At 40.7% G+C, this 69,266-nt stretch overlaps 9 protein-coding genes across 14 annotated transcripts in view; 4 read left to right on the top strand and 5 right to left on the bottom strand.

The window, feature by feature from the left end:
• The window catches only part of LOC125310922, an 8,181-nt gene extending 266 nt beyond the window's left edge, over positions 1-7,915 (top strand). Inside the window, exons 1-3 of the mRNA XM_048268720.1 lie at positions 1-41; positions 1,820-2,053; positions 4,722-7,915. The exon at positions 1-41 is cut by the window's left edge and continues 266 nt beyond it. Coding sequence (XP_048124677.1) covers positions 1-41; positions 1,820-2,053; positions 4,722-7,867 — 3,421 coding nt within the window. The 3' untranslated portion in view covers positions 7,868-7,915. The remainder of the gene's footprint in view (positions 42-1,819; positions 2,054-4,721) is intronic.
• Positions 7,916-16,755: 8,840 nt separating this feature from the next.
• LOC125310923 (caspase-8-like) lies at positions 16,756-19,671 on the top strand. 2 transcript variants are annotated; one of them, XM_048268721.1, is made up of 5 exons: positions 16,756-17,135; positions 17,801-17,826; positions 18,004-18,109; positions 18,228-18,735; positions 19,265-19,671. In XM_048268721.1, exons 1-5 carry the CDS (start codon positions 17,078-17,080, stop codon positions 19,395-19,397), a joined length of 831 nt encoding a protein of 276 aa, XP_048124678.1. In that variant the 5' UTR covers positions 16,756-17,077; the 3' UTR covers positions 19,398-19,671. The 2 variants fall into 2 exon arrangements, with proteins under 2 accessions (XP_048124678.1, XP_048124679.1); XM_048268722.1 differs by having other exon boundaries at positions 17,095-17,155.
• Positions 19,672-20,732: 1,061 nt separating this feature from the next.
• On the bottom strand, positions 20,733-33,100 carry dytn (dystrotelin). Its single transcript, XM_048268346.1, has 14 exons — positions 33,062-33,100; positions 31,648-31,722; positions 30,844-31,045; positions 30,553-30,638; positions 30,293-30,393; positions 29,918-29,989; positions 29,514-29,677; positions 29,015-29,126; positions 27,029-27,165; positions 26,677-26,842; positions 22,822-22,895; positions 22,451-22,601; positions 21,371-21,923; positions 20,733-21,052 (listed from the first exon to the last, which is right to left on the bottom strand). Exons 1-14 carry the CDS (start codon positions 33,078-33,080, stop codon positions 20,919-20,921), a joined length of 2,046 nt encoding a protein of 681 aa, XP_048124303.1. The 5' UTR covers positions 33,081-33,100; the 3' UTR covers positions 20,733-20,918.
• LOC125310704 (caspase-8-like) lies at positions 29,633-36,711 on the top strand. Of its 4 annotated transcripts, XM_048268344.1 has the most exons (8): positions 29,633-29,710; positions 29,983-30,059; positions 30,214-30,358; positions 34,645-34,983; positions 35,124-35,143; positions 35,335-35,440; positions 35,677-36,178; positions 36,505-36,711. In XM_048268344.1, the coding sequence occupies exons 4-8, from the start codon at positions 34,668-34,670 to the stop codon at positions 36,659-36,661; spliced, it is 1,101 nt and encodes a 366-aa protein (XP_048124301.1). In that variant the 5' UTR covers positions 29,633-29,710; positions 29,983-30,059; positions 30,214-30,358; positions 34,645-34,667; the 3' UTR covers positions 36,662-36,711. The 4 variants fall into 4 exon arrangements, with proteins under 4 accessions (XP_048124301.1, XP_048124302.1, XP_048124300.1 ...); XM_048268345.1 differs by lacking the exon at positions 29,983-30,059; XM_048268343.1 differs by lacking the exon at positions 29,633-29,710 and having other exon boundaries at positions 29,878-30,059.
• Positions 36,712-36,848: 137 nt separating this feature from the next.
• On the bottom strand, positions 36,849-43,329 carry LOC125310702 (caspase-8-like). 2 transcript variants are annotated; one of them, XM_048268338.1, is made up of 10 exons: positions 43,144-43,329; positions 41,894-42,234; positions 41,606-41,705; positions 41,073-41,211; positions 40,919-40,968; positions 40,002-40,056; positions 38,958-39,016; positions 38,692-38,809; positions 37,509-38,019; positions 36,849-37,397 (listed from the first exon to the last, which is right to left on the bottom strand). In XM_048268338.1, exons 2-10 carry the CDS (start codon positions 42,202-42,204, stop codon positions 37,268-37,270), a joined length of 1,473 nt encoding a protein of 490 aa, XP_048124295.1. In that variant the 5' UTR covers positions 42,205-42,234; positions 43,144-43,329; the 3' UTR covers positions 36,849-37,267. The 2 variants fall into 2 exon arrangements, with proteins under 2 accessions (XP_048124295.1, XP_048124296.1); XM_048268339.1 differs by having other exon boundaries at positions 41,894-42,212.
• Positions 43,330-46,840: 3,511 nt separating this feature from the next.
• casp8 (caspase 8, apoptosis-related cysteine peptidase) lies at positions 46,841-56,067 on the bottom strand. Its single transcript, XM_048268340.1, has 10 exons — positions 55,872-56,067; positions 54,633-54,973; positions 54,030-54,129; positions 53,561-53,699; positions 53,429-53,478; positions 53,185-53,230; positions 52,509-52,567; positions 52,242-52,362; positions 47,636-48,143; positions 46,841-47,542 (listed from the first exon to the last, which is right to left on the bottom strand). The coding sequence occupies exons 2-10, from the start codon at positions 54,941-54,943 to the stop codon at positions 47,413-47,415; spliced, it is 1,464 nt and encodes a 487-aa protein (XP_048124297.1). The 5' UTR covers positions 54,944-54,973; positions 55,872-56,067; the 3' UTR covers positions 46,841-47,412.
• An 895-nt stretch (positions 56,068-56,962) lies between these two features.
• On the bottom strand, positions 56,963-60,613 carry LOC125310700 (ciliogenesis associated TTC17 interacting protein). Its single transcript, XM_048268337.1, has 10 exons — positions 60,457-60,613; positions 60,095-60,157; positions 59,536-59,721; positions 59,355-59,410; positions 59,114-59,200; positions 58,759-58,926; positions 58,263-58,387; positions 57,559-57,635; positions 57,381-57,469; positions 56,963-57,284 (listed from the first exon to the last, which is right to left on the bottom strand). The coding sequence occupies exons 2-10, from the start codon at positions 60,153-60,155 to the stop codon at positions 57,090-57,092; spliced, it is 1,044 nt and encodes a 347-aa protein (XP_048124294.1). The 5' UTR covers positions 60,156-60,157; positions 60,457-60,613; the 3' UTR covers positions 56,963-57,089.
• Positions 60,614-60,927: 314 nt separating this feature from the next.
• pnkd (PNKD metallo-beta-lactamase domain containing) lies at positions 60,928-66,228 on the bottom strand. Its single transcript, XM_048268334.1, has 9 exons — positions 66,040-66,228; positions 65,582-65,697; positions 65,378-65,490; positions 64,722-64,780; positions 64,394-64,486; positions 62,797-62,963; positions 62,484-62,570; positions 61,687-61,802; positions 60,928-61,478 (listed from the first exon to the last, which is right to left on the bottom strand). The coding sequence occupies exons 1-9, from the start codon at positions 66,201-66,203 to the stop codon at positions 61,305-61,307; spliced, it is 1,089 nt and encodes a 362-aa protein (XP_048124291.1). The 5' UTR covers positions 66,204-66,228; the 3' UTR covers positions 60,928-61,304.
• A 551-nt stretch (positions 66,229-66,779) lies between these two features.
• The window catches only part of tmbim1a (transmembrane BAX inhibitor motif containing 1a), a 21,442-nt gene continuing 18,955 nt past the window's right edge, over positions 66,780-69,266 (top strand). Inside the window, exon 1 of the mRNA XM_048268335.1 lies at positions 66,780-67,001. The gene's annotated coding sequence lies outside the window, so the exon portion shown is untranslated. The remainder of the gene's footprint in view (positions 67,002-69,266) is intronic.

Genomic DNA, 69,266 nt, shown 5'->3' with positions numbered 1-69,266 from the left:
AGAACTTTTACCGGGGCTTAAAGCAATCATGAAGAATCAAGGTACTGTAGAATCGTTTGCTATTGCTCCAGTTGGCTTTTTTCAAGTGATCAAAGTACAACCATGTTTACCTTTCCTTAGCTCAAACAATTGGTCTGCGGGAGTTGGCGGGAAATGCATTTGACATTTACGTTCACATTTATATTCATTTGGCAGACATGCTTATTTAAAGTGACTTACAGCAATAGAATAACACTTTGTTATCTTGTGTATAATACATATAAGAAAAGGCACATAACTTATCATGGATTGGTAGATAACTATATGTGACTTATGGCTACTTGTATGGAACATCTTTTAGTTTGAAGTATGCCAAACAGTATTTGCAACTCTCATGGCCGTAGCTACACATTGAGGGCACCAAGGTCATGTCCTCGCTATTTTTTTCTTCAAATAAGGAGGAACGCAAAACTATTGCGAGGGAACGCAATAGTGCGGTCAAAAAATATTTACCAACGTGACCCTTCCTGGGCTCCGTAGCCTACCTTGGCAACTCTCTGTAATGAGTAGGCCTAAAAGATACAATAATTCTATTTAACCAGTGTAACATAGTCTACTGCAAAGGCCATGCCAGTTTAAAGGAACATGCCAAATGAGTTCACTGCTGTCTATCACAATCTACATTGTTATTTCTACATAATTTAGGTCTACCAGGACAGAGGTCATGTCCTCGGTTTTTCTTTTTATTTCTCGGTGTTTCACTCCATTTATTAAATAAAAATAGCCAACGAGACAATTATTCTTGCCTCAACGTAGCCTACTGTCACATGACACGCCGTAGGCTAGGCTATCTACCAGAGGACACCGAGGTCATGTGCTCGGTATTGAAGTTTCGTTTCATTTATTAGAGTCAAGACGTGCTTGAGGTGTGTAGATTCATAATTTAAAATTCACTGTTGAGAAAGAAAGTTTCAATGGCAGCTACTTCAGCTTCTCATAATATCAATTTATCTATGCTAATGAAGCTGTAGACTGATATAACAATACCAGCCTCCATTAGCTCTCTCTCTCTCTCTAAATTACCTTGACATCAGAAATATCTGCTCTATGTTGTCCAGATAACCACTGAAGTTAGCACACAAACAAACTAGCTTTAGCCTGGAACTCTTGTAATACCTGTAGTATATATGGAGTGTGGAGTTTGGCTGTGTTCAAAACAACTTGAATCCTATAAAACTCCACATAGCTTCTTTTAAAAGTCCCTCAAGAGTCTAATACAGAATTAAACAGTAGCACAAGCGGTCAGCTCCAATGTTGAGTGATGAGGGAATGCTTCCAGAGGAAGATGCATGAGGACAGATTATAAAACAGTGATTGCACTATACCTTTCCTTTGTTGACACTACACAGCATGTGAATCTACACACACACACAACACAAAGATACTACCTCAAATTCATCCCTGTCAAAAACAGCAAAAAATGAACTGGACTCATGGGTTTTTCATTTCCCCAGTGAAAAATAAGAGACCTACAAGAATCTACCTGTAACATTCAGTTCAAATTCATTCAGTCTTTTCCAGCTACCAGAGCAACAACTGATTTGCTCCATGAGTCCATGGTACACTTAGTACATCTGGAAAAAGAATGAGTCTAAAACTGCAATAAAGATGAAGGGCTTTTATAAGGCCATATAAAGAATCACAGAAGTATTAATTAAATATATAGTGCAGGGTGGATCACATTGTCACATCAGTACTGAATATAGTCCCAGTTGATGGTGACTATTGAGGTGATTACAGTATGTACTTCAACAAACTCTGTCCTGTACTCCTTCAACAGAACTCAGCAGACAAGACAGCAGAGACGGGCAACTGCCAGATTGCACACAGCCTGGAGCAAGTGGAAGTGTGGCCAATGGGCAAGACCACCTCTCTACTGGAAGGCCAAGAGAAAGAGCAGTGGAGGTCTCCGGGCCAGTGATCAGACCAGTTGAAGGGGCAGGGGTCGATGGTCACAGTGATTGCCAAGCGTCAACTGGATCAGGAGGACTGCTTGAGAAAAGGCAGCATTTAAGTATGTTCAATACATTATATAGTTTCAAGACAAATAAGGCGTTGGAAACAAAGTTTGAATATCTATTTTATTAGTCTACATTCATTAGTTCAAGCCTACATTCAACAGTCCCAAATAGATTTAGATATGACTTAAGCATTTATGTGGTGTGACTGGTTGGGTTTCTCTGATATGATGTAGTCCTAGCATCAGTTTCCAACAACAATCCATTTCTAGTGGGCAAGATATAATAAATGGCTCATCCAGTAGTATCGAGATACCATGGAACTGAGCACCGCCTAGAACCAGATAAATTAAAAAAGCAATCTGAACACACATTGCATTTCTGCCCATGAATCTGGGTTTAAGAAAGCCTCAATAAATTTGGCAACACAAATCTCCTCGAGGGCAAGGCACCCTCACATAATTTACTGGCATCCCTGGTAAAGTTGAGTAAAACTCACTTTTTGGTGGTTTATCTTAGTCTCACAATGCGTCAGGGTTGGCGGATAGGACCCAAGTGCAAGACTCCTCCAGGCAGAAATTAGAAAAACTCACTTTATTAAATGACAAACCTACTAACCAACAGGACTTCAACAGTGTAAACAGAGAGACAATCCAACAAGGAACAGAGAAACAGGAGGGTAGAAATACACATACCAATTAACAGAAAGACAAGAGGACTGGACGAAACCAATGAGACAATAACAGGGAACAGATGAGGCAGAAACGGAGGGAAAACTAACAAGACAGGAAGCACAGACCAAATAAGGAGATGGGGCGGAGACAAAGACAGGTGACAGGCAGGTAACACAAAGCACATGGGGAACCAGGCAAACACAGCACACTACACAAAGTTGCCACTGGGGTGGCACAAAGTCATTCCATCCAGGCAGGATCCTGCAGTACCCCCCCCCCCCCCTCAAAGGACGCCTCCTGGCCCTCCTGAAACTCCAGCCCGGGTGGGTGGAGGGGGTCTGGAAGGCGGGACTTAAACGGGAGCAGGTGGGCTCAGACAGGGCACAAGCAGACATGGACTGGGTAAGGTTGGGCAGGAAGTTGACAAATTTAGACGGGGCAGACTCAGACAACACAGGAGACGCAGACACAGGAGACGCAGACACAGGAATGGGGATGGTGACCGGGACGGTGACTGGCACAGAGATGGGGATGGTGACTGGCACAACGACAGGCACAGTGACGGGGACAGGGACAGAGAGGAGCTCGGGCAGAAGCGGGGCCGGACAGTCAGAGGGAGGCGTGGCCTCAGGCGGCTGGGCTGCAGGCGTGGCGTCGGGCACAGGAGCGGACTCTGCTGCGGGCACAGGAGCGGGCGCCTCTGGGCTGGGCACAGGAGGCATGGTGTCGGATGACCGGGTTGGCCGACGCTTGGCACCACGTCTCCTCCTGGAGGGAGCCTGAGGGACCTTGATGAGTGAGTTCTGGGGGGAACTGGAATTCCTCAGGCTGGGGTTCTGGACTTGAAGCGGCCAGCTGAAGGCGCAGCAGGCCCACCCTACGCCCCTGGCAATGGGCTGCAGGGGCAGGGTCAGGTGGGAGACTAGCAGCCTCAACAACTGGATTACCGGAGGGAACAAAGAGGGACTGAAGGCTCCTACCCAGACCTAAGAGCTGGTCGGCCAGGGTAGCCATTCCTGGAACCTTCAGTAGCCAGGGCTTTGAGGAAATGGTCCTTTCCATCAATGAACAAATCGCATGCCGGCACTCCAAGTCTGTAGACCTCCCCAGCTCAGAGTTAAGCCTAGTGAGGGTGTACTCCACCTGTTTTAGCTCCTCCATGTTGGAGTCTGCTGGGTCCATACTGGTCGGTTCATACTGTCAGGGTTGGTGGATAGGACCCAAGTGCAAGACTCCTCCAGGCAGGAATTAGGAAAAACTCACTTTATTAAATGACAACCCTACTAACTGACAGGACTTCAACCGCGCATAAACAGAGAGACGAGCCAACAAGGAACAGAGAAACAGGAGGGTAGAAATACACATACCAATTACGAGACAATAACAGGGAACAGGTGAGGAAGCAGAAACGGAGGGAAAACTAACAAGACAGGAAGCACAGACCAAATAAGGAGATGGGGCGGAGACAAAGACAGGTGACAGGCAGGTAACACAAAGCACATGGGGAACCAGGCAAACACAGCACACAGTTCCTACAACTATGGATAGAAACAGCTTGTTTTACAAATTATCTTTTAGGCTATTTTCACAAACAAAGAAAGTCACTGCAGAGGCTAAATGAGGGAGGTAAATCACTGTGTTGACTCACAACAAAAAATACATAGAATGTGTTTAGTCTGTATGAATGTTTTCATATGCTGCTTTTAAATAACTAACCTACCAGTAATTGATTGGTCAAGCGTGCCTTTCTTTAGGCTAACTCTAATCTGGCTGCTAGTGAAAATATGACAGAAACTATGACTGTGTTAACAAACTAGCTCCTATAGACAGCTCCTAGCTTTCCTAGCTGAAAGGTATAGATACTGCAGACATACTGTAGCGACCCAAATTATATCTGTCACCTATTTTTTATTCACAGAGCTGTAGTCTCCCCTGTTGTAATTACTGATCTGGTAAAGTGCAAATGAGACACAACTATGGAACTACAGAAGACAATTTGCTTGAATTTCCAACTTATTCCTTTGCCTATAATTTCCCTCATTTTTTTCAGATCTGGAAAACTGTTCTTTTGCTAGAATAGAGGAGTTGGTTTCAAATCCTGAAAAAGCAGAAACACTGATGTCTGAACTACAGAACAAACTGAAGGATGGAGAAATGGACAGAATTGAGAGGGAATTGCGAAGCAAAAAATGTATAAAGGAAAACTGGTGTTATACAACCATAACCAAAATCAAAAACAACCAAGGACTGAAAGAATTCCTTGAACCCGGAGAACAAAAGATATTTCCTTCAATTGTTTTCGATTTGTTTGAAAACAACAGGGGGAAAAAGGAAACGAAAAATGAAGAATTGAATGAATCTGATGTCTCGTTAGAAGACACTGAGACTAGAGTGGAAATTCAACCTAAAGAGAGAGTAAATGACAATTTGGAACACACTCATCAAGCCTCAGAGAATAACTTACAATTTCCAGCCAAAGATTCATACCTAAACAGCAATGCCCAGGACTCAGAACACAGTTATCTGAAAGAAGAGTTCCTCATCAACTCTGGCCACCAGAGTTACCAAACCAAAAGTGAGCCATGCATGAGAATGCAGACCAGTGAAGCCAATGGAGAGAAAGATGAGTTTAAACCCGCTGAGAAGGACCCTTTATCTGACAGTGGACATGAAAGTATTTTTGACACCATGAACAACAGTTATGGAACGTTATCAACAAAGATGAGCAGCCTTGAGGGAAAGGAAGGGAAGAGGGTGGAAGTATCTTCTGCTCTTAAAAGGGATAGATTGTCTGCTGAGCATCAATATTCAGCTGATGAGATACCACCAAAGGTCGCTAAACACATAGATGCCACGGATTGTGACCACGAAGCAAAAAATAGCACAGAAACTAATGTTGATAAGTGCCCCTGCATGGTTGAATATTCACTGATCAATCATGCAAATTCAATTCTACATGTTACACAAAATTCATATTTAGCAAACACTGATGTCATGTCAAACCAGCAGTCTGAGAACATTTCCCACACTTCTGAATCAGTCTTCCAAACTGAGAACAACTTAGACAAAGATGTGGAAATGAGTGTAGAAGGAATCATTGCTAGAATGGAGCATCAATCTGATGAGATACAGGTCAGTTTAAAGCAGATTCAGAGCCGAGATTCACAGAACATTCCAGCAAAAAATACACGTTCATCTGCCTTAGATTGTGACAATTTAGAAATGGACACCAATGTTCAAAGATACAGAGAAGATTCAGATGTTTTGCAGGGTACAACAGACAAGTCTTCCAACATGGAAGCTGATGGAACAAATGATAAAGAAAATTTTGCTGATGAACTACCATCAAAGGTTGATAAACACATAGATGCCCCAAGTTCAGAGCATGAAACACTTGTTAATGCAAGCCTATGTGAGCCAACTATACCTAAAAATCAGGGACATTCTACAGAGACCCCACAGTCAGATACAGCAGTGGAGCTAGAGCCTAGTCAGAGTAGTCCTACAGATGCAATGAAGAGCAGACTAAACAATGATGCCAGGGCCTCTGACTATAGTCATGTGGAAGAAAAGGCCTTTACAAATAGTGGGAATCCGTTTCAAAGTGAACAAAATAACACTTCAGCAAACCCAGGTAAGCATGTACATAGTAGTGAGGATAATGATGGGGAAAGTGAGCATGAAGCTATTGAAGAACACTTTTCACCTGATAGTAGTCATGAAGATAACAATGCCAATTCCAAGGATGTATTGATAAAGGGGGACAGATTTGAATCAAACAATCTTCATGCAACCTCAAAAGAAGCACAGACACAAGCTAATGGATATCCTGTGCTTCAAAACATTGAAACTGAAACTTCCAAAGATTATGATTTATCTTTAGAGATGTTTTTTACAGGGACTTCAGACACAATAGACACAACAACACATATGAGAACACAAGCCATTAAGACATTGGCTGCAGAGGCTAAGGATTTTGACCATGAGGCAAAAAATACAGAAATTAATGTTGATAAATGCCCCTTAGTTGAATGTTCACTGATTAATCACACAATTCCAATTCCTCATGTTACACAAAATTCATATTCAGCAAACACTGATGACATGTCAAACCAGAATTCTGAGAAAAGTTCCCACACAGCTGTTGTCCACACTTCTGACTCAGTATTCCAAACTGAGGACAACTTAGACAAATATGTGGAAATTAGTGAATCTGTTGCTTCAGAAGGTATCATTGCTGAAACTAAGCATCAGCCTGATGACATACATGACAGTTTGAAGCAGATTCAGAGCCAATATTCTCATAACATGGCCATTCCATCAAAAAATAGAAGTTTGTCTGCCTCAGATTGTGACGATTTAGAAATTGACACTAATGTTCAAAGAAACATAGAGGATGTTTTGGGGGGTTCAACAGACAAGTCTTCCAAAATGGAAGTAGATGGAACAAATGATAAAGAAAATTCAGAGGTGGACGATCTTGACCCTTCATATAAATGTTCACGCAATGTTTATGACTCTGTTGAGCTGGAAGAATCCAGTGAGAGAGTTCATTCAGATCCCATTCATAACTCAGAGACCAAAAACAGTCCAATGGAAAATGCTCAAAAAATCCCTTTGTCTCAACCCCCATCTGTGGAAGGATCAACTGTTTCAACAGTTAACAAAAAAAGTGTTTTTAAAAATGAAAAAGACAAACAAAAAGCTAAAAGGCCACACAAAAGAAAAGACCCTAATTTGGAGAAAGAATGGAAGAAAGAGCGCCTTGTTAAATGGTTAGACACTTATAAAGGAGAAGGGGACACCTTGGAGGATCTGAAAAATAGAATCTCATGGCATACTAAACTGGAACATAAAACATTTCCTTATATCGTGGCAGACCAATGTACAATTTTTCATGTTCCCAAAACAACTGACCGTAAATTAATATTTCTAACCAATGTAGATGTATATACTGAGAAACTGAGAAAACTGAGAAAACCTTGTTATGAGAAGCTGCAATATCAAATGGGAGTTTCAGGCATTAGTGAAACAATTGTGCTCTCTCCAGAGAATAAAACGAAGCCAGTCAGATATGATTTCTCCTTTGAGAATATTGCTGAACTCTGTCGTAGGCTTGTGTTTGAAGTCCTTGCCCCAGCAATTATAGTCTTCAAAAAGGTTCAGAGAGAGAGGGAATTATTCTCAGATGATTGATTATTATTTGTTAATAAATATACAGGGATACACAGAGCTTCAGTCATGAAGTCAGTATACAGTATATGTTTGAAGGGTGCCATTGTATTGCTGTGTAGGTGTTTATGTCTTGTGTGTATCTGATTCTTGTCTGCTGTGTCAGAGTTTTTATATTATTGGAGTGATTTTAACTGTGGGGATACTCTCCTACAATACCCTTTGGACTACCTTCTGCAACACACAGACTGTGCAACCATACTCACATGCACTCACCTTTTACTTTGGTACAGACCATCTCCCCTCTACAATGATTTAGTCCAGCATCGTAATTGGGTAATTGGTGAGCCTATTTAAAGGCTGGTTTATTTCAAGAGAGGAGAAACTGGAAATGCAGGAGACAATGGAAGGCACAGGAGACAATGGAAGGCACAGGAAAGAGCTGGAGATCCAGGGAATCAGGAAAGTCTGTAAATTGAAGTTTAAGACTGTGAATTGAAGTTTAGAAAGTTGGTCCAGAGTTATGCAAGGTTGCCTTGTTGTGGAACTTCTCTAGGATTTTATGCCTGGACTCCATTGTCCTTCATGGATCTGCCTGTTTTTGGAAAATGAATCTATTTTTGTGGCTGTCTCCTGCCACCTCCTTCCCTCAACACCACCTAATCCAGTGGCGCACCTCCCTCAACGTGGGGTGGCCGGCCCAGTCCCTCACAATTACCTAATTAATTATTTTACAGTAAATGTTTGTAAATGTTTAGGGTTATTGTTATGAAGACATTCTATTATTGTCATGTTATCATTTGTCCGTTCTGTAACTCCAGTCATTTCTTTGCCATTTCTCACTTTTGTTATCACAATTTTCTCTACGGAGCTCCCCCTACAGCTTTGGGGTGCATATTTCACAACCGTCTCTGGTCTTTTCGCTGGCTCTGCCAGGAAAATTAAGCCATCTTATAGCTAGACGGCAAGGCTAACTGGTGCTTGAGGGGGGCGTGTGAATGTCCAGAGAATTTTAAGCATTTTGTGTTTCTCCCTTGTTTTCGTTTCTCACGGGACTTCCTGATTTAGACACTGCCCGACGCTAGTGCAGATCTTGCAAGGCTGGTTTTCCTCTAGGAGACAGTAGGGGGAGCAGGGAAAGCCACCATTCTTGCCACAACAGGCCATTTAACCATCACAATGATTTCTAAACTGTTTTAAGTTGAAAATGTTGCATAGCTTTAACTGTTAATTTGAAAATCAATGTAGCTAGCGTTTATTGTTACTTTTGTAAGTTCCTTTGGATAAAGGTGTCTGCAAAGTAACCATAGCCCTACAGGTTTCAATGTATGCCTATGTGCATGCCAATATTCAAATAGATATAGGCCTACATGCGTGGTGTTCTACTGTTTTTATTTCGCCTGTTTCTCTATTATTATACCTTACCTTTTAATGGCCTTTGAATCCTTTTTCACATTCTTCTCCTTGTTTTAATGCAATGACATCTCATTCCTATGTCATATCATTGTCATGAATAAAATCTTTTGTCGACATCAAAATCGTTATCCATTGAATCAGTTCATTGCGTTTCAACAGTAGGCCTATTTAAGAAAATCAGCTCACTGTCCTTTCTCAGTGGAACATTAAGTGTCTCAATATAGTATATTAATTTAGTGTTACATATCTGTTTTCTGCAGAGCTTAAAAATTAACTGTTTTTATTTTATTTTTAATTAAAAACATGTTTTTACTTTAGAGTTTGTCAACTATGTTATGGACAAACAGGTGGGGTGTACTACGAATCTCGATTAGTGGGTTAGCGAGGTATGTTGCGCTCAAAGCCAGGCTATGCTGTGACACGAAAGTGGATCTGTTTTAGTGTCGCTATATCACCATGGTATCTTATGCTGTCAACCAAACCTGGTCGGGAGGAGGTTATGTGCTAAGTTATAGCTCAAATCGTGTAGTCTACCGCACACTGACCAATCAATTGTCTTAAAACGGTTATCTCGTGTAGGATTCTGTCATATATCTTACAGGTGGAGCTCCGCCTCTACTAACATTTTGGATCTCGAATGCGCTTTTTTTTTTTATGCGTGCAAATATCCCACTATGGACGTGCATACCATACAACAACTGATGACAATTGATTTATTTGATATTATAGGTTAGACACAAAAAATCACCGCAGTGTAGATTAAGCTATCGCTCATGAATGCGGAAGTAATTGTTTTTAAATAGAGGCGGTCTTGTGCGTCTCCACGTTACACGATTGCCCAAAGTCATCCCAACACCGAGAACGCGCACAGATCTGAGCTGAAAGCCTAGTTTGACAAATATATCACATAACTGCAAGTATCACTTAACGTATGAGTCAAGGCTTTAGGAAGGCCTTGATATGTCTACATAGCCTAGATATGTCTAACGTGCTTCGAAGTATACCCCACTGAGGGCGTGGCTGAGGTGGATCTCCAGGGCAGAAATTCACCATGGAGATGTCCATGGATCTCCAACACCTTGCACTGCCACCAAGAGCACATCCCTGTGCTATGACCCTGCTGCTGGGCAAAAGGGAAACATTATTAAACTTCTAAAACAGATAATGTATGGCCTACATATTTAACCAAAAGCCAAGTGATGGAATACATTAAATTACATAAACAAGGACACCTTAAACTTATTTGAAACACAATGACATAACGGTGCCATGTTGTATTGGGAAGGCAAATGTCCAGATGAAGATATGTATTGTGTCTCCACTCTTGACTCCTGACATTTATCTACGAACAACTACTAGGACATTTAAGAAAAGTACATGTAGACGTAGGCCTAGTGGTAACGAAGTAAGGGCCTACGTTAACCCAATCTTATCACCCGGAGAGAAGAAATACTCTTTTCTGATTGGCTGGCGGGGTGGCTTTTAATTCTGAATAACGGGACACCTATGAAGTAGATCTGGTAAAAAAAAGTTTAATCGCCGTTCCATATCAATGCTTATGAATAGTATAACAACCATAGTAGGATGACGGTTGAGCCTGGAGGCAGGTTTCGCAACAATGGAATAAACTGTAAACAAGCTAACTGTTCATGCTATTGCTGTTATAGGGCCAACGAAAGTTGTACAACAAGCTGAACTAGTGGGCTTCTTTTTAAACGGAACCGCGTGTTTCCTTTGTGTGCTATAAAGGCATGGGTTTACAGTGGCAACTGGGTGATAAGCGGGATAACGGCCTTCGAGGTGTGTCCAGTTACATTAATGGACTCAGGCAGAGGCAACTCTCCTCCACTGTGCGTCAGGGAGTTCTTTGCCCCTCACCCTCGTCCATTACAGTTTTTTTCAATTGTTTACACACAATTTTGAAAACCGGGTTCTTTTTTTTGAAAAAAATTAATCACAATTATCCAAACACCACACTCAATTTGCATAATTCCTAGATTGTTTGCAAAATGACACACATTTGTGAAAATGCTATTAGTTTGCATTTAACCAACACAGTCCTCAATGATCAGACACTATTGCAGCCAGTTCCACACTGCTGTGATAAATAAAAAACACATTTGTAAAAGGAAATAGCATGTGCTATATTTTTGGCCAGACATTGTTATGTAAGGGATAATTTCGATGACAATAGTGACAAACCCACAATATTCTTCATGATTAGTTTGAGATATACTGTAGGGAGAACGTACACAAATAGGCCTATACTATAAACTATGACTTCGCTGCGCGGCGGTCATGCCTGTCGAAGTGGCCTGTCTGGAATGTCAAAGTGGCCTGTCTGGAATGCCTGTCGAAGTGGAACCTCCTACCGGCGAACTCGGCGGAGCTCGACCGACCCCGACCTCACCAAAATTTTACTATGAATGAGATTCAGAGTTCCTTTGAGAGAATGAGAGAAGCATAAAGAAGGACAAACATCAGTGCATCACTCCATCAATCAGTCCTTTATGGTAGAGTGGACAGATAGACAGAGTTTCCCAAAACGGACCTCAACGTCTCTCAGACCATGAGAAGAAGTTTCAACAAGACTGAACTGTTTGGCCACAATTTCAAATGGTGTGTGTGGAAGAAACCAGGCACTGAGCTGCACTGATGTTTGTCCTTCTTGAAGCTTTTCTCATCCTCTCAAAGGAACTCTGGATCTCATTCATAGTGACCATTGGGCCGTTGGTTACCTGTCTGCCCTTCATCCCAGATTACTCGGTTTGGCTGAGCGGCTGGATCTAGGAAGACTGTTGGTTGTTCCAGACTTTTCCATTTGAGAATGATCGAGGCTACCATGCTCTTGGACACTTTCAATGCTGCAGAAATGTTCTGGTATCCTTCTCTAGATCTGTGTCTTCACAAAACCTGTCTCGCAGGTCTACGGACAATTCTCTTGACCTTTTGGCTTGGTTTTCACTCTGACATACACCATCAACTGTGAGACATTATATGAAGAGATGTGTGCCTCTCCTAATAATGTCCAGTGAATTCATTTAGGCAGTTGGACTCCAATCAAGTTGTAGAAGCATCTCAATGACCACTGATAGAAGTAGGATGCACCAGAGCCCAATTGCAAGCGTCATAACAAAGGGTCTGAATACTTATGTAAATGGGATATTTCAGTCTTTTATTTTTTATAAATTTATGAAACACTCCAAACACCTGCTTTTTTTGTGGAGTGTTGGAGTATTGTGTGTAGACTGATGAGGAAAAAAGGAATTGAATCCATTTTAAGATCAGTCTGAAAAATAACAAAATGTGGAAAACTTGAAAGGGTCTGAAAACGTTCCGGTTGCACTGTACCTACACGTCCATGGCAAACGGTGAGCATGGACATCTACTCCTATGCAGGCAAAGAATTTCTCATCCTTGTAGACCACTACTCGGATTACTGGGAAATCGACCAGCTGCCAGACCTATCATCACGCGCTGCAGAGCCCAGTTTGCGCGTTATGGGCAGCCTGACAAAATGATCACTGATAATGGCCCACAGTTCGCCTGTGAACAATTCAGGAAGTTTGCAACAAGCTGGGGTTTTACCCATGTCACATCCTCCCCCCGTCATCCAAAATCAAACGGCAAGGCCGAGTCGGCTGTGAAAATAGTGAATTCACTCTGCAAGCGGGCAAAAGCAGAAGGCACAGATGCATGGATGGCCATCCTCCACTGGCGCAACACGCCCACAGAGGGCTTGGGCAGCACCCCGGCTCAACGCTTAATCTCACGAAGGCTCAAAACCTTGCTGCCAGTTGCAGACAGTCTGCTGCAGCCGCATGTGGTGGTTGGAGTGACTGAGAAGTTGCGGTGGAAACGGCGGATGGCGAAATCGACCTAGGGACCTCCCAGAGCTGATCGTGGGAGATCGGATTAGAATGAAACCGCTACCAGGTGATCACACAGGAAGATGGCCACTGAGCCAATGCATCCAGAAAGTCGCTCCTCGCTCATTTGTAATGGATGCCAACGGCACACTTTATAGACACAACGGTGTGGATCTTTGGGTGGCAGAGCGCTCAGCTGAAGCACAGCCAATCGGTAGGCCGGAGCAGAACAGTCCTGAGCAAGGGCATATGACTGGGAAGTCAGCCTCAGCCGAGACCAGGCATGGGTCAGGCCAGGGCGAACCAGAAGGGACCGAAGACGTACACCCCCCAAGCAGTCTGGCTCCTCGGAGCCCGAGTACACCGCTGCCTGGACTGTGCCCGACACCAGGGAAGCACAGCGGCACACTGGGCCATGCAGTCTCCACATGTAGTGGCTGCCTCTCATGGCCACCTCAAAGACTGAACTGGTGACTTTGGTAGAACTTAGCCTCATCTAGAGCCCACATGGGTTCAACTAGGGTGTAGGCGGACCGTTGCCCTTACTAATGCCCACATACACACACACACACACACATATACAGTGGCAGCACACACATGAAGAAACCTTACTGTAGACTTTTGGTCTGTTCCTTCATTGTAAAAAAAAAAGTTGTGGAAAGACAGTCAAATGCCAGACATGTTCGAATGTGATACTAGAATAACAAAGAGTTGTTGATATAGAGTTATGTTATTACAGTAATGTTATTACAGCCTGCAATAGGTATTGAAAAGAGTTCGAAGTGTTTATTATGACCGCCGCGCAGCAAAGAGGCGTCATATAGGTTTAGTCAGATTTTTTTTTCTTTTTTCTTTTTCGCATGTCCAAATTTCCGTCAAGGATTCCCGGGACACTGTAAGACCGGGGTACACGAAACTTGGTGGGCATGTAACCCCACATGGATAGCATGGAACCATCGTTTTTCGTTTTTGATCTGTAGCCCCCGCTGGACTGGACCCCGAAAGGAGGGTAGGGCAGACACAGTTTTCTGTGAATATCTCGAGAACCGTAGGGTTTAGGAGGACCATTTTTTTTGTATGTTGATCTCAAGGGGCCATGTCTACCCATTCCATAACCACTCATTTCATGTATAGCGCCACCTAGTTAAACACAAAAAAGTAAAAATGAGGTGTTGTAATCGCAGGTGTGACCTAACATAGTCAAAACTGCACGAAATTGGAAGTGTATGATCATTATGACATCCTCTGAATGCATGCCAAGTTTCGTGGAATTCCGCTCATGGGGGGCCACACAATAAATTAATTTATGTTACTATACACCAACTGGCCTGTAGGTGGCCGGAGACAGTTTTCTGTGAATATCTCGAGAACCGTAGGGCCTAGGAGGTCCACCTTTTTTTTGTATGTTGTTCTTAAGGGGGCATGTCAACCCATCCCATTACCACTTATTTCATGTATAGCGCCACCTAGTTAAAAATTAAAAAGAAAAAAATTAGGTGTTTTCATCACAATATGTCTGGCTGACATGGTCAATACTGCACGAAATTGAAAGTGTAGGATCATTATGACACCCTCCGAATGCATGCCAAGTTTCATTCATTGGGGGCCTTACAATAAAATAATTTATGTGTACATTTAGTGACCGTACACCAACAAGGATTTCCGGGACACTGAAAGACCGGGGCACACGAAACTTGGTAGGCATGTAACCCCACATGGATAGCATGGAACCATCGTTTTTCGTTTTGATCTGTAGTGCCCCCGCTGGACTGGACCCCCCGAAAGGAGGGTAGGGCAGACACAGTTTTCTGTGAATATCTTGAGAACCGTAGGGCCTAGAATGACCAATTTTTTCCGTATGTTTGCCTCCAGGGGTCATCTTAACCCATTCCATGTGCACACATGTGCATAAACAGATACACATGCACACACATACATTCACAGTAATCATACGTATGACACATACTCACACAGTAGACATATGTACGCATGCATGCACACTCACACACACACACACACACACATAAACATAAACATGTACACGCACACATGCACACAAGAATTTCTCAGAATTATGAACAGGCAAGATGGGGGTGGGGTTGTATAAAATGAATTTTACATGTGGAATCTATGAACTAATCATGTTTTGGTACTTGTTGTCTAGCAGATACCAGTGAAAATTGAGTGTGGATAATGCAATTTAGTGAGACAGTTTGAATCATATAGGCCTTTCAGCGTGATTTATTTTTGTGGAAAAAATGTGCTGGACTGGGCGGCGGTCATATTTTGTACCGCTCTGTGGTACATCTAGTTAACAGAATATTAATCTAAAGCAGAGGTTCCCAAACTGTGAGGCCGGATTTGTACACGCAGCCTTACAACACTGTTTACAGCTCTTCGAGTCACGGTAAAATTTATTTTTTGGTAGGCTACATAGCTAATTTAGATTAACTTATGGTGTGGGTGGTTGCGTTTCTTTAGGAATCCGCCGCCTTGGTTTGTATAGAAATGAATATTAAGTGACAGATACACGTAAGAGGTTGGACATACGTGACGGTAATATGTGACGTTCCGATAGCTAACTTAAAATGGACAGATTTGTCACATTTTATCACTGCGCGACCCAAGCCTGATATGTACGGAGCCCCTAAGGGGACATGAGCAAAAAAAAATCTAAAGTTTAGTTTCATGTGCTCACGTGAAACTTTCATGTTCGCACGTGAAACTTTCATGTTCGCACATGAAAGTTTCACGTGAGCACATGAAAGTTTCGCGTGCGCACGCGAAAACCTTTTCACATGACACTTTCATGTGCGCACATGAAAGTTTCAGGTGAGCACATGAAACTAAACTTTAGATTTTGTTTTGCTCATGTGCCCTTAGGGGCTCCGTAGATATGAGCAACATAGCCAAACGTAGAAAATATGATGAAAACTCATTGCATTGCATAGCATAGTATAGCACCTATTTAAGTGGCTTAACTGTAGTGAATATCATTATTCATACATATCATTATGAAAATGGCGCGGAGGTGTCACTGTTTTCGGAGGGGAGGCCCACATTGATGGAGTTTGGGAACCCATGATCTAAAGGAAGGAAGATGTTATGGATGTTGAGTATTGAGCGCCGAGCGACACCTAGTGGTTTTGTTATGTTATGCTGAAGCCTATAATGTTGTGCGCTGTGGTTGGGATTCATTGATTAAAAGCGTCAACTGAAACAAGCACTGTTATCACCTGTCCACTTCTGTCTGCATCGCGCTGTGTGCCTCCCTGCCTGCTTTGCCAAAGTCACCATCTCGCTATTGCCTAGTGAACATAGATCAGCCAATAGCAGTTCAGAACCAGCACCAGCTCTCAAACAGCTGAATGCAACTGCCACGGTCTGATTAGATTATAATAATGTGTTGAAATGAAGCACCACTTCAGAAAAAAAATCTTGCGATTTTTGGCGGGCGGGTATGTGCCCGCCCTACTGTAATTGTATGAGCACAACGCCACTGTCAACCCATAGTAAAAGCCCCCTTGTGGCAACCACTCCTACACACATGTAGCCTACAGTAATGGCCCAACGTCTATTGACTCTTGAACGTAAACTTATGTTGCAGCCAAGATAGGGTATTGAAATTATAAGGAAGTAGACTAACGCGGAGTAGGCAAGGAACGGACACAATACAGCCTAGGCCTACTGTACAGAAGGTTTCGAGCAAGAAAACGCTCGAAATTTGGCATGGAGAAGACAATAAAAGATACTTTAGTGGAACATCTTGAGAATTTGGATAAGAAAGATTTAAAACGCTTCCGAAATAAATTGGTGGATGAAGGCAAGTTAGGCAAGGCACCAGGTATCACCAAGCGCTAAAGTCGAGGATGCCGAAGATGAAAGTGATCTCGCGGATGTGTTGCTGAAAGCTTTTGAAGACGACGCCGTCAACAAAACAGAAGATATTATGCGGTTCATCGGGAGTAACGACACAGCTACCAAACTGCGAGCAGAGTACTCTAAAAGTAGGCTAGGCATAAGTTGGGTAGGCTATTGATCGCGCTGACTGATATCAGGTCGATGCCTGCGAAATTCTGTTAATCAAAGAAATGTGTTTTATCTTTTGTCTAGATTAGTTATCTCTGTAAGGTATTGGCATGTCATATCCTACAGTTACCTACGTTTGAATTGGTCTTCAATATTGACATTTAAAGAAGTCGCCCAATGTAAAGTTTGGGCAGTTGGAATGGAATGAGTGGGCATAGGCCTGGCTTTCATTTTCTCATATACTGCCGTTTTAACTGCCTTACAAAGTAAACACAGTAACTTAATGTTGATGTCCTTCATAACAACATAAAAGTTGATTTAGTTTTAAATTATTATATGATTTATGCCAGAATCAGCACGTTTTAAATTACACATTTAAGTGTACCAGTGGTTTTACGATTTATTTTCTCTGCAGGTAGCTGTTCTTGTTATTAATGTCTTTGTAAATGTCTCAGTCTTTTGTATCACTCTTCATATTTATCATAATATCTGCAGCTGTATTGGATGTATTACGCTGTGTTCTAAATATATTTTTGTCAGATTGTTTTGCTAAACCTAATGCAGTGGTTATAGACAACAGCGAGGAAAATGTGGGTGTATAGACCACAGTCTATGTCCTTACCTTTTTACTTTTGTTTTCTAGGTATTGTAGATCAACTCAGCAGTTCCGTAAGTTATTCCATCATTTCCAATGCGTCCATACATTTCAAAATGTGAAAGAATTGCTGATCCTAATCTCTGAAGTCTATGTAGTTATGTGTAGTTTGGAAGACAAGCATGCCTTCATCTAATGTTGTGAATGGGATGAAAGCTTTGGGGTTTTTTCTGCTTTTTTTTCCCTGCCAGATCGAAGTATACAACATGAACAGTAAACCCCGTGGAACATGTGTGATCTTTAACAACGTCAACTTTACTGATGGTAAAAAACGCTCAGGATCTGATCAGGATGCAGGTCAGTCAATTTTTGGATTGTGTCAATGCCAAAACCCTGGGTGGAAGGATGGTTGACTTGAGCATTTGTCATTTGTTGTTTCTGTTTCAAAACTGTCTTTTTGTTCTTTGTCATTTAGATGCTCTTGAAAACACATTTAAATGGCTGGGGTTTGAGGTTAAGGTCCTGCGAGACAGGGGAGTGCAAGACATGAAAGACAAACTTGAAGAACTCAGCAAGAAGGTGACTGATGCTGACTGCTGCTTCATATGTTGTGTGCTTAGCCACGGCAACGCGACAGGTGTGCAAGGATGTGACAATGCTGTCCTGCCCATCTGTGATATACTCTCTCCATTCAGTGGGATCAGATGCCCAGCTTTGGCAGGGAAGCCCAAAGTGTTTTTCATCCAGGCATGTCGAGGTTCTGAGATGCAGAAGAAGGTGAATATCCAGGCAGATTCTTTGGGTGAAAAAGAGGTGGAATTTGAATCTGACTTTAGCCTGGATAGCATCATCAGCATCCCTGAATTTGCGGATTTCCTCATCTCCATGTCCACCTTCGAAGGTTGTTTTGCCCTCAGAAATCCTGAACGTGGCTCCTGGTTCATCCAGTCTCTCTGTGACCATCTGACTAAGTTATGCCCACAGTGAGTATTTAAAATTAACATAAGATTCTACTCCATTGCAATTTCTGTTCAAACAATACACCTTTTTTAAAGGCAACCCTTGGATGTTTAAATTATGTTCTAATGTAATAATGATTATATACAGTATGACTCACAAACTCCTGGCCTGGGGAATGAAAGTATGAAAGTTTGCTTTTATCCCCAGCTCAAGACTGGCTCCCAAAATGGTGAAGCAAAGCCATACTGGTGTTTGTAAACAGGGCGCTCTGAACAGGGTTGAAAACGGTGTTACAGTCCTTTATCCTTTTGGTATTTCGACCAAAGTATGACACCAAAGTTTTACAAAGAAAGAGGGTTAAAGTGACCTTCAAGTTTAGGAGGGTTCAATGAAATTAGCAGTACCCCCATGAGCCCATTACCCTGACTAGCTTACTAGCTTATTTGAACCAATAGAATAATGTATGGTTGAGGTTACAGTATGTACACATCAGGTATCAGCACCTTAATAACCTTCAATATTCCTCTTACCGGTATTCTGTTATTTTTCTAGGGGTGAAGATATCTTGTCAATCCTTACTAAAGTCAACAGTGATGTTGGTGCTATGGGGACAATGCGTGCTAAGCAAATCCCTGAGCCAAGGTTCACCCTAAGGAAGAAGCTCATCTTCCATGTGCCTGAATGAGATATGAGATGAGATTCCACATGCATTGCTACACAAATGGATATATTTGTTATTTTTTTAATCATGCAAAATCTACATTTTAGTAATTATTACATTTTAAAACATTGTACATTTATATTTTCAAGTCAATTTTAAAACTATTTTGTATACTTTAAGTAAACATGATTACCACCATAAGTGCTCATCTTTAGCAGTGACCTGTAGAACATTGTTGTATGCTGACTACATACCTTTACTATGATCACTTCTTCAGATAAAAGTATTTGTACCACAATAACTGGCCCTTATTTGTTATATTTAACCCTTGTATTGTTAAATGTGATAGTTGTGAAGAAAATCTGTGGGAAAAAGTCCCTCACAAAGGAAATATGTGCCACAATTATTGGCACCCCAAGAAAACCGTTTGTGTCACTTGAAAGCTGCATACCTTCTTTCACAAGCATCGTACGCCATGATTTTGAGCAAATAGTCTTTTATTGAAGATTAATTAGTGTATGTTGTAACCTTGTGCCTTCCATGTTTTTTTGCACCATCCGACTGCAATGCACATGAACACTGGGAAAGTTCCTAATAGTCCCAGACTCCATGAATGCAGCATATGATTGCAATGCATAGGCACAATGTTACGTTAGTCACGAGGCAAAGTTGACACCACATTCGAGATGGTTCTCATTTTGGATTTTGCAGTCTGGCACTGGCGCTCCGGTGATCACACCGTGCATGCACAGTGACTGTGTTGAGTTTACTAAGACCCATTATCTTGACTGTGCTGCAACTGCCAGAAGATATTAATATCTTATTTGAACCAATAGTAATGCATTGTTGAGGTTGTTCTTCTCTTTCTTTTTTTATAAACTATATTTATTACGACAGGACAGTGAAGACACTGACAGGAAGCAAGCAAAAGCGAGAGGGCAAGAGAGAGATGGCAGGAAATGACCCGGTTTGGACTCTAACCCTTGACTGTGGGTACTTGGGCCCGTATGTGGTACAGGCGCTGTAGCCAGTTGCGCCACAGCGTGCCCCCTGAGGTTATGTAAAGGATAACGGCCGCCGAGGCATTTTTTAATTTTTTACCAGATCTACTTCATAGGTGTCCCGTTATTCAGAATTAAAAGCCACCCCGCCAGCCAATCAGAAAAGAGTATTTCTTCTCTCCGGGTGATAAGTTCATATTAATCATCAAGTTGTACATTTATATTTTCAAGGGAATTTTAAAACTATTTTGATATAAGTAAGTACCGCCATAAATGCTCACAACAATGACCTGTAAAACACTACATACCATTACCATGATCACAGGAAAATTTCAGTTGAAAATCACTTTATTTCCACAACGTACAATTTCTTTCATCTAAAGACATGTAAGGATGTGTTTCTAAAAGAGTCTCTAGGCAGTTTTTTTAGCGTTTTTTTTTGTTTTGTTTTCTAACATTTTATTGGCTTTATACCTGTACTTAGTATAAAATTACAAAGTTGAACATAATCTAAGCTCTCCTTGCAGTCCTCCTGGGCTGTCCTTCACTGATACTTCAGAGGGTGTGGCTGAGGTGGATTTCCAGGGTAGAAATTCACCATGGAAACAAGATTTGACACAGAATCTCCAACACCTTGCGCTGCCACCAAGAGCACATCTCTCCACTGAGAGCCTGCTTCTAGGAAGAAGGGAAACACTATGAAACACTAAGACAGCAACTATGCTGCCTATAATCAATTTGACCAACAGCCAAGTGCTGGGATACATTGAATGACAACTATCAGGGCCCCCTTAAAATTGCTTGAAATATGATGACATGATGGATGCATATTTTAATGGAATGCCAATGGTCTAGTTGAGGGTACACTCTCCATCCTCCATTCTAGCTTGTAACTCTTCCTTAGTTCTTCTCCAAATCTTATACATTTTTCACATCTTTGCACACCCACTCATACTCACATACACACACACAGACACATACACACACATTACAAACCTTTGTGTGTTGGCAAGGACAGAGTTGTCTTGACCCTCAGCACCAGTTCACAGAGCTGCTCTTCCTCTCCTTCCTCCTCCTCCTCTTCCTCCTCCTCTAAAGCAATTCCCTGGTAGTCCTCTTGACTCCTGCCTCCCACCTCCTGGTAGTGGCTGTGCGTCTTCTCCTCAAAGGCCTCACCTCTTCCTGGGTCTTCCTCTCTCCACAAGGGTTCCTCAGCAGTGTCCACAGACTGCTGGAGGTCAGAGGTCACGTCAGGGGGCCATGTGTCGTCACCACAGCCCGTGGAATCTGACCTGAGAGAGAGCTCATAGTCACCTTCTTCTTTGGAACACTCCCTGGACTCGTTTTCCTCCGCTTCCTGGTTCGTCTCTGTGACCACTTCCTCTTCCTGCGTCATGTCCTCACCTTCCTCACTGAGGAGACGCTGTGACGTTGGGCTCTCTGACCGTGAGCCCTGGGGTCCAGCTGTCCCGTCACTGCAGTCAGTGGACAGTGGCGTATAGACAGGATGAGGAACATGACCAGTGTTCACCGTTCGCAGGCTTAAGGCCTATAACAACAAACAACATTGTGTGAGATAAGGACAATTCTTCTCCATATCAGCCATTTCACTAGCGAATTATCAGCCATTTCATTCGTAAATTAGCATATTTAGCTTAGTAGCTGCATGTGGTCCTGAAATGCCTACAGCGGAGATCACGCTTGTGATATCCACTGACACCCCCTGTGGATGAGGGGTAGTATGAGCTGAGCTATTAGTGAATGAATGGAGGAGGTGGGATGGGTTGAGACACTGAATGCATGATGCTGACAGGTAAGCAAGTTTAAATCATATAAGCGAAAGTGCGCTAATTGAGAGCTGTCAATCATTCATGTGGACTCTGCTTAGAATAACAGAATTAAAATCTCAACCCATGCACCCCTTTCCTTCTACACACACACACACACACACACAATTTAATTTAAATTATTTAAGTCTAATTGTCCTTTGAATGTTTTTCTTTCAGTATTTTGTTCCTTGTTTTTCTAACACCCACACACAAACACAGACACATCCCATCCTCCTCAGTGACTCACGTGTCTGACGTGCCGCAGCTGGTGCTCCAGGCTCTGGTTGTGTTGGCTCAGGGCCTCCATGGTGGCCTCCAGCTCAGCACACCTGTCCTCCAGGGAGTTGTGCTCCGACTGGGCCGTTGTACGCCACACCTGGAACTCCTTCTCCAGGAGCCTTAGAAACACACACACAAACACACACACACACACACACACACACAGACAATCACACACACACACATACAAACACAAACACACACACACACACAAATGCAACTATAACGGTAGCTGTGTATTAAGTGTGTTAGGCAATGTACAAAAAAAACAATGTACAAGCGTGCGCTCCTCCAGGTGCCCCTGCTTGCTCCTTCTTGCCCCTCCTTAAGGTGGCTCACCACTTGTCTCTCTGCAGATCCTTCATGACCTTCTGAGTGATGTGTAGGTCTTTCTGAAGAAAGGACGTTTTTCTCTGCAAAGCAACATATGCATCCCCATTTAGATCACCATTTAAAGCGATGTGTTTTTGGTCTACAGTAGTTTGATGGCACATATAAAAACTTGCTAGCATGGTAACTGATGTCTTTTGGCAGTTGGTAATTTCATGCTGTCATGTATATAGCAGCCAATTGCCACTTCCTGTATGTTGTGTGTGTGGGGGTTTTCTATTGGTACTTTTATTTTGACATCTAATTGGCATCAAGGTCACATGGGCATAGGTGTAGTAATGAATGAATATGCATCTGGGCTTAAGACTTGCCGTCAGCTGCCTGGCTCAGTGCTTCATCGGCCAAGTAGGCCTAGTGTAGTCACTCAGACTTAATCAAAGCTATCAGTTTGTCTACGCGCTCAGTTGTCATCCAAAAAAGTAAACATTTGCGTTTTCAATGATAGGCCTATGATGCGTGGCCCAGGGCGTTAATTACCACACCGCATGTCATGTAAATCAGCAGGTGCGTTCAACCTTGCAGCGCTGCACAGATCTGGCTGAATCTTTCAATACAAACACGCCTTACGTTTAGCCAGATCTGTGCAGCTCAGATTTAATCGAACGCACCCGCTGATTTGACGATACCAGACCAGGAAGCCATGGAATTTTCTTCCTACAGATACAGGTCTTGTTTTGACCTCTCTGTACACTTTTAAAGTTTACAGTACTTCAGTTTGTCTCAAGAGAGTGAGTGTCATGGTGAAGGTGCAAGAAGTTCTACTGTTGGACTACTTTTTGCACCTTCACCATGACACTCACTCTCTTGAGCACCTTACCATGCACACAGAACTACAGGCCAGTCCCGGCCCTGTCACTGCAAGCGTCTCATGCTTGATCACCCTCAAGCACACTGTGGATTTTTTTATTTAATTTATATAGTATATTTAGTATTTCGTTTTGTTAGTTTTTCTTATCTTCTACTGTCTCTATTGTACAGTGGAGGTTTGTTATATGTTTATACTTATATTTACCATTTCTGCTGTAAGTGCATTTTGTGTGTGATGTCTGTATGCTACTGAGACCTTGAATTTCCCCTTGGGGGTCAATAAAGTATCTATCTATCTATCTATCTTCTATCATACTACATTAGTGTAATTATATTTTGAGCATTGTTAGGGGTAAAATAGCCAAGTGGCACCTTGCTCTGTCAGCATCACTGTAAGCCCATTCAGTGATAATACAAATAAACCGTCTTGCTCAAAACGCCACCAATTAACGTAATTTTGCTCTCAATCAAAAGTTTGAAGTTGTTAACTACCGTAAATAGATCTTAGGTTGTTTTTACTCCGGAGTTACACTTTAAGAGTCATGCTAGTAAGAGAGCTAGCAGCCTTGGTTTTAAGCTTGATTGTTAGCACGCTCGACTCCCGATCCAAAGTGCTGCTTTTTGCAGGTTCGAGTCAGGGAGGGTGCAGGGCTGAGTAGCGCATTGGTGCTGTCACTGCCGTGACCCAGATTGTGAGCGAGGTTTACACTTAAATACACAATTTCTGTTTAAAAGGGGAAGTGGAGGCTATGTGTACTTTAAAGTAGCAGAAATAGGGTGACCACCAACTAGACTCTGAAAAGGAGGACAAATTGTGTCAAAGTGAGGATCCCCCACACACACACACATTTCAGCCTCCACCACTCAACCAATGCTAACATTATTTTACTGTTGGACGTAATGTTAAACTGGAGAGACAATACTGGAAATTTAGATGAAGGATCGGTATTTAGCTTTCCTTTACTTAATTTTAAAATAATTATCGGCTGTTATAAACGCCAATACCAATAGATCGGTCAGCCGCTAATAACAGCACACCAATTTATCGTTCGAGCTCTGATAGTAATACTATACGATTTCTATAGTAGTTCCATAGTATACTTCTATGATATTCTGTAATACCTCTATAATATCCTTGCCCTCTATAGTGTTCCTAGTACTTATATAGTATACTATTAACGTTTTTCATGTGACGTATTCTAGGTTCTATAGCTTTGTTTACATCCAGCTGGTAGGCAAGGGACAAGTTGAACCCATTGAACATCGTTGTCTGCAGCTGCCTCTCAGTAGGCTACATCTCTGTATTTCAGCAATGTCAACATTTCAGGCATCAATAAAGGTGATGATGAAACGTTATCCAATTGTTCAATATTTGATAGCCTGTCACAGGGACATTGTTTCGCTAAAATCGCCCTGATTTGGTGCATTGATCTGTATCGATAACGTTATGGGAGAACCTGCATGTAGCCTAATGGTAGCCTAACTTTTTTTCTCTGTTCAAAACTTCGGTTTACACGAAGACAATAGCCTTTCTTAGAAGCTGTGAAATTTGACCAGAAAGGAACATGTCTTCCTTCTGAAAGCTGACACAAAATCAAACAATATTTGATCATTTAACTTCAACTGAACAGCGACAGGTCTTGGTAGGCAGTAGACTCAGCAGGCGTTAAAGCGGTAGCCTACTGTTATAGCCAGAGTCAGTCAGCATCATGTAACATTAATGGCGTTAGTCATGAATCCTGTAACATATTATATCATATAACAGCGATGGCTTATTGAAGGCGATCTGCATGGATATATAACCACCCAGAAAAACTCAGAATGTGAGTGATAAAGTTCATTAATTGTATGAACCTTTTTATTAGTTATCCATTGCAGCATAAGCCTATATTAGGCTGTTATGCTAGCTCAGCCTTTAAATATGTTGTTATTTTGGTCATGTGGACTTGATTAAGCGAATAAAGATAATTCATAAACTGCTTATTTCTTACATGACTGAAGCAGTAGCCTAGGTTCAACAGTGGTGTTTGAGGTTGCTGTGTTAAGTTGTTGTGTGTGATCGCTAAACAATTAGGATCAAATCAGTTTATTTTGACATACGGGGAGTTAGCCTGACCTATAGCGTTAGCCTATAACACATAAGCCTATTCTGTTTTCATTTATTAGCATTTGTTGTGATTATATAATCAAATGACACTCATGATAACTTGAAATAGAAGGACAGAAGATAGGTGATTGATGTCCACAAGCACGAATTTCATGAGACAAATTAGAACAAACTGTTCAGGTAAAAATAATCTTGCCATGTTCAAAATGCTGCACTTTTTCCCTTCATAGCCTATCTCTGGCAATTCATTTTTGGATGACTGTAGATAGTAGTATTTTAGCCTACGTCTTTGTAGACAGTAGGCTACACCGATAGGCTATCTTGAGAATTAAAGACTTCACAGCTGCTATTGATCATCCTCTACAACCACGAGGGATAGGTAGGCTAAGCGGTCGTTAAATTAAGCCTTTTGCTTCTTATTGTAAAACCAACTGTTAGGGCCTACACAAGTGGTCGGCATCGGTCAATATTTGATATTAAAATTTCAATTTTGACGCTATTTGTAACTATGTGTAGCCTATGCAACCCGACTGTTGTAGGCTTGCCTACCACTCTCTGCAGTGCCTTGCCTACCATTCTTGCCTACCACTCTAGTTGTAAACAAAGCGGTCACATGACATTATGACGTAGGTGCAAAACCTTAATAGACCCTTTCAAAGAGAGTTCCATTATCAGCATCATAGTTGGCCCCACAAGACTTCCTTTTTAACATTCCATATGTTATCTTAATGCAGAGGAAGTAGATTGGGGCCCAAATAGAACGTTCAAGCATTGTTTTTGTTTTTATTGTTGAAAGGGTCTATAGAATACAATAAGATTCCAAGCTGTTACTGTCTACACTACATTAGTAATTTTTTGCCTTGTCAGGTATGAAGCAGGAGGTTTCTCACTTGAGGCTGCAGGTCCTCCTCTGTCTGCAGAGCTTTGGACTCTAACTGCACCCGAGGGCAGACCGTAGGTGGAAGTGGAGGCGGATTCGCCGATTCACAGAAGTCACATGACTGCTGAGAAAGGGTGGATGGTTGTTGCTGCTCTAGTAAGGAATCACTGTGAGGACTATTAAGGCATGCACACACACACACACACACACACACACACACAGTGTTAATAAATTACACATATTCAGAATACACACACACACACACACACACACACACACACACACACACACGTAAATATGCTAGTGTCCAGCCTGTGTCCTGACATGCACTGATAGTGAAATTTAACAGTTTTTAGATCCACCTGTTTGTTGGGTCTCCACTTGATTCTCCTCTGGTAAGCTCTCTTCTTCTCTCTGCCTCCCTCCTGGTGTAGCGTCGGGGCAGCAGGGCATGACGGGCATTCAACGCCAATGAGGCCACCGACTCCCTCCATGTGGGCTTGAGAAAGAAAGGAGAGAAGGAAGGAAGTGTAGTCAATACCTTTGCTCAATCCAGTCACTGACCTACTTGTTTAGGATTGTTTTAGGGTTCTGGGTTTAAAAAACCTGCGGTTGCTGATTGATATTTGGATGAGTTGACCGTCATATTCAAATTTGCAGTGGTTTCTTAATTTATTCTTTTAATTTTGTAAACATTTTACAGAGCTGAATATGTATATATTTTAATATATTCCATTTTCAACGCCAAGCCAATCCATGGACAACTAACAGGCATTAGGACAAACGTAAAGAGGGCACTTGAAGATGCAAAAGCAAGCAATATTTCTGATGATTTATTGGCGCGTGTGAAGGTTCGTGCACAATGACAAACAGGAGTGCAACATTCTCAAAAAACAATAAGCAGAGTGGACTGCCAAAACATCAGTGAAAATCATTATTGCAGGCTTCAACGTGGCTGTGTTTACGATTAGAAATGTCAAACATATATATATATATATACCTGTACCATGTATTCAACATTAGTTTCCTGTGTATTCCTGTATGTGTGTGTTTGTTTGTCTACACTGCCCTCTACCTGTGGGGTCGAAAACTGCAGTTTCAGAAGGCTTCTAAAAACTGTGAAGGCCTTATCCTGGGTTCTGATGCAACAATGAGTCTTTATTACTGCCATAATTTAGGAAGAAGAAATGCTTAAAGAAATGCTTTGTGGATGCGTCTGACCTCAGTGCAGTTGGAGTAACAGTGACTTAATAATTGGACAACTGTCCATGGTTACTCTCTCCTCTAGTTTGTGGGTTTTAGGTCATAATGCCTTATGCTGAGGTTTTAATGTGCTTCACATAGCTAAAATGTCTCATTATTGATGAGACATTCTGAAAGTGATACCAATATTTATATTATTCTGGTTTGAGAGTGTGTGTTAGGTTCCTGAATGAAGATATTTTTCCATTTTATAGTTTTATTCATCTGTATGTTGTGTAATCCTGTTCCTCAGTCCTCTACCAGTACAGTGTTAAACTACAGTTTCAATAGGTTGTGAATATTTTGATCAATTGTGAATTTGTTAGAATTTGCGGGTTACACTTTACTTGACAGTATCTACATAAGATTGACATGACACTGTCATTAACGTGGCATAAACAAGTCATAAACGTTTATGACATAACGCTTCTGTTATTAAGTATCATTCGGTTTTTGTCATGACAAGTTAGAGTTAGGATAGGGTTAGAGTTAGGGTTAGAGGTTAAGATTAGGGTTAGGGTTAGAGGTTAGGTTTAGAGTTAGGGTTAGAGGTTATGGTTAGACTTAGAGGTTATAAGGCCTTCATGCCACATTGGATATTCGGAAATTCCGACCTCTGATAGAGGAAAAATTACTTGAACGCAAAGTCGACTTGCGGAAGTCTTGCCCCGAGGTATCCGACTTGACGTCACTATCATATTCTCCAACCACGGCAGCCTCCCTTGCAACAACACAAGAGGTGAATTTTAATCTCATTACAAATAGGCAAGGTAATTTATCACTAAATTAACACTACAGATAGAAACACTCCCCAGAGACATTTTCCATTTGCTAAACCATAGTAAGCAGTTTTAATAACTTATTTATGCATTTCCTGTATTTGTTTTCCGAGCTGATCTCATGAACACTCTTTTTTTCCGAGGTCGGGATTTTTAAAGTTGAGTCCTCTGAGCTTACAAACGGCATGAAGGCAGCATTTAGATTAGGGTTAGGGTTCATGTGTCATGACAGTGTCATGTCACTCTTATGTAGATACCGTCAAGTAAAGTGTAACCGAATTAGCTAATGCTTTTTGCATTTATTTCTGTAGTAGCAGAAGAGCTGACCTGAGAACAGTACTCCAAGACAGGGTGAGAGGGCTTGTGTTTCTTGCTACGTCTCTCAGTCAGGAAACAAGTTTGGCACAGGTGCAAGTTGACACACTTCAGACAACGATACCTGTAAAAACAAGAGAGGATTTCTCAGTTTACATCCATTGGTGGCGGGAAGAAAGCAGTGTCTGCCTGGAAGACCTGAAGGGTGAAGATGTGAGGTCATGTACATAACGACAGCAAACTGACTGCAGACTCCTCAAAAAACATTACTGTAAAATGCTAAAATAGAATGGAGTTGGTTTGATTGGACAAATGCAGATAACATATAGTATATATAAGGAAATAGAACAATGTGATCATATAAAACCACCAGCAGCACACACACACACCCAGAGACAGAGACACAGACAGACAGACAGACAGACATAGACACACACACACTCACACACACTCACACACACACACACACACACAAACACACACAAACACACACACACATACACACACACACCTAAGGCCCATAATGGGGAAGGCTTTACAGGCCCGGCAGCGCACTGCGTGGACAACAGCTTCACTGGCAGAGATCCTGTAGAGCGTGGAGAGCCATAGGAGCAGCCGCGGCTCAGACTGTAGCCAGCTCACAAACACCTCCTCACACACACCTGCGGTCATCACCTGGGGTCACAAAGGTGGATCACACATCCACGAGTGAGTGAGTGTGCTGTCTGATGGAGACAGAGAGAGAGACAGAGAAAGTGTGTGTGTGTGTGTGACAGATATACTTTATGTGTGTGTGTGTGTGTGTTTGTGTATTTAGATGAGTATGTGTCAAAGAGAGTGAAACGTGTGTGTGTGTGTGTGCGCGCGTGTGTGTGTGTGTGTGTCGTGTCATATGACTCCAAGCTTAAGGCATACCCCACTGAAACATGACCTCACTGCAGTCTCCACATGGCTAAACACATGGCTCTCCTGTACCACAGCTGGCACCTGCATACACACCGGGCGAAACAACAAAGGCCACATGGGGCATTGCACAGTGACACACATCAGACACCATGTAATAATGAAATAAAACAAATTACATTATTTTAATTTTGAATATATGATCATATACAGTATGTGTACAGTTAATGTTGATACCATTTAATATAAATTCCAATTATTGAACACACGATACTAGTTGTGTAATTGCTTTCAGCTTCTTGTTTCAGGTTACTGGGCTTGAAACCTAATACTATGGAGGCCACAGGTCCTTGAGTACTGAGTAGGATCTTCTCCCTCAAACATTACCTGGCTGAGGTCATGAAGCAGGACTCTTAGTCCACTACGGGTCACTGTGCTGCTCTGACTGCCCAGGTGACCACTGAGACTTTCTCCCAGTCTGTAGAGAGCTGGGGGCCATAGTGTCTCACACACACACACACACATTCACACACAGACACTATACTGAAATATGCATTCAACAAATACACACACCCAAATAATGGATATTTTAGATATTGTGTGTGTGTGTGTGTGTGAGAGAGAGAGAGAGAGAGAGAGAATATCACCTCTGTGTTTGGCTGTGAGAGTATCTCCTGAGAGAGCAGTCAACGCTGCCTCCACTGAGTGGAGCAGCACAGATCCAGCATGCTGTCTACAAAAACAAACAAAACAATTAAATTAAAAAAGTCTCTGCACTGAAACTGCCAAATTCACTGCATACAATTCAGGAATTCCCCTTCAAAGCTTTTTGTGATAGCTACTGTTATTTTACACATAAATCAATTCTGCTAATAGAATGTACGGCTGCTGTTCATATAAGTTTCAGCACACAATAGCACATTGAGGGAGGTTCTGACCTGTCGTAGAGCTTGAAGAGGAGTCTGGTGGTCTGATCAATTGCCTCTGGAACAATTGCCCCCGGAAGTTCCTCAGACACGCTCTGAAAGAGTTTCTCCAGGCCCTGTCTCACCTCTGCCTCTGAGAGACACTTCTGGGGGTCAGCAGACTGGCTCAGGAGGAGGAGAACCGGACGCAGCTCTGTCAGAGTTACCGTGTGCACTGTAACGTAAAGGGCAGAGCTCATGCATCACACATACTGTACATGCGCTTAGATCTTGTGCTGACCCCTGACCTGAGACAAGAAACAGGGTTCCCACTCTATGTCTAAAGTAAAATGTCATGACTTCCTTGACAAAACTGACTAATAACCAGATAAACTCTAATTCTGTGTGTAAATATTTGCATTAATGTATTATTTTTGGCAAGTAAATTTAAAACTGCTACAACAAAATGCCCTGATATTCCATGACTGCCCCCAAAATGATAAAATTCCCTGACTTTCCATGTCTGGAACAGACTTTCCAAAATTCCATGATATTCCAGAAATTCCATGACCCATGGGAACCCCGTGGAAACCTTTCATATGAATGCTGAATATGGCCTCCCTTGGGCCAAAAACATGTACATCAGGTTGACATGTTTCATTACAGTACAATATTGACAGACACAATGCATACTTTAGCCACATCAAACTATGTTATAACATAACACTGCATCAATAAACTGTGTTTTTGGACCACAGCAGTGTTTTATCTCTGTATGAGATGTGTTTTTTTGAATGTTAAAGGAACAAGAAGATTCAAACTGAATGTTAAACTTACTCTGACACAGCTTCTGCAGGGAGCGGAGCTTGAGTGCAGCGCGGTACACCGCTGGGCGAACTTCGTTCAGGCCTTCTACACAAAACAGACCAGTACAGTACATTACAGACAACTTGCCAATGTAACTGACAACTTCATGTACGACCCTAAATCAGAAAAAGTTTTATTTGTAAAATGCAAATAAAAACAGAATGTAATAATCTGCAAAATTAGGGTAACTGGCAACACAATTGGGTATGAAAAAGAGCATCCCAGAGAGCCAGGGTCTAGAAGTAAAGATGTAGGGGTATTCATTACTCTGTGTAAACCTGTGTGCACAAATGATGAAACAATACTTGTTTTAGTGCTCGGTTTGAAACCCTACATCTATGACGGTGTGGAGGAGCATTAGAGCCTACAGCATGGGCCTCTTGCACATCTGGCAAGGCACAATTAATTCTGAATGATGCATGCAGGTTTGGAGCAACATATACTGCCATCTAGACAATGTCTTTTTTGGGGAATACCTTGAATATTTCAGGAAAACAATGCCAAAATGAATTCTGCACATATTTAAACAGTATTTCTCCATAGAGGAAGAGACCAGGTGCTAAAATGGCCTGTCTGCAGTCCAGACCTGTCAAATTAGGTGCCTCATGGAATGAAAACATGACTAAGAATACTCCATACTGTTGAGCAACTGCAATCCTATATCGGGCAAGAATGGTACAACATTTCATTCTCAAAACTCTGGCAACTGGTGTCCTCAGTTCCTAAACGTTTACAGAATGTTGTTAAATGAAGTGAAGTTTTTTTAAACATGTTGCTGCATCAAATTCAAAATGAACATATATTTTCCATAAAAACATCAAAAGTTTCATTTTCAACATTTGATATATTGTCTATGTCCTTTTTGCTGCTAAATATGGGTTTAGGAGACTTGTATATTATCACATTCTGTTTTATTTGCATTTTACATCGTGTCCCCCTGATTTGGGGTTGTATACAATCCTGGCAACTGGTTGTGATTTAAACATCAATTAGGCACACACAACCCAAGTTGCTTTGAAAATCCTTGTCTGAACAAAAAAGGGAGAGAGCACGGAGCAAGGAGTGTTCCGTGGAATTCAGAAAAGATCTTCAGTCTGAACAAATCTGCAAAAACATTTTCGCATTTTGCTCAGTCTAGGTTATTTTGGATCTCCATGTGCATCACTATCTCTATTTGTCAGACACCAAAGCCTTAGCACCTTGCCTTGGAGGTCCTGAATGGCCACAAATCCCAGCTCCATTAATATGATGCAAGGCACAAAAGAAATTTGACATGAGGTTCCATGAATGAAAGATAAAGAAGCCTTGGTGGTATAGAAAACAATAATTCTATACAGATTTATGTGAACAGATTCAGAAACGAATCAGTCGAACCTTAACTTACCAATACTATCCAGATCCATTGTGCTTTCTGTGTTGTCTGCTAAAGCCCTCCTAATTCTCTGCTTTCAACAGAGATAGCAAAGTTTGTAATGATTTATTAAAAGAAAATCAGATAGAAACAGTTACCATGTGTATCACAGTCAAACACTTTGGAGGAAACTAACCTTTTCCTCAAGCAATGTAAAAGGATATCTGTATACACTCTTAAAACGAATGTGTTGACTACACAAACTGTTGTCCCTATCTGCACTTAGAGATGTGTTAAACAACGCAAGTTGTTATTTTCAACTCATAGCCTATGTACACTGTTGAAACAATAACAAAAGAAATGTGTTGGAAACAACAAACTGTGTTGTCCCTATCTGGACTAAACAACACAGTTGTTTTAAGAGTGTAGAGTTAGGCCTAATAGTTATAATATAGTTATACGGGTTTGCAATAGCTATTAATTGTATAGAGTTGCAATATAGCCTCGTTATACATATATATTACAGAGAGTTATATTGTCTATTAATATAGTGACTGGAGCCTATTCATATAGGAAACATGCAACGTGTTTTGATTGGACCCTAAAATGAAAGGAGGCGTAGCCTACCTCGACGACGCGCGGCTAGAGCGCGCCAGTTTATCGTACACTTAGGACAGCGAAATCTTTTAGTGGTGTTGTTCAATAGTGTAGTTGTGACACAGAAATCGATTCAATAGGCATTCTGCATGTATAATCGTTCGGTAAGTAAGACGTTCTAATGCAATAGCATTTTCTAGCCACACACTGCTTAACTTAGGCTACTTGGTAGCCTAATGCGGAAGAGAAGAAGTTAGGCTACAGTGCATGGGTAGGTGCGAATGGGTTATTTCACAAATAATGTAACCTATTAGCAGAAGTTGGAAGTAAGTAAGGTTTAACATTTGCAATGCCATCTTAAAAGTTTCCACTGAACCAGTTGGAAGTAAGTAAGATTTAACATTTGCAATGCCATCTTAAAAGTTTCCACTGCCTGGTGTCTTTGGAAAGTCAGATAAACGATGTTGGTAGGCAATGGGTTTATAAAAGACGCCAGTTCCTATGCCGATGAATTCATTTGTGACTTACGACAAAACATTTCAATAAAGTTTGAGGAAAGTCTCACTTACGCGTCACCAATTGTTATAAAGGACATGAGAGCGCAGGATAACGTTGCACCATTAGGTCTACTAATGTTTACGCATTATCATGTCATCATGGCTTGGAAAATAAGAGCTAACTTGTAGGTATCGTGCTATTTGTTTGAAGATTGATGTGTTATAACACTCACCGTATCTGCTCATGTTGGAGAGAGATCAGGGACCGATATAGCCTACGTCTTCAGTGCTTGTGTTGCTGCAGCAAGCTGTCCCATAGCTAAGGTTTCCATTTATCCATAATGCATGTTTGACGCCACGTATCCTTGCCTATGCGCTCCTGAAGGTGTAGGAATATCTGTTTCTCCAAAATGTCAGTGCAAACACATAGCAACATATACATGAACTGGTAATAGCTGATTTAATGTGGTTTAAAGGCAGGCTACTAAGCCTGATATTAATCAAATCATCTTCTTTTCTCAGGACCGGATCCCTGCCTAATTGCCATGGATTCCATTCGTTCAAAAAAAACAACTCTGATAGATATTCTCTCCACTGATGCCAGTTTTATTTTGCAACATGTTCAGAGGGAAAATCTCATTACTGGACGGGAGTACAAGAATCTTTATAGCATGTCTCAAAATGGAGAGAAGACTACCATCGAACTGTTAGACAAAATGATGAACAAGGGTGACGACCACTGCAAAAGGTTTATTTCTATGTTGAGAGAAAGTGAAATTGTTGGCACTTTCCCAGCACTGAAAGAGCTCCTTAACCCTCAGGAAAATGTCCCTCATCAGGAAATTGCTCAGGCCGCAACAGGTGCTACATTTACATTACACATTACACAAAGACTACAGTATATTTACACATACACATTGTATTATCTCTTTTCTGTCTGAGAGACGATTCTGCATTCTCAACTGTTTTTTTCTTCTGTTTCTATTCTTCTGTTTCTACAGATAATCCAGACAACAACTCGGTAAATAGCTTCAAACACTAGGCTACAGGCAGCTTTGACAGTTCCATGTTATTATGCATAGCCTACATGATACAGAACAGTAACATGTGAACTTCCCCAGTAATTGTGATGTTGACTGTGATTAACAGACAATGTGAAAAGTCTGAAAACCTCACTCAGGTAGATCTGTTTGCTCTGTTGCCTTTTAACAGGATAGTGCATATAAGATGGTCAACAATCCTCGTGGCCTCTGCATAATCATCAATAATGTGAACTTTCAAAAATTATCAACACGAAATGGATCTAGTGAAGATGCAGGTATCAATATTACCACACTGATGTTATTGTAAGCTGTTGGAAATGTCAACAACCAAAACTGAAGTGGTCCAGCATATGCTATGTCTCATTGTAGCTTAAGTTTAAATAATGTGAAAAAGATCCAAATGCTGTTAAGTTCTGAAATCGAATAGTTTTAATGAATGCACATTCAGTTGTAGGGTTAAAGCTCTTGAGGCTGTCACATGACCACTCCCCCACTTTTCTCTGTCTCTTAGATGCTTTGGAGCAAGTCTTCACTTGGCTGAATTTTAAAGTGGAATGCCACAAAGACCTGACCAAAGACAAAATGAAGTCTGTTGTACAAGAGGGCAGTCAGAGGGCTGATGGAGATTGCTTTGTCTGCTGTGTCATGAGTCATGGCGAAACAAATGGTGTGTTGGGATGTGACAGTGAAGTTGTTACCGTAGAAGAGATGATCACCCCCTTGAAAGGAAACAACTGCCCAAGGCTAGCTGGAAAGCCTAAACTGTTCTTCATCCAGGCTTGTCGAGGGCGTCTTTTTCAGAATGAAGCAAGGATCCAAGCTGACAGCTCTCGTGAAGACAACCAGGGTTTGGAGATGGATGCTTACCCCGGGGAAATTATCTCTATCCCAGCAGATGCTGATTTTCTTGTCTCCATGGCTACTGTGAATGAGTACTTCTCTTTCAGAAACAGCAAAACAGGCTCATGGTTTATCCAATCTCTATGCAAGCGACTCAGAGAAGGCATACTCAGGTGATTAATCGTTTTGGACTATATAACTTGTGTATATTATATACAAGTTATATACATAATATAGCCGACAATTAATCCAGCGTTTGCATAATTATTGAGGTGTTCTATTACAATTTAGTTCGTACATTGACATTAAAGCATGGCAGAATTGTGCTCAGTAAACCATCTCTACGTTGATCTGGACATAAGTGCAGATGTGGGATTAAGCACACTGTTACTTACATGCACATTTGTGGGAAGCTTGATGTTTTAGATTTTATTTCAATTGTAATGTTGCTGACAAATGCTGGCTTTATGCTAACCGATGTCCACTTTTGAATTCAAAGGGGGGATGACATCTTAACTATTCTCACCTATGTCAACGACGATGTCAGCCGGGAAGAAGGGCTCATCAGAGGAAAGAGAGCCAAACAGGTCCCAGACCAGTCCTTCAGACTCCGGAAACGTCTTTTTTTCCCAGTGCCTGACAGTCCTGATCTGTAACTATCTGAACATTTGTGTGGTCGTACTATCACATTTTATTTTTCTAAAAAAAGAAAGAAAAACAGCCAGTTGATATATTTTTATTGCATTGCATAGGATTAAGTGATAATGATTAATCAAAGGGAACAAATGTATGTACAAAAAGTGTGTGTGTGTGTGTGTGTGTGTGGGGGGGGCAGTGCTTAAACAAAGATTTACATGTTCTACGACTGTGCCTCATTTCTTATTTCTCTACCCAATTATCTCACAAGAGTACATTCTTTTAAAAAGTCTAGTAAAAAAATATTTTACAATCTTTAGTCACACTTTTTCATTTGTATTCATTCTGGTTTTTTTCTGCAATATAAAAAACATAGTACACTGTAAATTGGCAGATGGAGTTCCAAGCAGTGTCAGGGCAGAGCTTTTGTGTTGAAGGCAGCAGGTGAATCCCAAAAGTACTGAAAAATTCAGCACACGTCTTGCATCCTTATAAGTGATATTTCATTTGCTGATGCACAAAAACTTTCCTCGACAGATCTTAAACAGGTTCTCCTTCATTTAAAAAAAAAAAATATTGGAAGGGACAATTTTGCGCGCTGAATTTATTCAGTATTTTGATTTTATCTAGTCCACAGTTAAGACCAACTTCTTAGTCAGAGTGGATTTTAGCTGAGGCATCTGCTTGTGGCTATTGTAGAGACCTTTGCTGACTTGGTTATTCACACGTGTAAAGATAGTCAGCAAGTCCTCATTCCTGAAACAGAAAAACACAACACGCATTCAGTTTAATAGACATTCTCAGGATTAAAAAAAAAATAATGACAGAATGAAATTTGGGGTAAAATAATCAAGGTGTAAATCTTACTTTGGGCAACCTGACTCCAATGCACTGCAGAGGGCCTGAATGTAGATGGACCCAGTCATGGTATTACGGAATGACTTGAATTCCTCCACTGTTGACATGCCTATCAACACATCTGCCTCGGCAGCAACAGACAGTTTCCTAACCAGTGGGTTGTGAGCGTCTTCCTCAAACAGTTGCTGGTCCATTTGCTGGTTAGGTCCATCCTCTAGCAAATGACCTGTTTGGTACTTAGTACCCTGGCACGCCTGGATGAAAAATAGCTTGGGCTTGCCGATCAGTGTAAGACAGCGGGTGAAAGGCTTGTAGAGATCTTTGATGGACACTTTTTCCCCATCCACACCAACGACTTCGCCCTCCAGCCCATGGGAGAGAACGCAGACGACAATAGCATCATAAGCCGAATGGTCCATCGTGGCATATTCATGCACCACTGCCTTCATGTCACGACCAGACAGGTCTCTCTGTTCGTCCACCAAAAAATGCAGCCATTTAAATACTCCCCGCAGCTTCTCTGGAAGGAAAAGAGGAAAGGAATTCAAGGAAGGTACTTGTGCAGAACACTTAATTATAATGCAGCCTAGATATGACTAAGGGCGCATTCACACTAGACCCTATACTTACATACTTGGCAGACAGAACTTGAACCCTTTTTTGTCTACTGCATGCTAGCCAAGCTCCTTAGCCACAACACACCATCCATCAATCACTTGCCCCAACAACCAACACACAGGAAACAAAAGGAAGCACAAAAATCTGTTTCTGTTGCCGCTGCCAGTCCATGGCCACCACTAGATGTGCTGTCTCAGCAGTGCTAATATGACTAAATTCACAAGGGGAAAGCTCTCATCGTCGCAAAAAACAAATCCAGTGTTGGCCTGACACTGAAAGCGGACCAGAAACTGAACAAAAACCACACCTTCTGTGCCCTTCAACACAGTGTGAACCTCTGGCTGCACTACAACAAAGAGTGAGAAACAAATATAGTCTCTTGTGTAGCTGAGCGGACTCATCAATGTTTGTACTTAAGGTCTTACTTATCATGTTGTTAAACTATTTATTTTTCCAAGTTATTAAATTAGTTTTAGTTAAGATGGCGAACTCCTGCATGGCCAAAGTTTTCTGCAAGATAGCATATCTTTTCACCACATTTCTTTTCAATTTAATCCAGTTAAGAAAGTCTTACCAGCATCCTTCACTGTCCCCTCTCTTGTTCCATATTCATTAGTAGTAAATTTGTAGTTATTGATTATCAAACACCGCCCACGGGGACGCGAGACCATAGTATAGCTCTCTACATCTTCCTTCGGGTGAAACAGAAAACCAAATGAAAAAAACAAATCCCTGTTCACTCTTAGGAAAACTCCCCCACCGACTGTCCCACTGATTTATGTGTATGTTTGTATACGTATGTGTTTGTGTGAATGTGTGTGTGTGTGTGTGTGTTTGCACCTTAGTTACATCATTTATCACCGACCCTGCATCTGATACCACACTCAGACCACGGTTACCTTTTGGAGGAAATTAAGAAATGTTAATATGTGGACATATAATTGTCCAGAATCCTTTTAAACATTACAATATTTACTTTATACAGTTGTTCACCTTACCTAGAGATTAGCATGGTTTTATTTCAGCTAGCCTAATAGCTGGTTTGATTTGCATTGAGAGATGATCTTATGGAAAGTACCCTATGGCAATCTCTAGGTATGGTGAAGGGTATGTGATGATGTGGGGCTATTTTAATTCCAAAGGCCAAGGGAACTTTATCAGGATGCATAGTATCCTGGATCCATTAAATGACTGGTCTTTAAAAATAAAAATATACCTGCCTCTATGGGAATTTAACATAGGGGTGTGTATACTTATGCCCCATGTATTTTAAGGAAGAGCATTTATTTATGTACGATACAGTATTCATTCACAAAGAAAATCAGTGTCCTTAAAGGTTGGATTTTTCCTCTTTTTTCCAATTTCTAAAAGATTATTATTTTTCTTTTTAGTCAACTTTAGCATGGGTGTGTAAACTTATGAGTGCAACTGTATCACATCATGAACATCTAAAAACTGTTAATTTGTTAACTGTTAAGTGATACTGAGAGCCTATTGCCATTAAGCTGTCACTGTACTGAAAGGATTATATTGGGCCTATGCTGTATATATAAAACATTAATCAAAAAAACACTTGATTACTAAATCTGGAAATTGTGAATCCAGAGCCAGTTAAATTGAAACACCATTCCAAGTCCAGACAGTATCATATGTATTCTTCCAGTTAAATAACTGTACAAGTGACTATTTCAATTAGTTGAAATTGAAATATTGAGCTGAAATCTAATTGTTGTTTGCACCTTAAACAAATTTCAAACTACTTAAAGCAACACCGAAAAACAAAAATTCAAACTACTAAAAGCAACACCGAAAAACATGCCAGACAAAACATTTACCACAAACAGGCAAACTAAAGCACTAAAAAATGGTACACAAAGGACTTACAAGAAATGTCTTGATAGTTCTCTCCTCCACACATCTCAGCAATACTCGGGTGATCCTTCGAAGATACGAAACATAGTTGATCAATGACTCTACAGATACAGGAAGACTTAACCAACATGCTCATAGATGTATGCTTTAGAAAATAACTATAAAACTATCAAAATATAAAATAGATAGATAGATAGATACTTTATTGATCCCCAGGGGAAATTCAAGGTCTCAGCAGCATACATACAACACAAACACATTCTTTAACAGCAGAAAGAGTAATTAAAGTATATAATATAAAAACACAACTAAGCAGTAAGGACAGTAGAAGATAAAGAATAAAATATACTAAAATACAAATTACAAAAATACAAATTATACTAACACTTAATCTAAATCAATTCTAAAAACAGTATCCACATAGTGGTGATTAATAAATCAGAGGCGCTTGCAATGACTGAGGCAGGGACTGAGCCTGTGATTCTCTGTGCATAGTAAGGTATGGTAAGGTGCTCTAAGGTGCTCTGTGTGAATGAGTGTCATGGTGGTAGTGCAATGGTGATAGTGGTCATGGTGATAGTGCAAATGAGTAAGTCAACAGTGCAACAATGCAGAAATAAAGTAAAGTAAAGTCTATATATCTATATATTTAACTATTTAAGAAAATGTATAAGTGTGGCCACAGTTCGGCTGTGGCATGGAGGGGGGGGGTTAACAGTGAGGCATAAAGACAGTGGTACAAGTGGCTAGTGGACAGACAGTACCAAAACATGGAGGGGATGAAGAGGCAGACAGACTATGCAGAGAAGTCTATCTCTCCTCTTCCCTTGTGTGGCTAGGTAACAAGATATGGCTTATTGGTGCCATGAAACCATGGCTGCTTTGACACATTTATCAGCTACTACACATAAAGGCAACAAGTTCTCTACCATGGACTCTGAATGAGGACTGTTTCCCTGTTCATCCCACCTGCCACCACCTAAAGGAAGAAAGTAGAAGTCAGCATTGGGTAGATTACGACAACTGCAGACTGGCAAAGTTAAAAAAGAAATGTGAAGAGAGTGACCTTGAAGTGACCTTCACCTGCTTTAATTAGCCTGTACTTTTCCACCTTTCTAGCCAGATCTTTATCACACTCATTGAGGATCCGTTCCAGGTCCTCCACATTATCCTTAGTAAGCCGCTGCTGCTTCTCCATTTCAGTCAAAACATCAAAGATGGTCTGAAACGCAAGAAGAACCCACCTCTCAGTTCATAACGCTGGAACAACTGATACAGACACTGAGGATCGCTGCACAGATGCGGATTGTGTGAGGCTTCGGTTTTCAGACAATAAAAACACCTCCCCCATACACAATAACGACAAGATTCTGAAATAATCATACACATTGTTGGTGTCCTTATATAATTTTACAATCTATGATTATTTTATGAATTTCACCAATTCTAGGAGTTAAAGCTGCCAACAAAAACATAATGCCTTACTGAAAACCTGTACAGTCTGTACGGATAGGATCAATATAAGGTCAAGAAATGATAAAGGAGTCATAAGAAGTCATGTAGACTACATCTCCCATTAAGAAGCATACATAACCACAGGCTAGTGGGCTACTCACTGCGGAGGCCTCTAATTTCCCTCGGGGCAGATTCACCAGGAACTTGAAGGAATTCAGTTTTTCACTCGTCATATTATCAGCTATATCAAAAAGCATCTTCCTGTAAGATGGTGAAGCACACCAGAGTGTGATGAGCAACGAGCACATTTTTTGTGAGACCCATTTGAAAATGACCATAAAAGTTGGAAGCCATCACTGGCCATCCATCGCTAATTGATTCACCCCATAACTGTTAAACTCTGAATTACAGTTCAAAAAGGGCACATTCACATACATGATGGAACTAACCTGTAGGTGGACAGGCCACCATAAGAATCACTGCGCATTTGGAGTGACCTGCACACCTCCTGCTCAGTTGTCTTTACCATCTTCAGCAGATCATAGCGTTTGATGGTGTACAGCAGCTCTTTCAGGAACATCATGTCGTCTTCCATCTGACCTTTTTCGTTCAGGCGCATGAAGAGGTCACGGCCATCATTGACTTTCTCTAGTGGTTTCCTACCTAGGACATCACTGCAGAGGAACTTGAGGGAAGCCACCTCTACAGAGTCCAGTCTATCGTCAATGTCATACAGCAGCTGCAAGTTGTTCTCCTCCATGCTCCAAGCTGCAGGCCACAGATAGCGTTGCTGTGGGTTGCCATGGGTTTGGATTTATCAATCTTTCATTTTTTTATAAGCCTAACTTCAGTTTACACAATAATCTAAGTGTAATCAGTCCGTGACACCATTAAACAGCTGCAACATGACAAGAATACACTATTATACACTATATTACTAGTATTTCCATCAACCTACAGTTTCAATAGAGCTAATTACAGTTATTTTAACAAGGTATCTACGGGGACGGAAATGTAGACTTTAGTGTGGGCCTACAGCTCATCAATATAAACTTAACAAGGCAACCTAAACACACTCTCCACATGCTATTTAATACCAAGCAAATTTTAACATGCGGGTGAATAGACTGCTCACCCATACAACAACATTGCCAAAGTTCAGTAGTCCACAGACTGAAAGTCATGAGGAAATAGGCAAACTATTTGGTTTGATATAGTGAGCCAATCTATTTTCAATTTAATTTATGAAGATGTTTAACCATTATGCCTGTAAAGCTGCCATTTAGAAATAGGCCTACTGTCTGTCTACCCTAAACAACTTTCTTATCAACCCACTTCATCAACATTTGGACATTAATGCAAACAAATAAACCTGCTCTGTATGTAACACAATAATAATAATAATAATAATAATAATAATAAAATCAATAAATAAAAAAACATAGGCCTACTCTCAAAAGCACGTAGGCTAGTAGGCCTAACTTAAAGAAACATTTATGGGCATGTTGAGACTTTTTTAGGCTTCAACATTTTAAAACTAATCGAAACACATCCGCTATGACATTTGTCCTGAAAAGAAAATGAGATATGGAGAAGCCCAAAGCAAGATGGTATACTGGCTAACTAACGTTACGAACTATAGCATCGTCTTCGTAGGTAATTGAAGGTATAGGCCTACGAGATTGCGAACCACACTTACCCCTTTCGTTCACAAAACGACACACTTTTAGTATTGGATGTCGCCACCCAGGATACAGATTTCCGTCCGTTTATGTTTTAATACACTGTGATCAATGTAGGCCAATGTATAGCTACTTCAACCAACGTAGGTAAAGTCTTTCCAGAGAATGTCTAATAAACGGGCTCTGGTCTTTTCGTCTTTCTCTTTCAGTTTCTACTATGCGGAAGTAGTGACGTTTCTGTCGTGTATCTGATCTGCTGCCAAAGGTCAGAGACTATAGGCCTAACTGTGAATTTACCATAGACAGAACAAAACAAAAAAACACTTTTAACCAATACATATTACGAACATTCACCAAGCCATTTCACTGTAAACACAAGGTGTTATAAACTCATGATCTATCTTTTTTGTTAAGGCTTGTGTTTTGTAGGCTATGCCTACTACTTCATGTAGGCTACTCCTTAACCACAGGGATGTGTGCTGAGCCCTCTCCTCTACTCCCTCTTCACCTATGACTGCACACCTGTACATGGCTCTAACATCATTGTCAAGTTTGCAGATGACACTACGGTGATTGGTCTCATCAGCAACAACGATGGGACGGCCTACAGGGAGGAGGTCCAGCACCTAACATCGTGGTGTACTGATAACAACCAGGCTCTCAACACCAAGAAGACCAAAGAGCTCATTGTGGACTTCAGGAAGTCTAAAGCTGTCACACACACACCCATTCTCATCAATGGGACTGAGGTGGAGCGTGTCACCAGCTTCAAGTTTCTGGGTGTCCACATCTCTGAGGACCTCTCTTGGACCCTCAACACCTCAACCCTGATCAAAAAGGCTCACCAGCGTCTCTTCTTTCTGAGGAGACTAAAGAAGGTCCAACTGTCTCCTCAGATCCTGGTGAACTTCTACCGCTGCACCATCGAGAGCATCCTCACCAACTGTGTCACAGTTTGGTATGGCAACTGCTCTGCCCATGACCGCAAAAGCACTGCAGAGGGTGGTGAAAACTGCCCAACGCATCACCGGTTCCTCACTCCCCTCCATCGAGGCCATCCAGGGCAAGCTTGCGCAAGGCGCGCAGCATCATTAAAGACTGTTCTCACCCCAACCACAGACTGTTCACCCCACTCCCCTCAGGGAGGCGTTACAGGTCTCTCCGCACCCGAACCAGAAGGTTCAGAGGAAGCTTCTTTTCTAGTGGCTGTCACCCTACTAAACTCTAGCTCTGCATCCCCGGTGACATCCAACGAACTAAGCCCCCATCACCCCCCACTCCGCTCCCGTCTGATGCCTCCTTGCCTGTGCCTGTTGAGGTGTCCACGACCATGGCAGCTGGCAGCCGCCACACTGTAATTACACTTATACATAGCCATATTCTATTGTTCTTCATCCTGCACATACACTTATTCTTAATACTATTATAATGTTACTGTTTCTGCTACTACAATGGTACTGTTACCACACTGCACATAGCTGTACATATCTGTTTATATGGTTCATACTAAATATCCATATTTATTCAGTTTTTCTGTAATATATTCTGTTAACACACTGCATGTATCTATATTGTTCTTTCTACTACTGTAATGGTACTGCCACTACATTGCACATATCTGTACATGTTGTTCATACATTATTCATTGCATAGCCATATTTATTCTGCTCTTATAAGGTTACTGCTAATACACTGCACATTTTTAATTTATACTACTCTAAACCACCTTCTGAAAACAACTGTACACTACTGTCTACACTGCACTATATCTTTTGTCTGTCTATGCACCAACTACTTTGTATATCACATTGCACTTTTCTGATTTTTTTGCTTAGATTTTTCTGGTTAGACCCAAACTGCATTTCATTGTCTCTGTGCTTGTACTCTGCACAATGACAATAAAGTTGAATCTAATCTAATCTAATGTATGACTTCTTGTGCCTGTATTTTATTGTAGTCTAAATTGTCATATTGTTGCATTTAACTGACTCAAATACGACGAAAAATAAGGCTTCATAATGACAATCATAATGTCAAGAATTTCGAATTCAGAGTCTTTTTTATTTAACATTGATGATTTTGTGTCAGTACACTAATACATTACGATAAATTATTATTATTAGTAGTAGTAGTATTGTCACACAACACTTTCCAGATTATCTGAGGGATCGAGTAGCTTTGAAAGTGTCTCCAGGTGGGCGCTGAAGAAAAAGGGGCAAAATACTCCCTGGCAAAGGAGAAGACATCCTGGGGTTTTCTCAACAAGAGGAACTGCAGGAAGTCAGCTAAAAGCGCCCTCAGTTCTGGGTGATGTCTCACATATGACATGTGGTCCGCTTTCAACTCCTCCTGTAGGGAAAACAGGGTGTGTGACAAAAAACAAGTGGCATGCAAATTGCAAACTCCCACTCTCTGTATAAAGCAGATTGGTTTAGTTTAGCTGGTGTATTTACTTTTCGATCGAGAAATTACAGCTACAGAGTACAGCTGTATGTCCTCTTCCCACGGCCTTTTTTCAAAGACAGGTTTGTCATCCTGCTCATCTGCAAACAGATAAGTATGCAGAACATTGTCTTGCATATGGGTAAAAGCAAAATGTGATAAATGATCACACATTATTAAAGATTTGTACCTTCAGATATGAGTGCAGGCATTTTGAGAAGCTTCATGACAGGGGACCCTACCTGACTTTACTTGCTAAATGCCTGTTTGGGAAAGCATAATGTATACAAAGCAATGCAAGGGATATTAATAAAGCAATTCCAACATGAAAAATATTGAATGAAATACAATAATTCAGTTAAAATATAGTTCCGATATGCATACAAAAATAAACTAGTAAAATGCTAGTTGGGGGCAGCCGTGGCCTACTGGTTAGGGCTTCGGACTTGTAAACGGACGGTTGCCGGCGAACCCCGACCAGTAGGAATGGCTTCAGTGCCCTTGAGCAATGCACCTAACCCCTCACTGCTCCCCAATCGCGCTGTAGCAGGCAGCTCACTGCGTCGGGATTAGTGTGTGACTAGTAGTGACTAGTTCACCTCACTGTGTGCTGTGTGTATCTCACTAATTCACGGATTGGGATAAATGCAGAGACCAAATATCCCTCACGGGATCAAAAGAGTATATATACTACTTACTTTAAAAGAAAAGCCTACATAAATTCATGTAAATGAAAAAAAACAAACAAAAAAAAAAAAAAAAACACTGAGACGGCCACAGCACGCTAGAACATAGGACTTGATACGGGCTCATAGGGTCACAGCATGTCTCAAAATGGTGGAAAGACAACCATCGAACTGTTAGACAAACTGATGAACAAGAATGAACTGATGAGAAAGAACAATCTCTATGCAAGCGACTCAGAGAAGGCGTTCTCAGGTAATTAATAGTTTTGGACTATAAAAGTTCTATTACAATATAGTCCGTAAATTGACATTGTTAAATCAAAGAGATTTAACAGATGTGGCATTATGCTAACTGATATCCACTTTTGTATTCAAAGGGGGCATCTTGACAATTCTCACCTATGTCAACGACGATGTCAGCCGGGAAGATGGGTACGTCAGAGGAGAGCCAAACAGGTCCCGGTCCAGTTCTTCAGACTCCCGAAACGGCTTGTTTTTCAAGTAACAATCTGTAACAATCTGAACATTTGTGTAGTCGTACTATGGCAATATATATATTTTTTTTAAAAACCCAGCCAATTGATTTATTTTTTTAGATTGAAAATATACATTGTTTTTATTGCATTGTATAGGATTAAGTGACAATGATGGAACAAAGGGAACAAATGTATGTTACATGGCAAAAAGTGGGGGAAAAGAACAGTGTTTAAAGAAAGATTTATGTCCTACAACTGTGTCTCATATTATCTCTCTTCCCATTTATTTCACAATGGTATTATATCCCTGAAGAGTACATTCTTTTAAAAAGACTTGGAAAAACGTATCTTACAATCTAAGTAACATTTTCATGTGTATTCATTCAGTTCTTCCCCTCCAATATATAAAAAACATAGTACATTGCAAATTGAGTTTGAAGCAGTGTCAAGAAGTGCATGTCAGAGACAGAGCATAGGTTTTGAGTTGAAGGCATCAAGTGAATCCCAAAAGTAGTGGAAAAAGACAGCACAAGACTTGTATCCTTAATGAGTAATATTTCATTTGCTGATGCACAAAAACTTAGCTCGACAAGTTTTCAACAGGTTCTCCTTAATAAAAATAAAATGTCTCAAGAGGGACGACAATTTTGCATGCCGACTTCATTTAGTAGTTTGGTTTTATCTAGTCCATAGTTAGAACCAGCTTCTTTCTCAGAGTGGATTTTTGTTGAGGCATCTGTTTCCAGTTATTAAAGACACCTTTGCTGACATCATTGTTCACACGTGTGAGGATAGTGTGCAGGTCCTCCTTCCTGAAAAAGAGGAAAACATCACAGAGTTTAGACACTTGGTGGAATATTTTTTTTAAATGAATTAAGCATTAAAGATGACGATACATAATTTACCTTTGGCACCCAGTTTCCAACGCTTTGCACAGGGCCTGGATGTAGATGGACCCAGTCATGGTATGACGGAATGACTTAAATTCCTCCACTGTTGACATGCCTATCAACACATCTGCCTCGACTGCAACAGACGGTTTATTAACTAGTGGATTTAGAGCATCCTCTTCTAATAGTTCATCTAGTTGCTGGTTAGGTCCATCCTCTAACAAGTGACCTGTTTGTAATGCAGCGCCCTGGCAGGCCTGGATGAAAAATAGCTTGGGCTTGCCGACCAGTGTAGGACAGTGGGCGAAAGGCCTGTAAAGCTGTTTGATGGACACTTCTTCCCCATCCACACCCAGTACTTTGCCCTCCAGCCCATGGGAGAGAACACAGACGACAAGAGCGTTGTAAGCAGAATGGTCCAGTGTAGCATATTTTTCCAGAACCATCCTCATATCGTGACCAGACAGGTCTGTTTGATCTTCTACCATAAATTGCAGCCTTTCAAATAGCCTCCGCAAGTCCTCTGAAAGGAAAAAAAGGGACGGAATTTAAGCAAGCTGTTTGTGCAAAAAACTAGAAATGACAGACTAGTACACAGCACACCAAATGCAGTACATATATATATATATATATATATATATATATATATATATATATATGTACCCTCCAGAGTTATTGATGCCTTTGGTAAAGTTGACTAAAAACAGTTATGAAAAATAATCTTTTGGTGATTTATTGTACTCTCACAATGAAAACAATGAGGAAAAATCCCCCCTTGAAGGAAAGCAAATTTATTCTGAGAAAAAGGAAAATCTTATAAAGAAGAAATACATATTTTTAACAAAAACACGTTGCTCACAATTATTGGCACCCCTAGAAAAATCTTGTTCACAAAACCTAACAGAAGCATTTTCTTATCTAATTTCAATTTATTTAAGTTAATCTGAGTGTCTGAACTTTCAGAAGTAGTTCATGATTTTCTTTTTCACTGGGGTATGAAAATAAAGTGACACAGAGCCTAAATCCTCTAGTCATTTTACAACATAGAAAACACAAGAGAATGCCATATTTTCCGGACTATAAATCCTACTTTTTTTCATAGTTTGGCTGGTCCTGCGACTTCTAGTCAGGTGCAACTTATATCAAAATATCAATAACATGTTATTAACATGGTTTTAAATGTTAGTCAGTATGAACTGACATGAACCCTACATGAAACATTACCCTCTACAGCCACAAGAGGGCGCTCTAGGCTTGTGGAATGAGATAGGTAGCTTGGTGAACTTGCGACAGGTCAGACATTTTTTTTTGTACTTAAGCCCAAAAGTTAGAGGGGGTTCGGGAATGTATGTATTCTAAAGATGGAGGCCGAAACACGGCTGCTGTCATACAGAAGACTCGCTTGTATGTATTCTTAATGGCAGATTCTACGCTTACCAGAATACTTTAATTTGTTGGTGGAAGTAATAATTACACATGAATGAGCACATATTTTTGAAAGAATTTTTTTTTTTTTTGGCTAAGAGTCTACTCAAAATATTACACAATGTATCTTTAACATAACAAGCCAGCGAGTCCAACAAGCAAGTTACTTGTAGCAAGTTCACTAAGATTTTCAAATGCATGCTTGGTGCCGCCCCTTGAGTTGGGCCATTTTCATTATTCGTGAAGGTAAAAGCCTGTCCAGTCATTTAATTCCCAATTTAAATGGCAGGAGTTACTGAATGATAGTGATTTTGTCTGGAAATGTGGTCTATTGTCAGATGAAATGAAAATTGCGCTCTTTGGCTAGAAACACTTTAGGTGTGTTTGGCGTACATAGAACAATGACTATACTGAAAAGAACCCTATGCCTCATGAGAATTATGGTGGAGGTATTGTGGGGCTGTTTTTATTCCCAAATCTGTCAATCTCTGCCAAGACACTAAAAGTTGGTCATGTTTGGATCATTCATCAGGTCAATAAACCAAAATAAACGTCCAGATCAAAACATATATGGTTTACTGAGCACAAAATCAATCTTTGGCCATTGCCAGCTCAGTCCCCTGATCTAAACTTCATAGAAAAACAGTGTGGTGAGATGAGGAGAATGCACAAGTGTGGACTTAGGAATCTGGACGATCTGGGGAGATTTAGTAAAGACGCAATGGTCTTAAATCCCTTGCTTTGTATTCTCCATCTTTATGGGGTGTCATAGGAGAATGTTGTTATAGGAGAGTAGAAGTTGTTTTATTGGCAAAGGGAGGCTTAAGAATTTATTACAAGCAGGGGTGCCAATAATTGTGAGTGATGTGTTTTTGTTAAAGACATGTATTTCTTTATGAAAATTTCCTTTTTCTCAAAAAGAAATTGCTTCCCTTCAAGGTTGGATTTTTCCTCATTTGTTTTCATTGTCAGATTACAATAAATCACCAACAGATTATTTTTTATACCGGTTTTTTGTCAACTTTAGCAGAGGTGCCAATAATTCTGGAGGGTACTGTGTACAGTGCCTTGAAAAAGTATTCAGCCCCATGCTTAAGTTGACTAAAAAGATGATAAATGTTCTTCATTAAAATACAGGGTGCATAAGTATTCATACCCCTGTTAAACATATGTTGAATTCCCATAGAGGCAGATTTTTATTTATTTTTATAAGGGCAGTTATTTAATGGATCCAGGATATTATGCATCCTGATAAAGTTCCCTTGACCTTTGGAATTAAAATAGCCCCACATCATAACATACCCTTTACCATACCTAGAGATTGGCATGTTGTGTATTTCAGTTAGCCTATTAGCTGGTTTGATTCAAGGCATTAAAGGTGACATAGAATGATTGAACGGGGGATTTATCCTTGTTCGGTGATGTGACATATAGACAGCAAATTTTTGGTTGGGTCTGTAATGCCTTAGAAGCTTCCTAAAAAAACACTCTCAGAAAGCTATGTTAGGGTGGGGGATTTTCAATGCGTGGTTTTGCACCTATTTGGTGTCCTTTCGGGCTTAACTGGCAATCCTATAACGGAATGCAAGCACTTGACTTGGCTGCCTTTGCTGCCACTCAAAAGAATGTAACTTTGCTGGCTTCGGAACACAGACAAACCAGCTTCTTACAACTATGGCCCATTCACAGATTCAGCCTTATACTCTAGGCTAATGCATAGGCCTGGAGGCTGTTTGGGTCTTGGGCTGACTGTAGCCTACCGGTTGAGCAGAACGAAAATAGAACCGTTTCAACTAGGCCTATTTGTAATAATATGAGCATCTAAATAGACAGAGGTGGCTCGCACAAAAGCTGATGCTTAGCCTATATGTTTTGTATTAAAAGTCAAAACGTGTATGTAGAGTCTTAGGACAAAAGTTGGAATACATACGTTACAAATGTTTCCCATTACCAATGTCTCGGAGACAGCTAGGTAGGCTACTTTCATGTTTTCGCACCAGGCGAAACATAGTCACAAACTGAAGGCACAGATGCCGACGTGCCATCGTCTTAATGTAAGCATGGCAACAACTTGGCAACAACTGATTCAGTTAAAGCTTGGCCAAGCGGGTAATCCGTGTGTCGAAGTTTGATGCCAAGGGTTCTAACCATGCCTCCACGTTTGACGAGTTCGGAGTGACACACAAACGAGAAGGGCACTACATACACTTGACCATCATTGAACTTTCTCACCCAATAAAAGCTTACTATATATTGCTAACTGTAAGACTGCCAATGCAATCACTTTAGACCAACCTTCTTAGTGTAGGCTAGGTGTTGAAATTAGATTGACCACTGTCCACTCCTCACTCACCAGGTGCTTATGTGGAAACTGTGTTCGCATGCCCATAGAGAGAGAAAATGTAGTATGCTGCCGGGAAATACAACCAGTGCTAACACTTAATACAATTCCATACAGATGTACAAATACATCTGTACTTACCAAAGTTTCAGTATGGCCTATCTTAATGTAGTAGGTATCCGATTAAAAATTAACCGCATCTCGTGCATTTCTTTCAGTAATGAAAAGTTTGCACACCGCTTGCACAGCTGGCACACCTCCGAACTTCCTGAACACTGCTGCAATCTGCTTGCCGTATTTGGCGGTGGGAGGGCTGGGTGTGTGCAAAGGAGGATATAGAATCAGAGTGGGGGGCGGTGAGATACATTTTACGTAATATGTATCCGTTGTTCAGATTGGCCCAATTTCTGACGAACATTTCTAAAAGAGGAATTTCTATGGAACGGAGATGTTCAGAATGTCTAGCTCTTTTCGTATGTTCTTGAATGCTGGTATGCTACCGTTATTCAACAAAGACGGTTAAAACGGTTTTTGATTCTCTGTCACCTTTAAGATCCATTTCCAAAAGATGATTTTTTTTTTTTATTCCTCTTTTTAGTCAACTTTAGAATGGGGCTGAATACTTTTTCAAGGCACTGTATATACTGTATATATCATGTCTCAAAGGTCTTACCCACAGAGTTAAACTAGCTAATTGATTTTGCTTAAATTAGTTAAATTAGTAACTCCTGGATGTTACCTGCTTCTGCAAGACAACATCATAGTATGCAGTTTCCCTTACTTTTCCTGAAAGCTATAGATGCTTTGAACACATTTCTTCTCATTTCTTCTTTAATCCAATTAAATAAGCCTCACCTGCATCCTTTTCTGTCCCATCTCGGTGTCTATACTCAGGGTGCGAAAATCTGTAGTTATTTATTATCAAACAGTATCCACGGGGACGGGAATTCATCGTATAGCTCTCCACGTCTTCCTCCTGGGGGAAGCAAAGAAAACCAAATGGAACAACAAATCCCTTCTGTTGTTTACTCTTAGGATAACTATTGGCACATATGTACAGCTAGTGAAAATCGGACTATCCCACTGATTTGTGTGTTTGTGTGTGTGTGTGTGTTTGTGCACCTTAGTTATTTCATTTGTCACCGGCCCTGCATCTGATACCACACTCAGACCACGGTTACCTGTTGGAGGAAATAAAGAAATGCTTATACGTGCCCATGTTTGATAGATAAATGTTCAGGATCCTTTTAAACACTGCAATCTTCACTTTATATTACAGAACGCATATCTAAAAACTGTTCAGTTAGTTGTGTTTTAGCAACACCATCTAGACACATTTTGAAAGTTGAATTTGTATTTTCATTTTTATAGGATGGCACAAAGGTGTATCAAAGACTTACAAAAGTGGTACACAAAAACAAGATGGTCAGCAATGTTTAAGCTACTGGACTGTGGGTATATTTAATATGCTGTCAGTGTAAGAACTGTTTTAACATGGAGTTAATTTTGGAAAAGAGTGCTTGATTTCCAGTCGCTGCCTCCTATTGTCAGAGACCCAATTTATTTGATTAATACTTACATTTAATTAGATGGTTTTATCCAAAGCATCTTACAGTACAGATGTTCAACAATAATGCTGAATGAATATCGCAAGTGGTACTAAGAGCCTTATATTGCCATCAAGCTGTCACTGTATTGAAACCATTATTTTAGGCCTATGCTGTATATATAAAACATTAATAGTGACCTATCACTGCACTGGAAAATGGTACACAAAGGAAGAACATCAATGACTTACGGAATCTGTCTTCATAGTCCTCTCCTCTATGCATTTCTGCAATACTCTGGTGAAGATATGAAACAAAGTTGAATAATGACTGTACAGATACAGAAAGACTTAACCAACATGCTCATAGATGTATGCTTTAGAAAATAACTACAATCAAAAATATAACACGTGGCAAGGTAACAAGATATGGCTTATCGGTGCCATGAAACCATTTGACACCTTTATGAGCATACAAGGGCAACAAGTGCTCTACCATGGACTCTGAATGAAGACTGTTTCCATATTCAGGCCATCTGCCATCACCTAAAGGAAGAAAGTAGATGAAGTCAGCATTGCGTAGATTAGCATAACTGTGGGTTGGCAATGTGAAGAGAGGGACCTTCACCTGTTTTATTTAGCCTGTACTTTTCCACCTTTCTAGCCAGATCTTTATCACACTGATTGAGGATCCGTTCCAGGTGCTCCACATTATCCTCAGTAAGCTGCTGCTGTTTCTCCATTTCTGTTAGAACATCGAAGATGGTCTGGAACGCAAGAAGAACCCACCTCTCAGTTCATAACTTTGGGGCAACTGATACAGACACTGAGGGGCACTGCACAGATGCGGATTCTGTGAGGCTTTGGTTATTTGGTTAACAATATAAACACCTCCACCATACACAATTCTAGCAGTTAAAGCTGCCAACAAAAACACAATTTCTTACTGTAAACCTGAAAAGTCTGTGCTGTGAAGACTTCAATATAAGATCCATGATCAAAGGGGCCATAAGAAGCCATGTTTGATTTTTATTTCTGACTTGTATCACATTTTCCATTAAGAAGTGTAAATGACCACGAGCTAGTGGGCTACTCACTGCGGAGGCCTCTAATTTCCCTCGGGGCAGATTCACCAGGAACTTGAAGGAATTCAGTTTTTCACTCGTCATATTATCAGCTATATCAAAAAGCATCTTCCTGTAAGGTGATGAAGCACACCAGAGTGTGATGAGCAACAAGCACAAATTGTGAGACCCATATGAAAATCAACATAAAAGTTGGAAGCCATTACTAGCCATCCATTACTAATTGATTCACACCATAACTGTTAAAGCTGCAGTTGGCAAGTCTGACAGATTGAGGGGACCCCACCACTACCACCGAGCACCCTCTCATCAAGTTTGTGGTCGTCATTGCGCACTAGACTGCACCAGACTGTGATTGACATTCAGATCTCACACAGCCCTGCTCTGATTGGACCAGAAGAACCGGGAGCTGTGGATTTTTGTAAAACAAATAACAGGCTCTAGGTGGAGGTAGAAGTGCGGATTTTTTTCTAAAACCAGCTGATTTATGTTGTTCTGTTGGAGCATAGTGTCGGTTTCAGTGAATATAATCAAAAAAAATCTTGCCAACTGCAGCTTTACTCTAGTCTGAATTACAATTCAAAAAGGGCACATTCAGATACATGCCGAACTAACCTGTAGGTGGACAGGCCACCATAAGAATTACTGTGCATTTGGAGTGAACTGCACACCTCCTGCTCAGTTGTCTTCATCATCTTCAGCAGATCATAGCGTTTGATGGTGTACAGCAGCTCTTTCAGGAACATCATGTCGTCTTCCATATGACCCTTTTCGTTCAGACGCATGAAGAGGTCACGGCCATCATTGACTTTCTGTAGTGGTTTCCTACCTAGGACGTCACTGCAGAGGAACTTGAGGGAAGCCACCTCTTCAGAGTCCAGTCCATCGTCAATGTCATACAGCAGCTGCAAGTTGTTCTCCTCCATGCTCCAAGCTGCAGGCCACAGGTAGCTTTGCTGTAGGTTGCCACAGGTTTGGATACAGTATATCCATCATTTATTTTTTTTATAAGCCTAACTTCTTTTTACATAATAATCTAAGTGTAATCAGTCAATAAGACACCATAAGTACAAGCATACACTATTATACATTATATTACTAGTGTTTCCATCAACAGTTATTTTTGACAAGGTATCTATGGGACGGAAACATGTAGGCTTTAGTGTGGGCCTACACAAGGCAACCTAAACACACTCTCCACATGCTATTTAATATCAATAGACTGCTCACCCATACAACAACATTGCCAAAGTTCAGTAGTCCACAGACTGAAAGTCATGAGGAAATAGGCAAACTATTTGGTTTGATATAGTGAGCCAATATATTTTAAATTTAGTTTATGGAGATGTTTGACCAATAGCCTTTGTAACTTTATAGGCCTACTGTCATTTAGAAAAAAGTTCAAGTAGCCTATAGCCTGTCTACCCTTATGTAAACAACTTTCTTTTAGCCTAACAACCCTCTTTCACATTAGGACATTAATGCAACACAAATAAACCCGCTCTTTATGTAACACAAAAAGTAACTTGTATTAAGAAACGCTGTCATTTCTTATCTTGTGGGCATGTTGAGACTTGTCAGCCTCACGTAATCTAACAATACGCATCTTAACTTTGCCAGGTGACAAATTGATAACATTTTTAGGCTTCAACATTAGTAAACTAATCGAAACACATGCGCTATCGCTATGACATTTGTCCTGAAAAGAAAATGAGATATGGAGACGCACCAAAGTAAGTTGGTATACTGGCTGCTAACTAACGTTACGAAACTAGCATTCAAGTCTTCCTCGTAATTGAAGTTACACGAAATCATACCACATTAAGTAAGTTAAATCTTGCAAACCACACTTACCCCTTTCGTTCACAAAACGACACACTTTTAGTATTGGATGTCGCCTCGCAGGACAAAGATTTCCGTCCGTTTATGTTTTAATACACTGTGATCAATGCAGCCCAATGTAGGCTATAACTATTTCAAACAATGTCGGTAAGGTATTTCCAGAGAGGGTTAAAGCGGAGCGAGAGGCGCAAACGTTCGACAATTTCCGCGTTCGATTACTGCAAGGGGGGGGGGGGGGGAATCCCCCTTTATGCAGACCAGAGTAAACCCTAATGTCTAATGCACTAATGTCAATGGAGACTTGTGGAATTTTACCAATAAATTGGTCATTATGTCTTTCTGGATTTGTTGAGGGTTTTTTCGAACATTTTGTCATAATCTGTAAGTGTTTGGGATTATTTCAAGCCTAAAAGTGTAATTTTGTAGTGTTCGGATTTGTAATAAAATAACTTAATATCAGACCATGCTGCTGCCAGTTACTGTCCAGTTGTTAGCATGCTAGCTAACCTCTTAGCTAAGGTAACATTTTAAACGGAGAAGTGTAATTTCTTTGAAATGACAACTAGCTGAATAACATTACTGACATTAGTTAAAGTGGATAGTTTATACTCAAGCGAATTTGGAACAGTATATTAAGTTTAAGCGAAGTCCTTCAACTACTAGTCACTTGTTAGCGCATATCTGTATCCGTTGCTCTATCTTGCTAGTAATCAAGGATCTTTGGTATTTCTCTTTCAGTTTCTACTATGCGGAAGTAGTGACGTACGTTTCTGTCGTGTATCTGCTGCCAAAGGCCAAAGCAAAGATTGCACGATTGTGAGCCCTAACTGGGAATTTGCCACAGAAGTAAAAAACAAATAAAGAAACAAAAAAACACGTTTAACCAATACATATTCCGAACATTGACCAAGCAATTTACTGTAAACAAAAGGTGTTATAAACTCATGTAATCTATCTATCTTTTCTGTTTTGTACTCGCACTTCATGTGTGACTTCTGTGCCTGTATTTAATTGTAGCCTAAATCTTCATTGTTGCATTCAACTAAAAGAAAGAGACAGAAGACTTAAATCACAATCATAATATCAAGTTATTAAGTCAAGAATTTCGAATTCAGAGCCTCTTTTATTTAACATTGATGATTTTACATAGGCCTTATGTCAGTACACTGATACATTACGATAAATTATTATTATTAGTAGTAGTAGTATTGTCACACAACACTTTCCAGATTATCTGAGGGATCGAGTTGCTTTGAAAGTGTCTCCTGGTGGGCGCTGAGAAGAAAAAGGGGCAAAATACTCCCTGGCAAAGGAGAAGACATCCTGGGGTTTTCTCAACAAGAGGAACTGCAGGAAGTCAGCTAAAAGCGCCCTCAGTTCTGGGTGATGTCTCACATATGACATGTGGTCCGCTTTCAACTCCTCCTGTAGGGAAAACAGGGTGTGTGACAAAAACCATGTGGCATGTAAATGGCAAACTCCCACTGTCTGTATAAAGCAGAATTTAGTTGGTGTATTTACTTTTCGATCGAGAAATTTTGAGTACAGCTGCATGTCCTCTTCCCACACGAGAGGCCTTTTTTCAAAGACAGGTTTGTCATCCTGCTCATCTGCAAACAGATAAATATGCAGAACATTGTCTTGCATATGGGTAAAAGCAAATTGTGATACATGATCACACATTATTAAAGATTTGTACCTTCAGATATGAGTGCAGGCATTTTGAGAAGCTTCATCATGACGGGGGACCCTACCTGAACTCTACTTGCTAAATGCCTGTTTGGGAAAGCATAATGATTACAAGGCAATGTAAGGGATATTAATAAAGCAATTCCAGCATAAAACAATGCAGTTCAAATATAGTTCCGATATGCATACAAAAATAAACTAGTAATAGAAATGCCTACATAAATTCATGTAAATGGAAAAAAAAAAAAAAAACACTGAGATGGCCACAGCACACTAGAACATAGGACTTAATACGGGCTCATAGGCCAAGGGAGAGTCATGGCTACATGTTTTACAGCAACAGGAGAGATGTAGACACCTACAAAACAATTACCAGAATAAAATATACTCAATTCCAAAAGAAAGAAAGCGCCAAGTCTATAAACTTTGGAAATTAGGCTGAATGTAGCTTAAAGGACAAGCATATTTCAGTGTCAGTGAAATGAGGACATGACTTTTAACCCTATTTTTGGCTCAGCGAAATAACAAATGTTAGCGTAAGATTCATGTTTTGTGAAGAGGTTAATGTTAACGTTACTGGCTGAAGACGTGTTGAAGCCTAAACATGTTGCAAATTTGTCTAGTTGAAAATCAACAGGTGTGTGAGAGAGTATTTACAATTAAGCCTACATCTAATAGGACACAACAGACAAGAACATTAAGGATGCATCTCACCCGTCACGTAGGAAATAGCACTGCCACATTGCTGGAATGTCATCCACTGTCTGAACAGTCCTCTCAATGCCAAAAACATCCACAGTCTCTCTCCCCACCACCTGTTTCTTCTCACCAAGATCCCTCTGATTCAAAACAACACACAGTTCAAGCTAAGTGTTGCAAGTCAGGGCCGATCAACACAGACTGATGATGGGCCCTATGAGAGATATGATCTCTATTCACTGGCCCCAGGAATATAATGTGAAATAATTGAGTTGGGGAACAACCAATACATGCTGCCACACCCTTAAATGTGGTCAGTTTGTGATTCAAGCTAATTCATTTCATACTTTATGGAATTCAAGCCTTTAATTTCATTGTCTTCATGTCTTGATAATGCTATACAGAATTGACTGTAACACATTTGGAAATACAACTGCTTGTGCATGCATGGTGTGATTTCAAAATACACTTAATTTCAAAGATTTTTTGAACCGATTTCTCTGGCACTCACATAGGTGGACAGACATATCTGAGTCTCAGCATCAAATGACAGAAACTTCATGGGCTCCGGAATGTTCTTCCGTTGAGCTAAAACGCGCAGTATGAGTAAGTTGGAGGCCTCAGACACAAAGCCACGTAAAGAACTCAGGGGAAACGTGTATGTCTGCTCCCTCACCTCCTAGAGACAAGAACGAATCAGAGTCCTTATGGACTCCACAAGACTGCAGAGACCATTTATGACTGATTGAATGGTACACAACTGCGACATATGCAATCAATCATGATGAATTCTGTGAGTCTATAAGCACTGAGCAACAACAAAATAGAGTGACGGACATAAAATGAAACGTTAACAACAGACTTACCTCCTCCTCTCGAGTGACCTTATTCACAACCAGCTGCCCATCTTGTCTCACCATGTGAGACTTCCTGTCCAGACTGTGGCCATGAAGCTGCGCAATATTTGCCAGTAAAAGATTGGTGCATGTAACAATATTTACATAATATGTATACACATATTAACGTTTTGTTTTTTTAAGCAGTCACTGTCATGTATGACGTGAGGAAACAGTACAATTAGAGAGGAATAAGGTGGGGGCAAAATACCTTCACATATTCATGATGATCTTGTTCTAGTGTTTCAAAAGTAGTTGTAACATACCCTGTCAAGGTGTGAAAGTGTGATTACTTGTGGTACATGATATAACCATAATCACAAAGAATACAGAGGTTTTTTTTTTTTTTTTTTTTTTTTTGGTCTGCATAAGGAGTCTGGTCTCAGCCTCACCTGTAATTGAGGTCCCACAGGGGATGTTGTCAATAGCGCCGTGGCTGTTAGCATGTACCAGGAAGCATGGCTGATTGTTATGTACAGTCTTTTGTATATTGATGCAGAATTCCCCCAGTTCCTTGCCTGTGTCTGACACACTTACCAGAGAATCAACAAACAAGCACCGCTGCACCTCCTCAAGCTCTGTTAATGGGGCAGAACACATTTCAAAATGTCACACATTTATTTTGTCTTCATTGGGTGATTTATGAAAAAAAATTTTTAATAAAAATGAGCCAAAAGTTTAGTTAAAAATCATGTTCTCATTTCACTGACACTGAAATATGCTTGTCCTTTAAGCTAATAAGCTATTCCCAAAGTTGACAGACTTGGCACTTTCTTTCTTTTGGAAGATAGTGGGACATTAACGTTAGCCGTTGTTACGTTTTGAGTTGTCAAAAACAGATGGTTAGCCATGGTCTGAAAATAGAACCGGATACAACCAATCACTTTGTTGCAAAGCTAACTCTGACCACTCATGTCATCATGATATACTTTCACTGTATGAAATACTCACCAATACTTGCTAAAAAATCAGTTGACAGTGCCTCTGTCAATCTTTGGGAGGCATTCTCCATGTCTGATTTCAGAGAGAGAAAAAATAAGGCATGGTAACTACTGCAGCCTAACGTTAGTGACTTGTTGTCATCATCACACGTCTTCAGCCAGAAACTTTAACGTTAAGTTAATATCTTTACAAAACAGGCTTAACTTAAGTCTAAACTGCTTTCTCTGTCAGCGGCAAATATCGATAGGATAGATAGTCCTATCATGCATTTTCAAACTGGACTCAGAACCTGTTGACTACTCAGCAGCCAAATGTTCGTGCTAACATTGACGTTGTTTCAAAAAGTTAGGACATTAGGATTCATTAATTACCTTGCACGTTGTAGTATTTATATTGATGTGAAGTGCATCTCCTCTAACGTTAATCTACGTTTAGCTCGGTTTCACTGAGGGCAAATGGCTAGCGATAGCTAGAATAACTAGAAGCTAGCTGGCTTGAACAAACTCCCAACATCTCGGTTGCCTTAGCAACCTCAACCAAGTGAACTAACCAAATCGACCGCTAAGCGGCGCTCCATGATCATGAGCAGCGCTCAGGGATGCTTTCTTGATGCCCAATCAGAACCGATGAACTAAAAATAATTGAAGGTTCATAAGCCTGCACAGATCTGGCTGAACGTAGGCTAATGCGTGCGGGACTAAACACAATACATGTTTGGATCGTATGGTTTGGATATATTATAATTTAACATGTGAATAATATGCCTACTAATAAGTTTCTTAAAAATGAACTTCAGGGGAAAATCTCTACACAAACACAAAAATGCACACACACTAAAAGAATTTGGGACAATTATTTATTGTTAAAAACAATTAACTCATATAAATATAAATATAAGTGCATTTGGTACCTTTGTTAGCCTAAAGTAAAAAATGTATTGTCATTAACAGTTGTGTTGCAAATATGAGGTAAAGGGTTTAGAATTCAGAGAAGATCACCAAAATGGCTCACATGGCCTATAACACTATCAGGGCCAGGAAAATCAAGGACCCTAAAAACCTGAAACATCATATCAGTGCTTAAAATAGGTTTTATACCCAAACTGTGACCTAAACAGGCCTTATTAGAGAACATCTCCATTCACATAAACAGCAGGCTAGCATAGGCCCATGCTACCACTGGAATGGCTTTAGTGTTGTGCGTGGGCCAGAAACGGAATTTATCGGCGTTTGTAGATGTCCTTGCGTCTACGGAGCTCTTCGAGAATGCGGGCCCTGTAAGCAGTCCAGTCTTCATCCTGATTCTGCTGGAGTCCCAGTGCCCGCTGGAGTTCAAGAGCATGACTACGCAGGAATGGGTTATACTCCTTCTCTTCCCCCAGTGTGGAGGGACTCTGGAAGTGATTGGAAAGAGAGGGAAAAAATACTGTATATTAAATACTGGGAAAAAATAAATGAATACATCATTTGATATCTGATGGTATAGTCACCATTCGTCAAAACTAAAACAATTAAAAGTAATGTGTGTAATAGTGTCGACCGGCGACCACCACTCTTTTGCGATGGACTTGAGGAGGTGTTTGAAGTGTCTGTCACCCTTACCGTGCAGAGTCTCTGACCCCTCTGCTGCTGGACCCACTGAAGCTTCTGCTCCCGGGTTGAGTTAGTGGGCTCCAACTCAGCCGCAAACAGAAGGTTGTCCTCTGCATACTCGTGCCCTGTGGGGCAAAGTGTGAGCAGACAGCCCACACAATTTTACATTTATATTTATTGATATAGCAGACGCTTCTATCCAAAGCGACTTACATATGTCAGGTATATCACAAGGGCCATTGTCCCTGGAGCAACTTGGGATTAAGTGCCTTGCTCAAGGGCACAACGGTAGAAACCGAGAACTGAACCCACAACTTTTCAGGCTACACCTTAACCACTAAGCTATCGCCGCCACCATAATTTTAGTGATGTGAGTGTGTGGAGATGCTGAAGAAGCCAATATCAGGAAAGTGATGTCTACTGTAGTTTCTGTTGCATTCAAACTAATCTGAAATTTAAGGTGTCATGTGCAAACACCAGCAATGTCTGAGTAGAAGACCCGAGTAAATCATTCTTTTGAGGGGTTTTTTACCTATTCTTTGAAGTTTATACATATTTGATATTCTGATTTACATTCAAATTGTGATATACTAAAATGTTGTGGTGGTGGTAACATGGAGTACCAAAAGGTAAATGTATATAACCCAGTTATGGCCTTATGCACTTTCCAGACTGGCTTCACTTTCCCAAGAATGAGTTCATTTCTTCCTCCTGGAAAGAGGATGTGATGTGTGTTGCCCTGACGTCAAACAACTAGACACGAAGAGCGACTGCATCATGGCCCGTAGGTCCACACACATCCCTACCCGGCCAGAGTAGAGTCTCGTCATTCAGTGAGCTAACGGTGTCCAGAGATGACAGCATCGTTAAGGCGTTGCCTTCAAACATTCTTCCTAATGGATCAGAAAATATGAGTAAGTTCAGCTCCATGCACTGGTGACAACTGAAGTCAGGTTTCCACTGTGACTCACACCGCTATCCCAATTTCAAAATGAAACAGTGACTTGTATGATAAAGAATGCAGCCATAGGAGGGGTGGCAAAAGAACAACATCATGATGTGAAGTCTTGAGGGTTTGCCCCTCTGTTAAATGTCATTGGAGGGAGGATCAACACTCACCACAGCCTGAGAGGAACACCAGATCCCCTGAGAAGAGACTGCTGGGGCTACCAAAGTTTCGCCCTTCCAGCAGGTAGATCATGTGGCCCACTGTGTGCCCAGGCGTGTAGAAGGCCCTGAATCGCAGGTGTGTACCTATGTCTATGGCGTCTTTGTCAGAGAGAGGGCTGAGGCAGCAAAATGACACTATTTAACAGTGGGCATAAACACAAATGTGGCAGCCGATAGAAATCACATTGTCCATATATGCCTCCAGGGAAATAGGGTAAGTCTTTACTGAAGTTATAAGACAAATCAAATACATTTTTGCTTAGTTTACACTAGGGATGTACGATATATCGGCGGCCGATATATTATTGGCCGATAAGTGAAAAAATGAAAATATTATTATCGGTCCGATAACAGAATTCTGGCCGATAATTTGCGTCTATATTTTTTAAAGTCCTAATTTAGGCCTACGTAAGGTCCGTCTGGCTACACTGAGCTACTTGAGCTTGGTTGGCTATACTTTTTCCTCAATATAATGTCAGCGGTGTGAATGTATTTCACCACTCTAACAAAATCTGTGGATGCATTCATTTGGGAATCTGTGCATCTCAAAATCATCTCGTGAATGATCCGCCATCATTACTAGAGCGTCATTACTAGAGCGGAGCTCAGCCCTATCTAGAGCCGTCTTGTGCTGGTGTGTTTGCACTTTACCGCGCTGGTCGGGGAAACAAATAAGCAAACTCGTTAGTGGGACGAGTACATAAGTAGGCCTAGTTCTAAGTTGTGTTTTAGTATTATATTTGCATTACGTTAGCTTGGGTTTTGTATTACTACCTAGAAATATGCTAACCATTCCTGCTTCAGTTCCAGATAGGTCATCATAATAAGTTATTAGAACCTTCGGGACTAACCCCTTTCATTTCTGCTGCAGCAGGTTGTGCGCAACAGAGTAGACGGACATTGGATCTACAGTCTGAGGAGTTGCAGCTTTATTCAGTTACCCGCAATTGAAACTAAACCTAAGTTTCCCTCACAAACTCTAATTTGGTCACTATACTGTAGCTTATTCCCAGCTGAGCCGTTTATGAGCGTTTAGTCCTAAGTTTAAACGATTCATACTCTCTAGCCACTAGAGAGTTCTGTCCATCATTTGGTGGTAGATAAAATTACTGCAATAAAATTATGCTTATTAAATGCTTTCCCCAAATCACTTTTCACATTTTTTTTCAAGAGTAATATTATCGGTTATCGTATCGGTATCGGCCACAACAAACCAATAAATATCGGTTATCATTATCGGCCCTAAAATTCCATATCGGTGCATCTCTAGTTTACACAAGAGCTTAGGTAAATAAGAGAGGACCAGATAGAGAAACAATAATTATGTCTTCCTTATGTGTTCTTTGGATGGGCATTACAAACGTAACCTTGTACTTTGAAATAAAGATATTACAATTCTTTCAATAAAGAAATTACTTATTTAATTTGATTGATTTATATCAATTAGATTTTCTGGTATTTCTGGAAAGCCACTTATATATTTCATGCAAAGCTGAAATTACAGACGCTTAAAACCATCCAACATTTATTAGCGTTATGAACTTACTGTGTCAGTCCTGGAATATTATCCATTGCATTTCCATAGACTCGACAGCCTGCATGGAGTCTTTTAAGTCCCTTATTCCCTCCACTGTGGTCCCTGCACGCAATGACAAAATATTACACATTTATAATGTGGTTAACTTTATGTCAGCTTACACACACATGCCCACAATAGAAGCCTAGAAATACAATCACTGAATAAAACTTGATTCATAATCCAAACTTCAGACAGGCAGCAAACAGCAGACAATAGACAACTTCCACGTACACAACTGACCATTGTTACAAGAACTCCCTGGTCTATTATGAGGCTTTTATCAGTAGTATCTCACCAGTGTTTGTGTGTGCAAAGAATGGCTTCCAAGGTCACTCCTTCCTCCTCCAGACAAGCCTGTGCAATGGAGTAAGTGTTATACACTAGAACAACTGACACAGCTGCCAGTCATTATAATAGAATACATGACACATAAAACACACACACACACACTGTTACACCTTGACTATTGTGGAGCTAAGGGGAATAAATACATTCAAGGTAAATATCTCTGAATCCCTTGCTCGAGGGCCTTCAAAACAGACACTTCTCCCTGTGCTCCTAATCGTGACCACCTCATCACTTACCTGGCACAGAACAACTATTATTGGAGTCATCTCTTAGAATTAAGAATTTGGATTTGGCATTGTAGTAGTTTTGGTATTGCTAATAGGATTTAGCATTAATGCACTTTATATTTGCATTAGTGGTTTTCTGTTCTGTTCAAGTTTTGCTTACACAGAGGTGATCAATGAATGGAAACCCATGTAATTTGACACATCCAACTCACTATACTTTGAAAACAGGTAGTAAAGGGCTATTCTAATTGTAAATATATCCAACTGAAGTTTTCCTTTTCATTGAATATGATGTATACATCTGGTTCTCCATATCTCTGCACTCTTTTAACAACGTCTCCATATGAAAGCAGAAGTCTGCAAAACCTATGCAAACCTGGACAGCCTGTGGGTCAGCAGGATCCACTACAACTGCAAGATTAGATGGAGTGTCGACAATCAAATAGCTGTAGTTGTCAGACAGCACTGGAATGGGTATTATCTTCACACCTGTAACCACACAAATGCAGACAGTGACAGTAACAGTCGCGAAGGAGTTAAGGCTGTTAGCAATTTGTGTAGTGTGTGCGGCATTGCCTACCATTCAATGTAGTTGCTTGTGTTTTTGAATGTCCAGTGGGATATTGCTCACGAGCTTTTCTCATCTGACGTTTGTAGAACATATATCCAAGTTTTGTTTTTGTGTACAGCGAATACCTGATAGATGAAAACGAAATATATGCCAAATCAGAGATTCTGGTTTAGTCGATATGGATTAGCCTTGCCATTCAGACTTCGAGGCCAGTTCGTGTCTACCCCAAATTAAGTTCTCTCATTTTAACATTCGCCTATAACTAATGTTTGCGAACACTATGTTTATCATGGCTAGCCTAATGCCTAAACACAATTTGGCAACACTGCGCATTTACGGAATTAAACACGAACGTTAACGTCTAACCACGGATGACGTTAGTCTGGTTGCATGGTTGGTGGTGGCAGCAAGCAAGCTCAACGTAAAATCAACAGAGATAACTGCCAGAAAAACAGACCGGTACTTACGCTATCCAAAAGAGGGGTTTTTCTGTGCGGGCCATAATTCTTACAATGAACCCACTGTTCCATGTACATTTCCTGCCAAGCCGTCGGCGATGGTAGATGCACAGGCCCAAACAACACGCACCAACACCAAGGAAACACACCATCCAGTCAGGAAGCGCCATCATTGAGGGCGTGGCCTAAATCACGCAAGTAGCCTACATCTCGCTGCAAAGGCAAATAGGCAATCTGCGTCCTTTGCAAATTGTAAACTTTCATTTTCGATGAGGCCATGGTGAATATGGGAGCTACTGGGGCCAGCATCTTATAATACAGTCTATGGTCAGAATACGTTTTCAGCAGCTATGAACATAACTCAACAACAACATCAACCATCTAAGACACTTATGAACCCCAACGCCTGTAGACCTCTCTACTGGATATTGACCAAAAAGTAACTAGCATCAGCCACACCAGTAACCTAGACAAAATGCTTGGGTGTGCCCTGCACGCATTCCAAGAGCTTTGCTCATTTTAACCATTGCCGTCAAAAAAATAAAAAAATGTTTGCATTGCACAGATGAAAAATATTATTAAATGAAAGTCTATTGTAATGAGTTGCGTTGGATGCATCCTCTAAATATGGATTGATGTGGTGATGTAAGAAAAAATGTGGGTGTGACCTTCGAAAACTTTGGATAGAGCAAGGAGCAAGCCAACTATAACTTTTTAGACCCCACCTACTGGCCTGGTCACCAAATTCCAGGAAACGTTTGCAACAAGCCAACATCTGTCTCTGAGCTCTGCCTCAGAGAACAAGGCGTAGGTCGGCCATTCAACCACGGAAGCGGAGACTATCGTCAGGATTCTCTTGTGGTGATATCGTATATCCGTGAGAAAGGACTATTCGGTTTTCTCCCTTCACATCCCTTTTTGCGGCTGTTTTCTACATTTTTAGAGTATTTCTTGGTGGACCACGTTACCTGGTATGTTATCTGTTTGAGATATGTTTTGTCCTTCAATCAGATCCGAGTTAGTTTGACAGACTGGTGACTAGGCCTAGGTAGGCCTTCTTCCAATGAAAAACAAACTGTTAGGCTAATCATAGGTCCTATATGGGCATGACCTAGAAATAGGTCCTATTTAACAGATAGGCTATAGTCTATTAAACCCATACGAAAAAAGTACTATAGGAATCGTATAGTATTTTGGGACAAAATATTATAGTAATCTTACAGGAATACTATAGTATTTTGGGACATATAGAAGTACTATAATACAACTATAGAAATACTATAGTGGCTATAGAATATTATAGAGGTTATGTTCTGTAATACCTCTATAATATCCTATAGCATAGTATTTCTATAGTAGCCTTACTTCTATGTCCCACAATACTATAGTATTCCTATAAGATTACTGTAATATTTAGTCCCAAAATACTATAAGATTCCTATAGTACTTTTCACTAAGGGAACAGTTGCAGTAAGCTTGAGATTTAGACATATGTTTTATTGAAATGTTTAATTTTCACCCTTTTGGCCTTATTGGTCATAATCCTTTCTCCATAATTTTAGCTGATGTGCCAAGTAGGCTACTAATGTGATTAAATATAGCCTACCTACATACACAGTGTGGAGGCCTACTCTTCTGAGACGTTCGTTTCACATAGAAACAGAAATATTTAAAGTAGGCTTGCAAAATCAGTGGTTTTCTTTGTATTGTGGTCAGTTTATACTGTCAATTGAACATGACATGACATGTGGTGCTAGATGAACTGTTGAAACTCTTTGAACAAGACTAGACTGAACTACAACCACAAGGATGAAAATACAGATACAGTAATTTTGTAGTACATTTACAGTTTATGTAAGGAAGACTAGTTCCGTGACTGCTGAGTGTAGATTATATAGATAGAGAAGGACTGTCACTGTGTGTGTGTGTGTGTGTGTGTGTGTTTAATGTGTGTCTAATGTGTGTCATGACTGTGGGCGGCCTCCTGCTGAGGACTGGGGAGGAAAAGTTAGTTTTTCCAGTTTGTATTTTTGTTGTTGCCTAGCAGAGGCAGCGTGATGTAACATAATTCTTAAAGGTGAATGGGCCTTCTGAGAGAAACACTGGTGCTAAAATGAGTGCTAGTCACAGACTAGTCTATTGAAAGCTTATACAGGCTGCCTGGATGTCATGTTGACATTTCACTGCCATCAAGATACAAAATGGAAATCCATGTAACCTTGGCTGAAACAAGGGCGAAAATAGTCTTTCCTTATTTCAACATAACACGTTTGCAACAAACATACTGCATGTTTTGTTAGCCAGGTGACGGTAAGGTAAGACTTAGATAGTGTTTGTGTACTACTCTTAGTACTACTACTAGAAAAAGTCTTGTTGCGGCCAAACTGTGGCTTACTCTTGAAGAGGAGAGCAAGTGAAGAAACACATGGAAACAATTTATACTTGTATGTTCAACGGTCCTCCCTCAGAGCACCAGCTGCACCGAATAACACTTTTTTTTTGCACAGTGTAGGATGGGCACACGAGGACAGTGCATACATGAGCTGTTTTATATAGTTATGTCACTCCTTCCATACTGTCATGCGAGTTTCAGTTTTTCCCACATTTGACCCACAAACAGGAAGTGCTTTTGCTGATATAGTAGCTCATGTTGTCACCACGACTGATGGAGGAAGAGGAGGAGGAACCATTAGCAAACTGTACCGTTCGCAGGCTGTGTCACTGTGTGAATTTGCCTTTGAGAATGACCATACAGTCAGTTTGTCTGTCATTAGAGAAAGCTTTAGCTTCAAGAAGTGTCATTAGATGTGTACTGGTTGTTACTTTAGAATATGAACAACCACCGGCTGACCACTCGTATCACACTGTCATTGTTGTTGACAGTCAGCTGACAAATTCCTCCATGCAGCTCAAGCCAAGCCATGCAGACATTTTGATTACCATTGTTTTAGAATCCCACTGCCTGTGTTTGTCACTGCAGGATCATTTTAGACTAGTTCTGGCCATATTTGGGCATTTTCTTCTCTGGTAGTGTTCTTAAATATTGATATCTTGCCACTAGCCACTGTTGTGTGCAAGTTGGGAGACTGAATAACTATGCTTCCTTTTGAAAAATGTGATCCTTTCACATGGAATGGTGTCCCAAATGTGGCAGTATGAAATGTATTAGTGGATATATCAACAAATATATTTGACGAAATATGTCTAGTCACAGAACTCCTGCTGTATTCCAGACA

The sequence above is a fragment of the Alosa alosa genome, chromosome 17 (genome assembly GCF_017589495.1).
Source record: "Alosa alosa isolate M-15738 ecotype Scorff River chromosome 17, AALO_Geno_1.1, whole genome shotgun sequence".
Lineage (NCBI taxonomy): Eukaryota > Metazoa > Chordata > Actinopteri > Clupeiformes > Clupeidae > Alosa > Alosa alosa.
The sequence above is the reverse complement of the archived record's forward strand: the minus strand, read 5'-3'. Positions and strand labels throughout refer to the sequence as shown.

Excerpts from the sequence above, each read along its gene's own strand:
- pnkd (XM_048268334.1), bottom strand. The coding sequence starts at position 66,203 with ATGATGGCGCTTCCTGACTGGATGGTGTGTTTCCTTGGTGTTGGTGCG. Across the intron at positions 64,487-64,721 it reads CTTTGCACACACAAACACTG|GGACCACAGTGGAGGGAATA; the intron begins GTGAGATACTAC and ends CATTGCGTGCAG. Across the intron at positions 62,571-62,796 it reads GGTGTTCCTCTCAGGCTGTG|GAAGAATGTTTGAAGGCAAC; the intron begins GTGAGTGTTGAT and ends CTGATCCATTAG.
- casp8 (XM_048268340.1), bottom strand. The coding sequence starts at position 54,943 with ATGGAGGAGAACAACTTGCAGCTGCTGTATGACATTGACGATGGACTG. Across the intron at positions 52,568-53,184 it reads GGACTATGAAGACAGATTCC|GTAACCGTGGTCTGAGTGTG; the intron begins GTAAGTCATTGA and ends TTCCTCCAACAG. Across the intron at positions 48,144-52,241 it reads TGGGACAGAAAAGGATGCAG|AGGACTTGCGGAGGCTATTT; the intron begins GTGAGGCTTATT and ends TTTTCCTTTCAG.
- LOC125310700 (XM_048268337.1), bottom strand. The coding sequence starts at position 60,155 with ATGGAGAATGCCTCCCAAAGATTGACAGAGGCACTGTCAACTGATTTT. Across the intron at positions 57,636-58,262 it reads TGCTATTTCCTACGTGACGG|GCATTTAGCAAGTAGAGTTC; the intron begins GTGAGATGCATC and ends TTTCCCAAACAG. Across the intron at positions 57,285-57,380 it reads CAAAATTTCTCGATCGAAAA|GAGGAGTTGAAAGCGGACCA; the intron begins GTAAATACACCA and ends TTTTCCCTACAG.
- LOC125310923 (XM_048268721.1), top strand. The coding sequence starts at position 17,078 with ATGCGGTTCATCGGGAGTAACGACACAGCTACCAAACTGCGAGCAGAG. Across the intron at positions 17,827-18,003 it reads TAGATCAACTCAGCAGTTCC|ATCGAAGTATACAACATGAA; the intron begins GTAAGTTATTCC and ends TTTCCCTGCCAG. Across the intron at positions 18,110-18,227 it reads AGGATCTGATCAGGATGCAG|ATGCTCTTGAAAACACATTT; the intron begins GTCAGTCAATTT and ends TTTGTCATTTAG.
- LOC125310702 (XM_048268338.1), bottom strand. The coding sequence starts at position 42,204 with ATGGAGGAGAACAACTTGCAGCTGCTGTATGACATTGACGATAGACTG. Across the intron at positions 41,212-41,605 it reads GGAAATTAGAGGCCTCCGCA|ACCATCTTTGATGTTTTGAC; the intron begins GTGAGTAGCCCA and ends CTTGCGTTTCAG. Across the intron at positions 40,969-41,072 it reads GTACAGGCTAATTAAAGCAG|GTGGTGGCAGGTGGGATGAA; the intron begins GTGAAGGTCACT and ends TTCTTCCTTTAG.
- LOC125310704 (XM_048268345.1), top strand. The coding sequence starts at position 34,668 with ATGGATTCCATTCGTTCAAAAAAAACAACTCTGATAGATATTCTCTCC. Across the intron at positions 35,441-35,676 it reads TGGATCTAGTGAAGATGCAG|ATGCTTTGGAGCAAGTCTTC; the intron begins GTATCAATATTA and ends TCTGTCTCTTAG. Across the intron at positions 36,179-36,504 it reads CTCAGAGAAGGCATACTCAG|GGGGGATGACATCTTAACTA; the intron begins GTGATTAATCGT and ends TTGAATTCAAAG.
- dytn (XM_048268346.1), bottom strand. Across the intron at positions 31,046-31,647 it reads CCTGCAGAAGCTGTGTCAGA|TGCACACGGTAACTCTGACA; the intron begins GTAAGTTTAACA and ends TTTACGTTACAG. Across the intron at positions 29,678-29,917 it reads TGAGGTCATGTTTCAGTGGG|GTGATGACCGCAGGTGTGTG; the intron begins GTATGCCTTAAG and ends TTGTGACCCCAG.